Source organism: Cucurbita maxima, unplaced genomic scaffold, assembly GCF_002738345.1.
Source record: "Cucurbita maxima cultivar Rimu unplaced genomic scaffold, Cmax_1.0 Cma_Scf00008, whole genome shotgun sequence".
Classification (NCBI taxonomy): domain Eukaryota; kingdom Viridiplantae; phylum Streptophyta; class Magnoliopsida; order Cucurbitales; family Cucurbitaceae; genus Cucurbita; species Cucurbita maxima.
In genome coordinates, this window is record NW_019272024.1 from 4,828,626 (window position 1) to 4,900,714 (window position 72,089).

General features: G+C 36.7%; 2 protein-coding genes and 1 long non-coding RNA gene across 3 annotated transcripts; 1 reads left to right on the top strand and 2 right to left on the bottom strand.

Annotated features, from left to right (window-relative positions):
- Positions 1-20,970: 20,970 nt before the first annotated feature.
- LOC111483325 lies at positions 20,971-22,311 on the bottom strand. The gene is made up of 3 exons (XR_002718336.1): positions 21,902-22,311; positions 21,362-21,791; positions 20,971-21,245 (listed from the first exon to the last, which is right to left on the bottom strand). It is a non-coding gene; the product is annotated as an uncharacterized LOC111483325 (long non-coding RNA).
- A 2,944-nt stretch (positions 22,312-25,255) lies between these two features.
- On the bottom strand, positions 25,256-28,597 carry LOC111483307 (probable NAD(P)H dehydrogenase (quinone) FQR1-like 1). Its single transcript, XM_023129496.1, has 4 exons — positions 28,442-28,597; positions 26,335-26,428; positions 25,785-26,047; positions 25,256-25,673 (listed from the first exon to the last, which is right to left on the bottom strand). Exons 1-4 carry the CDS (start codon positions 28,462-28,464, stop codon positions 25,442-25,444), a joined length of 612 nt encoding a protein of 203 aa, XP_022985264.1. The 5' UTR covers positions 28,465-28,597; the 3' UTR covers positions 25,256-25,441.
- Positions 28,598-37,827: 9,230 nt separating this feature from the next.
- LOC111483323 (calcium-binding protein PBP1-like) lies at positions 37,828-38,288 on the top strand. The gene has a single exon (XM_023129516.1). It carries the CDS (start codon positions 37,837-37,839, stop codon positions 38,203-38,205), a length of 369 nt encoding a protein of 122 aa, XP_022985284.1. The 5' UTR covers positions 37,828-37,836; the 3' UTR covers positions 38,206-38,288.
- The last annotated feature ends 33,801 nt before the right edge of the window (positions 38,289-72,089 follow it).

The window sequence follows — 72,089 nt, forward strand, 5'->3', positions numbered from 1 at the left end:
AATTACAAACCACCGTTATTTTCTTGGAGGTGGCATGCAAGATATACGAAAGGGCTTTAAGAAGTTGTCATTTTCTTCAGCCCATACTTTCTCTCTTTGTTAGTCTTCCATTATTTTCTTTTTTCCAACAAATTTCCTTTGGCCGTTTTTATTCTATCGACGATTTCTTTGCAATTGTCAGAAGTCAACATCTACCAGTTTCCTTCTCCACCATTACTTTGAACTTTTTGAACACCTCGAACACCTCGAATGCCTCAGATTTTCCTTTCAGAAAGTAAGCCCAAGTTTTTTGTGAGTAATCATCGATAAAGAAAATGAAATACCTCTTTCCGCTAAAGGACTCGGGGGTAATTGGTCTACATATATCTGCATGGATCAACTCGAAAGGTTGTTTAACCCAAAATTCAACCTTCTTTTGAATTGAGGTACTCGCATGCTTGCTGAGCACGCATTTTTCACAATTTTTTCCTTCAACGTCCATGTTTGGTAGCCCATGTACCATATTCTTCTTCACTAACTCCTTTAGGCTGCCATGATGTAGGTGACTAAAGCGGAGATGCCATAGTGATGCCTTGTTTTCTACGTCGACTTGCAATCACTTTTCTCATATGCATCTTAAGCGTTTGTACATCCGACTTCTTCCTATCTCGACTCGAGCAACCAAACGCCCATGCTCATCCTTTAGGTGTAGTAGGCGGTCCTATTAGAATATCGAGTAACCTTTCTCTATGAGTTGCCCCATACTCGATATGTTGGTCTTGAGGTCTGGTACGTAATAAACATTTTGGATTAACCCCTTTACACCATCCTTTTGCAAGAAATGTATCTCCAAAACACATGATCATCTTCAATCTTTTGCATCTCTTTGAATAGGTACTCGTGACCGCACATATGGTTGCTTGCCCTCGAGTCGAGGTACCACAAAGTGTCATTGTTGATGTTCTCTTCATCTTGTGCCATCAAGAGAAGACCTTCATGTGTTACATCTTATAAGGCTAGGTTGGTTGCTCCTTCCCTTTTTCCGGCTCGACAATCTTTTGCACCGTTTCCCATTTTGCCACAATTGTAACATTTGTCGGAGTTACAATCATTCACATAGTGACCATATTTTTGACATTAATAGCACTTGATGTTTGATCGACCGTCTCTTCCTCGATTGCGTCCTCTTCCACGCCAATTTGCTTGGCTAGACTGTCTCTTCTCCTTATAACGTCCTTCATTGCTGCTGTCTTGACCACCTTGACCATTTTCGCGACTTCCACAACCTCTACCTTGATTATTTTGAGAGTAGAGTACCATTTCATCCTTTATTGATGCTTTGGTTTGAAGTGCTTGATCGAGTGTCTCCTCTTCCTTCTTTTTATGTTGCTCGTGTGCCTCGAGAGAACCAGCGAGCTCATCGACCGTGAACTTTGCTAGGTCCTTTGACTCTTCTATCCCACATACAACATTCTCAAAGTTGTCAGTTAACGACCTCAAGATCTTCTCCACAACCTGTGTCTCGGGTAACATTTCTCCTTTTTGATTTAGTTGATTCCACGGTCTGTATGCGCGTGATGTAGTCAAATACATTTTCTGACTCCTTCATCTTCATGCTCTCCAACTCGCCACGCAGAGATTGGAGACACTTGCTTGACTCAGTCGGTTCCTTTGAACACTTTTTCTAAAGTGTCCCATGCTTCTTTTGAACTAGTTGCCCTGATAATCTTCTCAAAGCCAGACTTGTCAACCGTACGGAACAGCATGTATAATGCTGCCTTATCCTTTGATCGCAATTCTTTTAACGTCTTGTTTTGTGCTGCCGTATAACCCATGGTATCCTTTGGTTCTTCAAAACCTTTTTCGACCAACTCCCATGTGTCTTGAGAACCGAGAAGAGCTTTCATTTGGATGGTACAATTCTCGTAGTTTGTCTTTGTTAATCGCGGTAGCGCCATTTGACCCATCATATTCGCCATCGACTCTAATATCAATTTGTTAAAATAAAACTCGCTCTGATACCAATTTGTTAAAATAAAACTCGCAAATCTGTGAAGAATCTCACACTCACTAACAATCGAACGCTCTGATACCGCTTTGTGAAAGTACTACTCACGTACTTGTGGAGGAGATGTCGAGAAGGAAGAGACAAGGAGACAAAGAATACTCAAAAGAAACATTTTCTATTACATTGTACTTAACTCTGTATTTCCTCTGCTCTTCCTCTTTGCTCTTTCTTTACCTTGAAAAACAAACCTATTTATAAGCTTTCTAAAACTAAATATGCCTATCCCATTAAACCCACTATTTACCAAAATAAATCTTGGCCTTTCATTTTTTTTAACATTTTCAGTTTTAGACTGAATTTTAAAATCTACTAAAATTTAACTAAAAAAAATATCTTAAATTTATTTAACTAAAAACTAATTTTCATGTTTAAGTTTATTCTAACCGTTTCACTGTTAGGAAAGGCTTGAGTTGGCTGCATAAGGAAGAACTAAAAGGCTATCTTTAGTGAGATAGTAAGGACCATAACGTCTTGGTAAGGTTAGGTTACCTTCATGTAAGGGTTTGAGAGGAGCATATTGAAGATTGCTTTCAAGAGCCGTTATGGGTATTAAGAGATTCCGTTATGTCCTTTCGACCTAGTCAATGCCCTGCAGAGTTTAAGGATTAGACAAACCGAGTGATCATAAGAAACCGTCATCGTTGTCGTCTTGGACGATGCACCTATGTACACCAAGACGAAGTTAGTCCATGGGACACACCAGAGGGGAATTCTGATGGTGTTATGAGCGCACTAGTTATACGTCAAGTTCTCAAACAGAATAGTTTTTTTTTTTTTTTTTTTTTTTTTGATATTTGGCCTTCTCGAAACACAAGGTATCGAGTTAGGGGATTTGATGCGCAATAGAACATTGTTGAAGGCTATATAGACATCATTATAATATTTGAGTTGCCTCGTGTGGTAGCCAGTACATTGTGCCATGTACATGCGGGAAGACAAGGCACACTTTAATAGAAGAGCACCTTAAAGATACTCGATATTGAGAAAGGGATAGAGATGTAGTCTCAGTCTAAACGTGTCGATCTAAAATAGGGTGAGAGGCAGTCAAAGCGTACAACCTAGCATCCAACGGACTGACAAAGTTTGGGCCAGAGTTGGTCAAAACAAAAATGTTGAAGATGGACTACTTCATCATGGGTCTCAGTGGCGAGATCTGTGGCTTGAGATAACCTAGACTTCCTCAATTTATGCATAAGCAGTGAATGATGCTCAGAAGATGGATATATGCATTTGGATTAGAGCATATGGAAATCCCGTTTTGATGGATGGCTACGCCATAATAGTGACTTTTAAATCCTCGACAGGTTGAAACATCACAAACGAGAGGCGAGGTAGCTTTAGGAGCATCCTAGAGCATGAAACCTTTTCATGGATAGGAAAACCGAGAAAAAGTTCTCAAGAGGACAGTAAGGTTTGGTACGACTGCATCAACGCCAGTAGCTTTAGAAGCACCCTAGAGATGGAAACATTTTCAATGATAGGAAACCCGAGAAAAACTTCCCAAGAGGACAATAAGGTTTGATACGACTGCATCAACCCCATGAGAATGTGCAATGAGCAAATGTCCGTGGTCCCGGTTCGATACAGTAATCGCCAAGACAACGTAGCAACTTGGACAAGAAAATTGGCCAAGAGGATGTGATGTCCAACCTTTGAAAATGAGACAAAAGTTACTTTGGAGGACGAAAATGATTAAGGAGCAGAGAATTTGTAACATCTAAGATTTGACTAGAAATTTAAACTCAATTTTTCTTTTAAAAGCAAGCTTCCAAGATTTTATTGAACGTCCTATAGATAGAATTTCAAGATGAGGGAGAAGAGAAAAAGACTTATAAAAATCTTAGGAATTTATGAAAAATATAAAAGAAAGTGAAAAATTAGTCAAAATCAACCGTAAATTTTTCATTTTGACCCTCCATTTCTTGGTCTAGATTAGCCCTAGTTAGATGGCATAAAATGAATAAAAAGAAATGAAGAAATAAAAAGAAAAAGAAAAAGAAAAAGAAAAGAGAGAGATCAGAAGATAGGGTTTAGGTATTCGGGAGAGAAAGTCAAAATTCACTCCAAACGACCATTTGAAGTTTGAACTTCATTGAAGTTTGCTCAAAAGAATTTCTTAGTCACTTTGAAAAACCAATCTGGGCATTTGAATCACCCAATTCCATCAAGAATTGAGGAAGAACGAAATGTATGGTTTTTGGATTCTTCCTTCTTATTCTCCATTTTCCTTGAATAAGTTCAGACTTTTTTTTTGTAGGGCGATATTGAGGGATTTTACATAAGTTTTGTGAAGGAAGTCAGAGTTTTTCGGACCGAAAGGGGGGCATTTTGATGAACGTCAAGGATTGACTCAAAATTATGAGAAAAATGCTTTAGTAAAGATGCATTCAAATTCTTCATGCGAAGAAACTCAATTAATTCGGAGTTGTGTAGAGAAATTTATAAAAATTTAAAGGAAATAGAAAATAATTTAAAACTGGTTTGGAAATTTTAGAATTTTTTTATGGCGGAATCGAATGGGCAGGTGACAGCACGTGAGAAAGAGATTTAGGAATTATGGAGCTCCTAAAACAAGGAAAAGCTAACTTGAAAAGGCACGTGTCATCCATGTAAGTAAGCACACGGAATTTAGGAAAGTAATACTTGTTTGGACTGGTAGGACGTGATAGCATACGAACATTCCTTATCTTAGGTGGTTTGAAAAGACATGTTAAAGACTTCAAAATGATGTTTTTGGATGAGTATGTATTGTATGTATGTTATGGTAAAAATTACCGCTATGACCTTAGGTTGAGATTTCTGAGCAACATGTTGTTTTGTGTATTATTCAAAGCTAGAAAGAAAATATACATGACTAAATACGAGTTGAGCAACATGGATGAGAGTATGTTATGCATGAGGTAAGAAATTACCAATATCCTCCAATGATGATATTTGTGATGAATGTTATTTTATATGTATTAAAAAGGAAAATGGGCTATCACGATTTGTGCTCTGAGTGTTTGATAGACGTTATCTCTTGTTGAGCTTATTTTCTTGTATGTGTGCATGATACAATATGTATTAGCTCCAGGTATTTGACTGTTTTTTCTTCCTGTGAATCTTGTTTATCGGCACAGAGTTAAGAGTGTTAGAGTTAGGTTGGTTGGATGATGACCGAGACAGGATGCCTCTTGTAGACTAAGCACCTTAGGATCGTGAGCGATGGTTAGAGGGTCTAGACACTAGTGCACCCAGACTAAGAAAGACTTAAGTAGTTAGAATAGAGTAGCCTGGAGTAGGAAGTTCACATTAAGTCACCTAGAAAACCTAAAAATCCAATGAACCTCCTTAGCTCTCAAATTGGATCGGTATATCTCTCTAGAAAAGCATGCATGAGAGAACTCACTTAACATTAAGACGCTACAGCTAATGTACTTAACACGTTGACCTAAGTCAAAATATTTCTAGTAGACCGTGCACCCCAGGATTTTGAGCGACAATCAAAGGTCTAGATCTGTGTGCACCTATAGAGTTGAATTAGCCTCGAGTATTATAGAAATGAGATGAGATTTAAACATCCTAGAAGCCCCTAAGAACCTAATATACCTCCACAGAAACCAAAGATGACCAAGGTAGTTCTTCGAGCTAATAGCAGCATGATGATTTCATCAGTGTCTCCACTTCCTATCCACTTTGGTACTCGTTTTGTCGAGATTGTAGCAACTGAATCAAATAAAGGTAGCTCTAGGTTGTTAGCTGTTGGCATAGTGTCAACAAAGCTTCCACTTTCCTTATTACTTCGGTACAAGTACCGTTTAATCAAGCCAAGGTCGGTTAGGGTTGTGTAACCGATAGTTTAGTTGGATTATCCTACGGAACATATCCATCCTGAGAGGGGACGTAGAATTATGCAAGTACTCTTAGTAGCTAGCAAGCATAGAGAGGCTGCTCCCCCAACCTTGGGTGACTAGATGCTCCTGTGGGCAGGGTTCATTAGCTAACCTCTTATGGATGATGAAAGTAGGCTAGCACACACCATGTTGTCCCACTAGAAAGATTTTTATGAGGTAGCGCCTCGACCTAGAACACCCGTTACACACTGATTGGGCAGAACAAGCTACCTTAGTTTAAGAATAAAAAAGTAATTTACCCCAAAGATGAGATTTGTAGCCCAAAAAACTTACGACGTCAAAAAATGGTGAATTATCCCCTCCATACCTAGGGTGGGTCCATAAGTATCGAAAGTACTACTTGAAACTTTGAGGCACCCTAGATAGTCTTGTAGTAATAGAGAATAGGCTTGAACTTCTTAGAGCATAAAGTAAAGTCAGTGGACACCTACTAGTTTAAGGATACGACGAGAGCCACAAGTAGGTTACTTATTAAGTATACTTATATATTCACCTCTTTTTTCTTTCTTTTTCACATGTTCATAGGTTGTAGGTCGAGGTGGAGGAGCGTTCGAGAGCTGTACGTTGACAGAGGGGGTTGTAGTATCAGTCCATCTTTGTGATTGAGTCTTTTGTATTTTTTTTTTTTTTTTTTTTTTTTTTTTTTTTTTTTTTTTTTTTTTTTTTTTTTTTTTTTTTGTAATTGTATTTCAACACCCTTTTATAGTTAGATTCAATTTTGTATTAATTTTGGTGTTTTTTTTTCTTTACTTCAATTTCAATTATTTTTATTTGATTTTTTCTCGTAGTTTTAGTCATGGTTCGAGATTCGAAACCTTGAAAATTAGGTTGTAACATTTCTTTCTTTGTAGGATGTTAGAACTCTAACTATGTCATAAGGGATGCATGAAACCTTGGACATAGGTATCTAGACTATGTCGTAAGGGATGTAAGAAAGTCTGAACGTAGATATCAGAAGTTACATTATATCACCAGGGATGCATGAACCCCTGGACATACGACTATGTCGTGGGGGACGCATAAAACCCCATACATAAGTAATATGATCAAGTTCATGTTATTCTACAATCATAAGACCCAACAAATCTTATAGAGGAGTGTTTTAAAGCTAGGACTAACGTAATATATTATGTATGGAGCGAAAGTGGATAGCTTGACGGGATCCACTCTCCTTAAACCCACCCAAGGCAAAGGACGATACAAGTGCATGAGTTAGAACTAGAGCTCATGTATTGTTGATAGAGTAGAAGTGGACAGTTTGATGGTATTAACTGTCCTTAAACCCATAAACCCACAAGGGTGAAGGATTATATGAGTACGTATGGAGGGACTAGGCATATAAAGCACTAAGAAATCATAATAGAACTATTGGATGAAATTAGAGCCTTAAATGAAAAAACTTAGAAAAGAACTATGCTTATGAAACTTAGAACAAGGTCCTCAGAATAAAACTACATTAAAAAATTAGAACACATAATCAGATCCTAAGGACTAAGGTCTTTAAACATTTACATCGTGCCATATGAGCAGGATAAGAATGTAGTATTCTAACATCCACTATAGACACAATTACAAGTCTCAAAGTAGGCTACTTACTCTAGTTTTTACATTTTTTTCGGATGATAATTAGGAGATAATTGAGAACGGGAGTAACTATGGAACAACTGCCTAGAGAGCTAAACTCATAACCAGTATATTTTGTAAGTTGTTTTGAATTTCGTTCCCCCGTCTAATTAAACTTAAACTTTATTTTGGATAAATGTAATTATGCCATCTATATATGTTTTATGTTTTAAATTCTCTTTTAAGTCCCTTGTTTCAATACACGAAAAATTATATCTGTATTTTTATTCCGTCAAGTTAGTGTACGTTGTGATTCGTACTTTGGAGAACTTAAAAATTGGGTCGTAGAAGATTGGTATCAGAGCACTAAGGTTGTAGGCCCTATAGATTGTCGAAAAAAAGAGTCACTTCATCTCTAGGGCCTGGCTCGAGAGACGCCATGCTGTGACTAAGCAAGTAAGTCTCTAAGACTTAAGTATAAACTTAGGTAGGACTTAGAGATTTTAAGTTATTGGTTTGCATGATTTTATGGCTACTTGTTCAAGATAAGACTTGAGATGACAAAGACAAGTAAATAACCCTAAATATTCTTTTAGGATGAATTCAAGCATCCAAAGAGAATGACACCTACTAGAAGGTTGACTTTCAAAAATTCTACAAAAGGGGTATCCAAAGACTTAGAACACAAAGGCAGAAACTCAACAAGGACCCATTCCTAGTCAGGCGACACCCTTAGTACAACCTATGATTACATTTACCCTAGAGGCTCTACCGTCCTTCACGAGGACAATAATGAAATTGTTGAGGCCAATAAGTCCCACTTTCAAAGAGACTTCAAGAAATTCTGATAAGAAAAGGAACCACTATAAGGGGAGTAAGATTCGGATTACCTTGTTGATCGAATATCTCAAGGCAAGAATATTGTTTGAGATTCGAATCACTCCACAAGCAAGATCGATCATGTCTAACTTGAATGATTCTTGTTGATCAAATATCTCAAGGCAAGAACACTTCCATGAGATTCGAATCACTCCACAAGCAAGATTGATCATGTCGAGCTTGAATGATTCTACATGCAACCTAAACTACATAGAATTGCAAAGATTGCAAAGAAACTTAGCCATTGGCTAAAGAAGAGCACAAATGCTTCTTTTTACTATATTTTTCAAATCTCTTACGCATACAACATACATGGTTTTATATAGCCTCAAAATGAAACTACTAAAGTCATTCCCAGAGTTGTAACATTCGTACTTAATGGCCATAATTAACCATTATGTAATTGTAACCTTTAGTAAATAAAGTCTTAAAATACATAAATGAAATACAATAACTCTAAATTATAACCCACCCAAAATTTATAACAATCAAACTTCATTCTTCTTCAATGTGGCATGAATTGAAACATCTTTTGATAATTTTGACAACTTTTTCTTCATATCTTCGTTGAAGTATATTGTATGATTGATGTCTTTTGGTTCATATCAAATTCGATCTACCCACATTTGATGGAGGAAAGATAAATCCTGTGGCAGCTAAAACACGATTAGAAGTTATAGAGAAAATTTTTTAATACATTAAATATTCGAAAGTTCTAGGTCTAATGCGCCACGCCATATATATGTTGAAGGGAAAGGTACAATTTTGGTGGAAAACTGCCTTCAAGACTCTAAATACTAAAAAGATAACCTTAGTCAAGAATAAGGAAACGTAAGGTGGTAGTTGCAGGAGTTTCCTTGAATCTAGGACGTCATAATGATACTCCGGTGCTGTTCCCCAAGGAGAAGGAAGAACCCATAAAAGGGTACTAAAGAAACTTATAAGTCAAGACTAAAAATATGGTTCCCACCAAAAATAAACCGTATGAGGAGTTAACCCAAAATTAGTGAACTCAAAATTTCTTATATGAGGGAGAGAATTTGTAACACAATAAAGGAATTTTGATGCCCAAGTAAAGATTAGAGAGGCCCTAAAGAAGTTGGAAGGTAAGTTGGAAAGAAAAGTGGGCATAATAGTAATTTGATAAATTTTAGCAAAATTCATAGATTTTTAATTAATTATAAAAAAAGATCTCAATGGACTCTAGACCGAAAAAATGGCTGAAGTAAGGTGAAGAATAATTATTTTTTTAAAAGAAATTTTAAATCTGGAAACTTTCAAAGGACTTGATCTGATATTTTCAAAATTGCCCCTGTTGTACAAGATTCGGTTTAGAAAATGGCTCACCGGAGAAAATCTTCAATTAGTGGATATCCATTGCCCATGTAAGCTGCAATTTTGATAGGACCTATTGGACTATACCACCTAGACATCCAACCATAGAAATTGAAGGATAGAGTCGACAAAGGGATGAATGAAGGAAAATTTTTCAATAGAAATTTTAGAAAACTCAACACCCGGTGATTCGAGAGCTTTCTGGATCGGTTAAGGCTTTGGCTATTAGTATGTCATGATTCGATTTTGGAGGCTTCAAAAATACGGATAATGACCAATGAACAATACAAAAGTAACTATGTCGTAAGCATAAAGTCATTCAACATCTTTTCTTAAATCAAGTGCGATAAGTAATTTTCAAGTTATTTACAAAGGAAAACATTTACCAAGCAAGGAAATGTAATGAAAACCCATGGAAATGCAGAGAACATAGACGTCCCAGGTAGACACCCCTTTGCGGATGTAGAGCTCCCGTGCACCCCCTTACCTTGACTAACAACATCATTCACCTAAAAAAGAAATTAGGGAGGCCCCAAAATATCGAAAAAATCTCTTGTATGAATTACCCCAAAGGATCTATACAGGTTATCCAACCACCCTTCCTATTCTTTGACTTAGATAGCTTGTTGCCTATGCGGCACACAAGCGGGCGTCCTAGATTGAAATGCTATCTCATAAAGTTTTAATGGGATAGTATACTATCTGCTAATCTTAATACCATCCAAGAAAAGATATCAATCAAACTCTCCCAAAGGACTATAAATTCACTTTTGTTTGGGGGAGCTACCCTCCATACGCCGACCAATTACTAAGTTAACCTACTGGCACTCGCAGATTGGTGCGTCGGTATCGGGTTGGAGAAGAAGCAAATATTATGGGTAAGTTTAACCAGTTTGGGTAACCCATTGGCATTACGACGTGTCGCATGCCTCCCCCATGTGACTGTGTGTCCTCCTTGATAGTCAACGTCATTCCTTTCTATGGTTAACACGTGTCTACAGCGGATTGCTTCATCTTCCTCAAACACGAGTTTCTGCAGATTTTGTTTGATATGGTTCACAATCGGCATATACCGAAACAAATAAATAAAGTAGAAAGAACAATTTGAGGAGAGAGTTGTTTTTTTAAACCGAAGAACCTTAAGCGCTATGCTTTTTATTTCTCTTTATTTTTGTGAGTAGAGCATACATGTGATACGTATTTATAGGGATAAAGCATACATGTAGTACGCATTTATAGGGATAAAGCATACATGTAATAAGTTTAGCCACAGGCACAAAGACCACCTCAAAATCAACTCCTTGTCGTTGAATGTATCCCTTCGCCACAAGTCTTAATTTATGCTAGATGAGATTTCCTTCACTAATCTTGTTCAACTTAAATACCCACTTCAAACTGTTGGGCTTGTGACCGAGCCATAAGTTACTGAGAGCCATAAGTTTACATGTCCAAGTCTTGCATGTCATAGCTAACCTGGGTCTACAAGTGTTGTTTTTCGATAATCAGCCAGAGAAATTCGGTGAGAGGAAATCGTCGACAGGAGGTTGTTAGAAGAAAAATGCTTAAAATAAAAGAGAGAGAATGATGAAATTTTGACTATGTTAAAAAATGAGGTAGTTTCCTATTCTAAACCGATTTCCTATCTAAATATAAATTATCCTAAAAATGGCCTGAGAGTGGCCAACTAAATCTGTGCCACTCCCTACAAAATTTCCTACAAAATTTCCGTCTAAAACTTTGGTGATACATTCGACGTGTTTTGTCAAATGGTCAAACGAAGGTATTTTGCAAACGTGTGAATCTAAATTAGGAACAACTGAAAAAACCCAAGTTTTATCTCACAATCTCCTCCTAAAACCTATGGTATATCTACCTTATTATTTGAACTCCGTTCTTTGAGCGTAGTACTTCAAATTTCACCCGCGCCAGGGACTTGGTGAAGATGTCTCCAAGTTGTTCCTCTATTCGGATGTAATCAATCTTGATGAGCCCTCGATCTGCACATTCTCGAATGTAGTGGAATCTGATTTCTATGTGCTTGCTCCGTTCGTGCAAAATTGGATTTTTGATCAGAGAGATCGTAGCTTTGTTGTCTACGTATAGCATTGGTGGATCACTTTCTCTCCCGATGAGTTCTTCCATTAGTCGCGCAAGCCAGATCCCTTGTGTTGCTGCCATCGAAGCGGCGATGTATTCTACTTCGCAAGAAGACAAAGCAACTACCTTCTGTTTTGTTGATTGCCAGCAGATTGCGCCGCTTAAGAGAAAGTAGATCATTCCGCTAGTGCTCTTACGATCATCAACGTCACCGGCCATGTCACTATCACTGTAGCCGACCAGCTTGAGTTTCTCTTTTCCGCTCCCTACGCAGTATCTTACACCCCAGCCTCTGGTTCCGGCTACATAGCGTAGGATGCGCTTGACAGCCACTAGATGCTCCTCCCTAGGTGCTTCCATAAACCGGCTCACATATCCAACAGAATAAGCAAGATCAGGACGAGAGTTTACCAGATAGCGCAGACTCCTGACAATGCTGCGGTAATTGGTGGAGTCGACTGTCAGGACGAGAGTTTACCAGATAGCGCAGACTCCTGACAATGCTGCGGTAATTGGTGGAGTCGACTGTCGTCGTAGTGCCGGCCTTCCTTAGTTGGAGTCGGGCCTCCATTGGCGTCCTTGTAGGATTACTGTCCACAAGCCCAGTTGTGTCCAGCAGCTTCTTCGCGTATGCACTTTGGCAGATGGAGATTCAGGTAGAATTTTGTTGCATTTCGATGCCGAGATAGTAGCTGAGCACGCCGAGATCGCTCATCTCGAAGTTATTCGACATCTCCTTCTTGAACCTTCTGAGGACTTCCACGATACCTTCAGTGATTATGAGGTCGTCGATGTACACTCCCACGATCAGTTGCTTCTTGCCATGGCCGTGCGTGTACATGCCATGCTCAGAGGCGATTCAGGTAGAATTTTGGCCGTGCGTGCTTCTTCGCGTATGCACTTTGGCAGATGGAGATTCAGGTAGAATTTTGTTGCATTTCGATGCCGAGATAGTAGCTGAGCACGCCGAGATCGCTCATCTCGAAGTTATTCGACATCTCCTTCTTGAACCTTCTGAGGACTTCCACGATACCTTCAGTGATTATGAGGTCGTCGATGTACACTCCCACGATCAGTTGCTTCTTGCCATGGCCGTGCGTGTACATGCCATGCTCAGAGGCGCAACGTTTGAATTTCAGTGACAATAAGGTACTGTCGAACTTCGCGTTCCAGGCTCGTGGAGCTTGTCGAAGCCCGTAGAGTGCCTTGTGCAGGCGCAGTACTTTGTTGGGATTGTCGTTGTCCAGGAAGCCAGGTAGTTGTCGGACATAGACGGTCTCCTTCAACTCTCCGTTAAGGAAAGCAGACTTTACGTCCATATGGTGAACCTCCCAAGAGTAATGTTCCGCAATTGCCAGCAAGAAACGAACGGATTCTAACCTTGCCACTAGCGCAAATACCTCTTCGAAGTCCACTCCTTGCTTCTAGACATAGCCCTTCTCCACCGACGGGCCTTGTGCTTCACAACTTCTCCTTTTTCATTGCGCTTCAGTTTGAAGATCCATTTGAGCCCCCTTATGGCTTAGTGTCCCAGCGGCATATCCTCCAGACTCCACGTCTGGTTCTCGGTGATGGATGTCATCTCCTCCTGCATTGCCTTCAGCCAGCACGGGTTCTTTTCTGCTTCGGCGAAGGTGTTCGGTTCATCTGGCATTGATGGCATGTAGTTCGGCCCTGGCGGCATATCCTCCAGACTCCACGTCTGGTTCTCGGTGATGGATGTCATCTCCTCCTGCATGCATTGCCTTCAGCCAGCACGGGTTCTTTTCTGCTTCGGCGGAGGTGTTCGGTTCATCTGGCATTGATGGCATGTTGTTCGGCCACTTCTTCGAGCTCGCGCACTACCAATCCAGGTGGTTCACCTCCTCCTACTAGGTCGTTCATTCTTCGGTACCTGACCTCCAGATCTGTATCGTGATCGGCATCCAGCGTCGAATCTGCAGTTCGTGGTGTTGCGAATTCCACTGGTTCAGGGGTTGCACATGCTGGCGGCGGTGACGGCTGCTGATGCTGGGCTCCTCCTTCTTCCGGCTCGGTGATGAGGTACTTCACCGTGAATTGATTTGGATTATGGTCTGCCTCGATCTCGACAACGGAGTCGTCGCCATTACACCGTCCCGCAGATCCCCGAGTCAAGCTCGGAGAACGCAGATCTAGCCCCGGTCATATGGTTTGTTGTCCATGTGTCTAGGATCCATCGTCGGTGCTTGTGTTGCTCGTCTCGCTCGCCGATTTGAGTGAACACTGGCTCCTCCTAGTTCAACATCATCGTACCAGCTGGAGCTCTTTATCGAGTTCAACATGGCCGTCGATTACCTACCTCCATCTCCGTGGATTTGGAATCGACAATGTGAGCTGGCTCGTCCTCCTCGGATTGAGCCACATGGGCCTTTTTCGGCCTTCTCCTTGTTCCTTAAGCTTGCGCTCCAGCAATTCCTGCTCAGACAGATCTTACGATCAGCAGCGATCACCAGCCTATCCTCACACGATACTCAATCGTTTCTCCTTCCTCTGGCTCGACGGCATGCCATAACCCCTTGCGCCTGAGGTTGACGCGCACGATCAACCAAGATCCATTCGTTATGGTTGGGCTTTGTCAATATTGGATTATACCCCCGTTCAACGATAAATCAACGCCCATCACCACCGGCCTCTCCCGTGGTGGTGATGGAGAGATATCGACGTGGAGTGAGGAGTGAGCCTGCCCTAGATGGGCCCCATATTGTGTGTGTTTTTACACTTTGAATTTTCTTTTACTCGAACTTGAGACCTGTGTGTTGTTAGGTCAATGCTCTAACCACTTAAGCTATTCAACTTGTTTGTTGATAGGTTGGCTCCTCCGCAATGATATACACTGATGACTTCAACTTGGCTATGATACCACTTGTTGTTTTTCGATAATCAGCCAGAGAAATTCGGTGAGAGGAAATCGTCGACGGGAGGTTGTTAGAAGAAAAATGCTTAAAATAAAAGAGAGAGAATGATGAAATTTTGACTGCGTTTAAAAATCAGGTAGTTTCCTATTCTGAACAGATTTTCTATTTAAATATAAATTATCCTAAAAATGGTCGGAGAGTGGCCAACTAAATTTGTGTCACTCCCTACAAAATTTCAATGTAAAACTTTGGTGATCCATCCGACGTGTTTTGTCAAATGATCAAACGGAGGTAGTTTGCAAATGTGTGAATCTAAATTAGGAACAACTGAAAAAACACAGGTTTTATCTAACAACAAGTACCGTCAATAGAAAGATGTGTTGGTTGGTCTTCATTAGTATCTTGTATAGGCAGTTATGCAACCGTTTTACCTTCATAAACAAGCCTCCATTTCTATCAAACATTTAGGAACGAACCAACTAACTCCACTTTGCTGTCTTCTTCCATCATATGACAAAGGATGATAATTTTACTCTTCAAGTTTTGGATATAATATACTTTCGTTAGTAGATGTTGGTCACTGTTCTTGCACTAGAACAAGATGGATCTTTTGCCTTGAATTGGTACAATTGATTTTTTGCCAAACTTCACGTTTTCAATGAGCTTCTCATCAAGCTCCTAGAATTTTGCCTAATCTCCAATCATGTGGTTGCTTGCTCCCTTGTCTAGGTACCACATGTTGGTCTTCACTTGGACTTCTTCTTTTGTGACAAGGTTTACCATAAACTTCTCTTCGTTAAGCATCAATAGGTTGGGTATCTTCTCGACCAATATTAGTGTGGGCTCTTGGTCATGCGTGAATGTGAGGTTGTTAGGTTATGGAGCCGACAAATATTAGTGTGAGCTCTTGGTCATGCGTGAATGTGAGATTGTTAGGTTATGGAGCTTGTTGCTTATTTATAACTTAGTTATACATCATAAAGCTATATTTGATAAATAACATAAAAAGTAAATCGTGATCTTATTTATAGCTTAGTTATACATCATAAAGCTATATTTGGTAAATAACATAAAAAGTAAATTGTGATAGTAAATAGTTATTTATAGTAAAAAGTTATATCTGGTAAATCTATATATGGTAGATAGTTATATATAGGGGATGTTTATATCTGGTAAAGTTATATATAGTAAGCGAAAATGAACTCTATAGTCTCTGTATTCTTTCTTACTGTACATATCTATAGTCATCAATACAAAACTTTTAGTCATTATTCTCCTTGCATTTTCTCTATCCTGTTCTTTGTGTTCATCTAGATCGAGTGTGTGCATTGTTGTCTGATCCTAACAACTGGTATTAGAGCTAAGCGGAAGTCACCACGATTTGTGAAGATGGAAAGTTCAAAGATTGGAACTGAGAAGTTCGTGGATCCGATTTCGATTTCTGGAAAATGCAGATTGAAGATTATCTGTATCAAAAAGGTCTTCCTGAATCCCTATTGGGGGTGAAGCCGAATACCATAACCACGGAATAGTGGAAGCTCAAGGATGGACAAGCCTTAGGGTTGATCCGGTTGGCGCTATCCAGAAACGTGGCGTTCAACATCATCAAGGAAAAGACAACACCATATCTGTTGAAGGCATTGTCAAATATGTACAAAAACCATCAGGTATGAACAAGGTGTATTTAATGTGAAGATTGTTCAATCTACAAATGTCTGAAAGTGGATCTATTATTGATCATATAAATGAATTCAATATGATCATAAGTCAACTGAGTTCGGTGGAGATTAATTTTTTGAATGAAATTAAAACATTGATTTTGATGTCGTCTTTACCCGAGTCATGGGATACTGTTGTTGCCACAATCAGAAGTTCCTAAGAATCTGATAAACTGAAGTTTGATGAAATTTGAGATGTAGTTCTCAGCGAAATTAATTGCAAACGAGAAATTGAAAATTCATTTGGTAGTGCTCTTAGTGTTGACCAACGGGGAAGAAGTAAACCGAAGGGCTCAAACAAAGGGCGATCAAAATCAAAGAACCGAGAAAAATCTTCATATAGACCAAACGTAACGTGTTGGAATTGTGGAGAAAAATGTCACTTTCGGACAGATTGTACAAGACCAAAGAGGAAGCATAATCACAAATCTGGTGATGACGATGATTCTATATATTCAGCATAAGACATTGGGGATGCTCTAATCCTCAGTGTAAACAATTCGATTGAATCCTGAATTTTGAATTCAGGTGCATCTTTTCATTCATCTCCAAATAAAGAGTTCTTCCGAAATTTCAAGTTTGGAAATTTCGAGAAGGTGTATCTTGCCGACAACAAAGATTTGGAGATTAAAGAAAAAGGGGATATCTGCATAAAAACTCCAGCAGGAAATCAGTGGACAGGATGTCAGATATATTCCTAGTCTCAAGAAGAACCTAATCTCTATTAGTCAGTTGGACAGCACAGATTATGCAACAGAGTTAGGGAAGAATTCGTGGAAGATTATGAAGGGTGCTATGGTGGTAGCACGTGGCACAAAATCTGAAACCTTATACACCACTGCAGGGTGTATGAACATAGCAGTTGTTGCTGAGAGTGCTTCAAATTCAAGTCTATGGCACAATAGACTTGGACATATGAGCGTGAAAGAAATGAGGATGTTGGCTGAGAAAGAAGTTTTAGAAGATCTGAAATTTGTTGATCTGGGTCGTTGTTAGAACTATGTTATGAGTAAGTAGAAATGAGTTAGCTTCACAAGAACTGCCAGAGAATTGAAGAAAGTGCGGTTGGAAATGGTCCATACATATGTGGAGCATGGTTCCAAGACCACGAAGTAAGTGAGAGTTGAGCTTGAGTTGCAGGGAAACTCATCTAGTGATGTTGTAGCAGGTACTCAAGAAACTCCTGAGACTACTGCTGAGGAACCAGATGTGGAGCAAGGTTCCAAGACCACGAAGCAAGTGGGAATTGAGCTTGTGTTGCAGGGAAACTCACTTAGTGATGTTGTAACAAATACTCATGAAACTCCTGAGACTACTGTTGAGGAACCAGATGTGGAGCAAGGTTCAAAGACCACGAAGTAAGTGGGAGTTGAGCTTGAGTTGTAGGGAAACTCACCTAGTGATGTTGTAGCAGATACTCAAGAAACTTCTGAGACTACTGCTGAGGAACCAGATGTGGAGCAAGGTTCCAAGACCACGAAGTAAGTGGGAGTTGAGCTTGAGTTGCAGGGAAACNCACTTAGTGATGTTGTAACAGATACTCATGAAACTCCTGAGACTACTATTGAGGAACTAGATGTGGAGCAAGGTTCCCAGACCACGAAGCAAGTGGGAGTTGAGCTTGAGTTGCAGGGAAACTCACTTAGTGATGTTGTAACAGATACTCATGAAACTCCTGAGACTACTATTGAGGAACCAGATGTGGAGCAAGGTTCCAAGACCACAAAGCAAGTGGGAGTTGAGCTTGAGTTGCAAGGAAACTCACTTAGTGATGTTGTAACAGATACTCATTAAAATCCTGAGACTACTGTTGATGAACCAGATGTGGAGCAAGGTTCCAAGACCACGAAACAAGTGGGAGTTAAGCTTGAGTTGTCGGGAAACTCACCTAGTGATGTTGTAGCAGATACTCATGAAACTCCTGAGACTACTACTCAGGAACCAGATGTGGAGCAAGGTTCCAAGACCACAAAGCAAGTAGAAGTTAAGCTTGAGTTGCAGGGAAACTCACCTAGTGATGTTGTAGCAGATACTCATGAAACTCCTGAGACTACTGCTGAGGAACTAGATGTGGAGCAAGGTTCTAAGATAATGAAGCATGTGGGAGTTGAGGTTGAGTTGTGAAAAAAATTACCTAGTGATGTTGTAGTAGGTACTCAAGAAACTCCTGAGACTGTTGCAGAGGAACCAGCGGTAGAGCAAGTTACACATGAACCGGTGTTGAGAAGATCATCTAGTATTATCAGAGTACCAGATATGTATGTATCTTCATTACACTATCTATTGCTGATGAAAGGGAACCAGAGCCATTTGATGAGGCCCTACAGTTGAAGGATACAACCAAGTGGGAGCAAGCCATGGATGATGGGATGTCTAGGCTTCAAAAATGCGTTGTACTGAGGCTGAGTGCATGACAATAGTTGAAGCTGGAAAAGAGATGATATGGATGACTGACTATCGGAAAGAATTGGGCAAGAAGCAGCACGAAAAGATTCTTTATAGAGATAGTCAGAGTGTCATACATTTGGTGAGAAACTCGGTCTATCATTTAAAGATAAAACACGGAAGGCGATACCATTTCACTTGCAGGTTAGTGGAAGATGGTGAAATGACTGGAGAAGATAGAGGGTGCAAATAATCTAGCAAACATGTTAACAAAATGTGTTGATGTTGGAATATTGAGGTTGTGCAAAGCCTCAATTAGTATAGTGCAGTGAAGATGCTCATGATCATTTGAGAATGAAATTCTTGGTTGACCAGTGGGAGAATTGTTAGGTTATGGAGCATGTTGCTCATTTATAGCTTAGTCAACGGTTATACGTAGTAAAGCTATATTTAGTAAATAACATACAAATTGTCATAAATATTAAATAGCTATGTATAGTAAAAAAAACTATATATGATAAATAGTTATATATACTAGATGATTATATCTGGTAAAGCTATATATAGTAAGCTAAACCATATATATATCTACTCAAGGAGAGCTTTGAAAATGTACTTTCTGTATTGTCTCTTATTGTACATATCTATAGTCATCAATACAAAACCTTTAGTCAATATTCTCCTTGCATTTTCTCTATTTTGTTCTTTGTGTTTATCTAGATCGAGTGTGTGCGTTGTTGTGCGATCCTAACAGAGGTTTGCCTCATCATCCTGCTTTTTCTTGCATCACTCTACCGCATAGTGTTCGTATTTTCCGCTAGAGTAACATTTGATCATACTGTTGTCCATCCAGGGGTTGGCATTGTCGTGGACTTTTGAGGTATTGTCATGACCTCCTCTGCGGCCATAACTGCGGCCATGCTCACGACCTTTACTTTCCTTGTTGTGGTTGCCATGTACATTTGTACTTGAAAATGAAGAATCAGTGGCATCTTTCCTTTTTGTTCATGCGAGCCATTCCTCTTATGTCAGTAAGAAACTTTTCTCCTCCTCTCGGTTGTCGTAGCCACGAAGTCTCTCCTCATTGACCTTAATATGAACAATGACCTCTTAAACTGACATGTTCTTAAGGTCATCAAACTCCTCAATGGAAGTAACAGTCTGCATGAATCTTGGGAGGACAACTCGAGAGAACTTCTTGGCAACGGAGATCTCCTCCTACTTGTCGCTTAACAAACGGATGCCGCTAACGATCATCGTTAACTTCATGGAAAAGTCATCTATTGACTCATCGTTCTTCATGCGGATAGCCTAGAACTTATTCTTCAAGATCTATAATTTTTCTTCATTGACCTGTTCCACACCCACATGCATTGTTTGCAGCGTCTCCCACATTACCTCTATCGAGTCCTTCTCTGCCAACATGAGAAAAACATCTTCTAGGACTACTTGGTAGATGACATTACCATTATCGATGGTATCCAACACGTATTGTGCCTATAAGTTAATACACATATTTAAGGGAAGAGTTTCTTTGCATTAAAGATTCTTAAGCCCTATACTATTTATGTAATGCCCCTAATTTTCTCTACCCTAATTAGCGACGTTACCTTATATTCGTCCAATCAACAGGACAAGAGTTTACGTGAGACAGTCTCAATAACGATAATGCATTCATCAATATAAGCAGTTCATACCTAGGAAAACAATTACGACAACCTAACCTAGAAGTAATCAACAGAGAACTAGAGGAACAATTGCAAAACTATGAACCCAAAAGAATCCAACAAGGCGCCCACGACACTACAGACTCTCCTCGAGATTTCCATGGACCTTCGCATCACCCACCGTCAACCGTACATGGGGAGCCTTGCCCTTACCTAAAAATATGGGTAGCACGTGGCTTGAGTATTATAGGAAATACCCAGTAAGTTGCCCCACTGTTGGGGTTAAGCATATATTCATACATCCAGATACAAGCAGTCGCACACAATACATCTACATGTCGCACATGATACACATACATGACGCACACAACACACATACATGTCGCACAGAATACCCATACATGTCGCACATAATAGCCATACATGTAGCACATAATAACCATACATAACGCACATAATAACCATACATCGTACATAATAACCATACATGTTGTACATAATAACCATACATGTTGCATATAATAACCATACATGCCACACATAACAACCATACATGCCGCACAGTGTTAGAAGAACGAAACTGAGAGAGGGGTCTGTCTTCCATTCCTTCCCATGGCCTTAGGCCCTTGCTTTGTCCGGGCAGGGGTGGATGCATGGTAATTTCCCACACATGGCCCACGTGTGTGACTGTGGGCCCATCAGGCGAACTCGCACCGAACTACCTAGGCCTGGCTTGGTCGGGTATGTATAACATACAATACCGGACGCCACGGACAAAGGAGGGCCTGCAGGATATCGTGGCGAACACAATATAGAATATACACATCCATACCATCAGTAGCATAACGGGGGAGTGCCCTAGGTACATAACCCTAGCGTTCATGAGGTTCTTAAGGTTTACCTCCATGGCATTATACATACAACGTTCCATCCCCTCGCCGCCTTACATAGCATAACTGGGTCCACATTGAGCAAGCATATCATAGCATACTAGCCACCTCATTCATGGCATGCGGGATTCTCGTTACAATCATGACGTGTCAATCAAGCTCATCATACATACAGGGCAACAAACCGTTTCACAACATCATATTCATAAACATGGCATACATAGCAATTCACTGACAGAATCACATACATAAACATAGCATGCGTAGCATTTCACTGCAAGAAACATCTAACCTAGCATACAGCAACAACATATGGTGCACGCAAGGGCCACAGGGCACGCACCAACATACATACATAACTAACGCCAGCAGTAAGGTTACTTACCTTCTTGGCCTTGGCTGAAGTCACCCACAACGTTAACTCCAGCGCTTAACTACCTCCTATAAGATAACATGATACACTTAGAGCGCTTTCACAACTATCCCTCGTGCCTAGCTACCAAGGTACGTCCCTATCGCAAGCTATTTGTCAAAAATGGAGTTATACTGACCTCAGATGGTTGAAACAAGGGTGGGAATGGCTCCAGAATGGTCAAAAACCTAGGAATCGATATACTATTCGGATGTGGAGCCGCCAAGTCGCACTGCCAAGCTGCACTTAGTCGAGCCGGAGGTTCGCGAAGCCGCCGATGGAGCAGAAACCAATGGCTGCGAAGAACACCGCCGGCGCAGGGTTTCTGGCGCGCCTCCGGTTTGGGCCAAAAAGGGAACGAGGCTCCGGGGTGGTGTCCGAACGCGGCCTGCGAAGGGTGGGCTACACGCTGGCCGAGACGTCTCGCGGAATGCCGAGGGTCGACCCACGCTAGCCGCTGCGTCTTCCTCGTCCGAAAGTCCCGACGGTCCTAATCGCAGAGCTTGGCTACTGTCGCCAGTGGATGCGTCGTCGTTCATCCGTTATCCGGTGGCGCGTCTGCTTCCACTCTCCAGTGGCGCGTCGTTAGTCCGAAAGTCCCTTTTTTTTTCTCTCTCCTCTCTCCTCGTAAGGTGTATCGTTACATTTCAATTTTGGTGTGAATAGAGAGCAGCAGGAGAGAATGAACTAACCAAACTTTCTAAACTTTCTCCTCAAATTAAAAATCACTAACAATTCTCTTAAATAAATCACTTAAAAATTTGGAGCATAAATTAGTAACTTCTTTAACTCATATATTATACAAAAATTGTTTATCATCCTAATCTTTTCTAATTTCTTTGGATTTAAATAACTTTTTCTACAAATTTCAATTGGAGTTGTGAGTCTTAATCTATCTTTATATATGAATTTTTTTTTTTTTTTTGTAATTAATAATTTACCAGAGGAATAACCAAACACACTCAAAGTACAGAGAAAAATATGTTCTTACCATTCTTGGAAATCTGCCTGGACTCCACCTTCTCTATATTATTTCAAGGTTTTTGGGGATTTTTAAGCATTTTTTTTCCTTCTAGCTTAACCTTAAATTCAACCTCCAAGGACTTGAATAAAATTTGTAAACTTTGGAATAAAAAGGGAAAAGCGGAGAAAATTTTACATACCTATTGAGTTCGGGTATTACAAATTCTCTTTTTCTTATGAACTTTCATCCCTAAAAGTTAATTATTCTCAAAAGAGCTCGAGTTACAACTTTTTCACATCGTTCCCAAGTCACCTCATCATTTTGATAGTTTTCCTACGGAAGTTTGACCAAGGAAGTACCCTCAATGTGCAATTGCTTCACATCCTGAGCCAGTAGGGTTCGGAGGGTTCAAAGTGTACTTCTTCCACAATAGACATGGAACACATTGTGCATTGCAACAAGGGTGGTTGGCAATGCTAGTCATTACGCCACATGCCCTATCTTCAGTAGAAACTTATCCTCCCCAAATCCTAACACTTCAAGAAAACATGATCACCATGCCAAACTCGAGATCTTTCTTATGAGAGCTTGTGCAGCTCTTTTGTCGGTTTTGCGTAGTTAGTATCTTTTGACTTAATCTTCTTCACTACTTCATTAATAACCTGCATAACTTCGACTTCAAAAGTTGTTGCTTGCCTACCTCTTCCAAGAATATCGAAGTTCGGCACCTATGCCTTTACAAAGTTTCCAATATTTCTATTTGGATAGTCACTTGATAACTATTATTGTAGATGAGTTTCATAAGGCGTAAGTGCTCTCCCAACAACTTGTGAAATCTATAGTACAATTCGTCAACATATTCTCTAGAATTTGATTCATCCTCTTGATCTTTTCATCCGTATGTGGATGAAAAGTTGTACTAAACCTAAGTCGCATACCCAACGCCTTCTGCAAACTCTTCCAGAAATGCGAGGTGAATCTGTCGTCTCAATCTAACATGATGGAAACTGTCACGCCATGTAGATGGACTATCTCTATAACTCAATCCATTGGTCTAATTGTTATATGGCCTTGCCTAAGATGAAGTGAGTTATCTCGGCCAATTTGTCAATGACAACCCAAATGATATTGAAGCGTTGCCTGGTTCTTTGTAAACCTAAGATAAAATGTATGTTAACTTATTCACATTTTCGCTCAGGTACATTCAATGGTTGTAACAACTGAATAGGTCATTCTCTTAAGGCATTTACCTGCTGGCAAGTAAGTCAAACATCTGTTCACCAATTTTGCTAGTTCTTTCTTGACTCTTAGCCACCAATAACTGGCTTTCAAGTCTTGGTACATCTTTGCACTTCAAGGATCTCCTTGAATTTATAAGATGGAATGTGGGCTTCAATCATGATATTTTAGAATCTCATCCTAAGGCACGCACAGAAGATTTTGCCACATCAATATCCCCTCTCATGCGACCAAAAATTCCTATGATCTCTCTCTCTTGATGTTTCTAGACCTTACTAAGATGCATATTTGTTTTCTAGACGTCTATGATACATTTTCGAAGGGGGTTGGATAGATAACTGTGCTTTACCTCTGACCATAAACTCAATTTCAGTCCTCTACATCTCATCTTGTAGTACGCTTTGCTTCGTGATATGTGTAGGCCATTTTTCTTCTCAATGAATCAGCCACTATGTTGGCTTTTCCTATTTGGTAGAGGATTTCGATGTCAGAGTTCTTCACCAACTCTAGCCACTTCCTCTATCTCATGTTCAATTTCATCTTCGTGAACAGATACTTGAGCCTCTTATGATTTGTGTAAACTTGAACATGGATCAAGATTTGAGTTCTTAAGACTAAGAACCCACCAGCATAGATCTAAAGGTCTTTAGATCAAAATCCAAGACCAAGGTCCTTGAGCTAGATCATGACAAGAACTCAAAACTCAAGAATAAAATTTAAGGACCTAAGTTCTTAGCATATGGAAGACACAACTTACTTAGTTTTGGTGTGACTTCGAGATTTCTTGAGAAATCCAAACGTTGTAAAGAAGAGTGGACCATTGTATTTCACCATTTAAAAAAAAAAAAAAGACATAGTGGACCATTGAATGTGTCAGTGGAAAAAGAAAAGACATAGCTACATATTTAAAAAATTCTAAATTATCTTGTGGAAGATCACTAACTTCCATCATACATAACTACTCTACAAGTTCACTCGTTCACATAAAAGGAAGACTTAGTGTAAGCTTTTTATTTCTGAAACCAAGAGACAGGAAAGGCATATGAATATAATGGTCCATGATGGTAGGGTAGTTTTTTGTTAAGACTTTATTGAGCTTAATGATGAGGTTATTTCTTGGAGAGAGACTTCTCCCATGTCTGAAATTTACATCCTTTCCTCTTAAGGCCGATAAAAGGTTGCTAATCTTTTCGAGCTCCCGTGATAACGATGCAGTCCGAGAATTTGTTTGTATTCGCAAACACAAATAAACAGCAAAGCCAAAATGGAAAGAAAGCATATGATGAGGAATTTGAAACTAAATAGCACACATGTATTCATTTAAAAGGACTATACTGTGAGGCACATGCACGATAATACAATACACAAAACCAAACAAACAACCCAATGATTTATTGCAAGGAAATTGAAATTGAAATGGTGAAAAAAATGGGAAATGGTTTTTCAAACAGGATCTTTGATATGGTAAACAGAAGTTTAGGCTGATCCCTTGAGCTTCTTTGTGATGGTAGCAAGGTACTTTCCTTGGTGGAAGGCTTGCTCTAACTCAAGAGTGGATGGTTGTCTCGAGCCATCACCTGCAAATGTTCCAGCTCCATATGGACTTCCACCTTTAACATGCTCCATCTCGAACATGCCAGCGCCAAAAGTGTAACCAATCGGTACGAATATCATTCCATGGTGAACCAGTTGAGTGATGGCAGTCAACCTGTTGTGATGCATTTGATTTCAGTTCAGGATATTCCAATTATGATCGAATTCATATTATTCGAGATGTGTTTAGTTTATCAGAGTAAAATAAATGACACGTTGAACTTACGCTGTAGTTTCTTGACCACCTCCCTGGGATCCGGTACTATAAAAGATACCAGCAGGCTTGCCTGCGAGTTGTTGGGTTCTCCAAAGACCTCCAGTGGCATCCAGAAATGCTTTGAATTGAGCAGCCATCATCCCAAATCTAGTCGGGAAGCCAAAAACAAACCCATCGGCGTCGGAGAGTTCACTGGGGGTGATTATTGGTACATCACTCTTAGGTGGTGCACTCATCTTTCCAAGGACTTCCTCTGGTAAAGTTTCGGGAACCTAGACTAGAGTTTGTCAGGCATGGAATTGCAGAACGACAAGAACAATAAAAAAGACTACTACAGCAGGAACAATACAACAAACTTTTATACGAACAGTTGAAAGTAAAGGGATCAAAACGTTTTGCAAATTGGATAAGCCTATATGAAATGATTAGTCATCAAAAGGAAACTAGTCAATGGCACTAGAAAATGGGTGTACGTAGAGACTTTAAACTGAAAAGCTATACCCCCTAGCAGATCATGCTCGTGAAAAAGTTATTCAAATGTAAGTTTTTCAGACGTTACCTGCCACAACATGGCTTCAACACCCTCTACAGATTCAGCCCCCTTCTTAATCTCTTCTGCAAGTCTCTCAACATGTCCGTACATGGAATAGAAACTGTAGCAATAGCAGCAAATTGATTTCATAACTATAGGAGTGCCCAGTTACACAAAATATCTAGGGATACATTTATGTGAGCAGAACATTAGTTCAACTTTTCAGAATAGAAAAAGTAGCAATGGATCTTATTATTACGAATAAAAATACAAGGTGGAAGGCAAGGTTTCCCATATGAAGAAAACTGCTTGGTATCTAGATCCTAGAAAGAACTACTTCTTTCAAATGCAATCTATTATACTGTCAACTTAGCACATGCTTCTAAGAGCTTAAAAAATGTTTTTAAGTGCATAGAAAAAACGTTTATGAGAACTTAGAAAGTTGTTCTAAACAGATTTTATCATTAGTGTTGGATTCTTTTTTTACTCATTGCATGGTAATCTGTGAAAGCTTACAACTTGTCGTGCAATATGTCTTGAAATGTTTCTAATTTGTTGTACAAAATAATCAAGGTAACTACACATTGCAGCCTAACATTGACAGCACCAGACTATGATATGACGAGTCCAACAAGTTCACCAGACTTTGTTATCATCATTCATAAAGGTTCCACAAGAATGAACGTGGCATTCAAACTAATCAATGTGAAAACCAATGCTCTATGTTTTCAATTATTGTAACACATTCAAATTCCTATATCCCATACAAAAGAAAATAAGGAAAAGGAAAAACTATTCCCACGATCACATATAGCAATAGCAAAGAGTTTACCAACAAACCCATCTAACTCTCACTTGGATGATATATGGAATATCTAAGCATGTAAATGCACCAGCTAGCAGATAGGTACGTAGGTGAATGCAAGGAAGATAAACATATCCACATATCAGTGTGCAAGAAAATCGATAAAGTGAAGTACTTGACCTGAATTTTTCCAACTGGGATTTGGTTATATCCAAGGAATTAGGCAAGTCAAAGCTCAAAAGTACAATTACTGAACCTCATACATGCTTACAATGGGTTTTCACCCCAAAAGAATGAGTTCATCAACATTACTCAGTGTACGAATATTATCCGCATCAGAAGAATGGGAAAAAGCTCAGAAGACAAAGGATTACATTTGGGAGCAGGAGGTGGCACTGTTAATAGCTACTCGATACAGAACCATGTTTCTTAACGAGCAGAGCTATATAGTTTGCTAAGCATGTCTAGTTCAAAGTTAAAAAACTGCACATAAGATATGCCCCAAATGTTAGAAACATCTGTACTCCTAAAATTATTAAATTATCCTTTTTCTGTAAGAACCCACGGAGGACATGCTCTAAATGGTTCATGGGAAGGGAATATATATCTGCAAGACAACATTTAAAACTAATTATACAAACTTTTAGAAATTTGAGAATAGGTCCCTCGGTAATCTAATTTTTCCATGGTCGCAAAATAAAAGTAGTCATAACATGAATGTTTGGCCTGTGAAACATTCCCTACTCCTGTCGCTTGGGCTAATTTCATTTTAAATAGCAATGGTAATGAAGTGCTTAGCAAGTTCCGATACCTCAACATAAAATCTAAAGATAAAAAAAGCAGAAAATTACTCAATTACGCGCTTAAGAATGTCAAGAATTTTCCAGAAGAGAAAATGCACAATGAGACCTCATTTCCGAACTAATCCTACGAAATCCATCAAATTACACAAGAAGGAAAAAAAAACAATTGTTAAGCATCCTTCCCACAATGATCCAGTTCCCAGGCATATATGACATAAATGAACCAATATCAACATACCAACGAAACCATTATTTCTCAATAGCATAGTCAGAAGAAAGAACAAATCGCAATGAGATCCACCAAAATTGAAAGAACACAGGATCCAAAACCAAGAATTAAAGCAAGAAACAGCAAAAGAAATCAGGAAACAACCGCCGACATGGAAATGAAAGTTTAAATCAGAGAAGAACACGAAAAAAGAGAAAGCGATCGAAATGCGAAACAAAGGCAAAGGACATCAGAAAAGATCGGAACTAGAAACGAAAAAAGGAAACAAAAAAAAGAAGAGCAGAGAGATGCACATACACAATATACACTTTGGTCGCCATTGAAGCAGTGTTTTGAGGTATGCGGGAAATTTGTGTGGGAGATTTCTGAAGTCTGTGATTTTGATTAATGGTTGACGATGGAGAAGTTGGTGAATGAATGAGATTATTTATAGGTGCAGGATCCGCCTCCCCTCCTTAACTGTAAAAATAATATTACTTCGCCTACCGGCAACCATTAAGTTTTTTACCGTGTTTATCTCTCCATGGAAAATGCGTTTCTTTTCTCTTCTTCTGTTTTTTGCTGCTGTTTGTCTTTAAAAAAAAAAAAAAAAAAAATTATTTTTAAAAGGTAAATGTTACCACAATTATATCTTCAAACCAGGAATCTAAGTTTGAACCGATCATTCCAATAGGTTATAACCCACTTTCAAAATTATTATGAAAATTAAGAATATTTGATTTATAAAATTTTAGTTATTAAATAATAAAAATAGGTACTTCACCGTTCAATCTAATTCAATTGAACAGTGAACTCTATTGGGATGGCTAGCCTCACCAACACAAGCCCATCATCATAGCCCGAGATGAACTATTAAATATAAATTTAAAATATTTTTATAATTTTTCTATAATAAGTCAAACGTGGGTAAAGAAGTATCGGTGTAAATTAAAAATATTAGAAAAACAAAAATATATGAGGGTATGTTGAGGTAAGTAAGTTTGAGTGAATAAGTAATGACGGGAGGGAGGTGTCACGCCCATCATCATCACTCCTTTTAAATTCCTAATTCCCCTCTAGAAGATTCAACTCCTTTATTTATTTATTTTTTTTTATTACTCTTCAACTTATAATTAATTTTTTTAATATTGTATTTACAAAATTTTGACTTTTCACCAATTTTTATTTCTTAAAAATAAATAAATAAAACCTTCTTTTTTTCCCTCTCTTTTTCCAAAGCTTCTTTGTTTTCCAAAAGTTTCATGACAAAGAAATATTATTCTAAAGAGAAAATACCAGCAAATATTAAATATAAGGGTTTATTATATTCCCTTATTATTTTGTTTTTAAATAAATAAATAACTCCATTAAATTTTAGCATTTTAATATTTAAATTTGGTACGTGCACAACTGTTTTAGTCAACCTTTGCTTGCTATCAAATTTTGTTTTTATCCATTAATTAAATTTTTAAATTCATATTTGGCATTTTTTTCTCTATTAAACTATATTTAAATAAAATGTCTCGTAAATGAATTCTGTTATAATCAAAATTAAATATCAAATAATTGATTATAATAATATTCTTAAACGCTGATTTAGATATTTTATAAAATAATAGACCTATAGCTGCTATCCTATTAAATTGAATATAGATAATTCATTTTGGGTTGGTAATTCATTTAAGACATTCATGGTAGGCGTCAAATGATATATTGGTTACATATTTAAAAAATGTTAAGATAATTTAAGGTGTGAAATTAAATAAATTGTTTTATCTAAAAAAAATAATGAATTAAATAATAAATTGACCGGGTTTTGATTGGGCACATGCATAAAGACGGTGTGGATTAGAAGGCAGGCGGCTATTCAGTTGTGGCAAATTAATAGCGAAATAAATTTTCCAAAAATATAATAATATATTCATTTTCCAAGAGGGACAAAGACCAAACCTATATATATATATATATAGTTACAGAAACGTAAATGATATAAAAACATATTAATTATTTTCTGATTACATATGCAATACATCATAACCTATGTCATCCAATCAAATATGATTTTTTATTTTTTAAGTAATTTTTATGAGAAACTCAATTTATATTAATACTATAGACTAATAATTATATCAATTTAAATACTAAACTTCGGTCACATTCGCAAACGTGGAAATAAATTTTTCTATGGTCAATTTGTGGTGCCATGTGGAATGATTTCTTTAATATTTAGTAAAGAAAAGTATAAATACAAGCGCCGTTATTGTTCACTTTTTTTTAAGAAACATTTTCAATAATTGAAAATCCTTTTCTTTGGGAGATGCAAATTGGCGGCCGTATCGTGTAGAAAATTAATGTCCTCTCTTTGGCTTAATGGCTTAATGTGGTAGGTCTACCTCTTTAAATAGGCAACTATTTTATATGAGGTTATGAGGCTAAGAATGTGTTTGGTATAATACGTGAATGAGAATGAGAGGGTTTTAAAATTGGATACTTTATTGTAACAACTCACTTTTCGATGTTTAGAATCACGAACCATTACATACTAACATAAGGTTTAAAAGACTCCAAAATTAAAATACTACAAATAGAAGCAAGTGAAATTCAAAAACATTCAAAATATAAAATAAATATGTGAGGTTTGTTAAGTGCAAAAAGGTTTAAATACATTCAAATACAAATACAATTATGAAGAGACACACGACTCCTATACCCTCTTGTCATCGAGAAGTCTCGAACTACTTGGAATTAGAAACTAGCATGAATGAGTATAAAATACTTGGCATGTAACCTATTTCTAGGCTCTAATCAAATCTTGGAATGACTATATTTCACGTATAACAACCCTATTTTTCTACTACAATAACGTCGCTACCACATGCATGTCATGACTGATAAGTGCAGAAACAATCGCTTAAAATAATTTCAAACGATGTTATGGTCTTAAACGTTTGTAGTAAAACCTTAAAATAACATAAATAAAAACATTAGAACGGAAAATAAATAACGTAGCATTTGAAACGAATAGGAAAAATAAATCAATGTCCTAACCTAACCTAAGGCTACAAAAAGATAAAAATACAACTATCCTAACACTAGTCTCATGACCTTCATCGTGACACCGTCATCAATACAAGGTTTTCTTACCTTTACCTGAAAAATGAGAGTAATACGCGGCTTGAGTATTTAAGAAATACTCAGTAAGTAACTTTACTATCGGGGTCGAGTAATGTAAACACATGCAACATGGTAGGACTTATCCTTTAAAACTTGATGACATGGTCTTAGGCCGTTCGAGCAAAGTTGGATGTGTAGTACTCCTCTAAACACGACCCACACATACAAACGTGGGTCTACTGGCTTGTCAGGCTAGCACTCGTTAACGAGTTGTGTTGAACACCACGAATGGGAAAAGCCTGCAAAGCATCATGACAAACATAAATGTTGTAAGTCATAATTTACGCATCCGTACTCATCATAAAAGAGAAGTATTTCGATGCACATGACATAAAAATATATATGAGGTTCTCAGAGCTTAAAATCATGACATAAGTTAGGATGCAAGTCAAACTTCCATTCATCTATGAGTTATGCATACATAATCCCTGTTAACTGTTTCAAATTTAACATAGTTTTCATAAAAACAAATTTAACCTAGTTTTCATTGCATGGTTTATGAAAGTTTATGCATTATAGACTATTGTCATCGTAACATTTTATACATTTTATACAACTAACTCAACTTAGCATATATTATAACCTGATATAATAGCATAACATAGCATCACATATCATTCATACATATGAATATGCATGACATTCTTCAATCACTTTCCAGTTCCATCATTAACCTGGCCTTACCTATTCGATACCTACTATCTTTAATTACAAGCTTTATTATTCTTCTGACCAATGTTCTTAGGTGTTGTGATATATGAACAATCTAAATCAAGACTCCATCCATCCGGCAGCTTCATTGTCAGTAAGTACAAAGCATGGGCACTTTATTAGCTTTCATCTTAAGCCTAGGTTAATTTTGAGTTTTCACATGAACTCTTATCCCTATTCTTGTGTGTTTTTATTGGGTGGAAAATTTCATTTTAGTTATTTGGTTTTTAGTTTTTTTAAAAAATGTGCATAAATATAATAAATAAATAAATAAAATAAAAGATGAAAATTTGATAAGATTTAAATTAAATAAAACTGAAAAAAACATTAAAAAAAATAATATATAAATATATATATAATGAGGCTAGGGGGAGGGGTACAATTACAAAATGAAATACAAATTACTCAAAATATAAAAACGGATTGACGGTTCAGAACCACCCCTCTGTGATTGCATAGCTCTCGAATGCTCCTCAATCTCAACCGCCAGGATGCAAAAACTTAAAAAAAGAAAGGAGAAAAATATGAGTATAAAAATATTTATAGGTTCGGCCTCATAGTACTCCGTGCGATAGTATGGCAATTGCTTATTAGCGAACCCGTCCACAGAACCATAAAGTCATCCTAGGGGGTGTGACCCCGTGTGTTGGCTAGCTACTAAGTCAACGTATGTGACACCGCACCCCCTATCAGGATAGGTTTACCGTTGCGGCTCTTCCACAAGGTTGGGCGAATAGTCGCCTTGGTGCACTACCTTAACCAGCCTAGATCTAGCTCAATAGTATTGGTACTGATGACACCGTATATACTGTTAACAGCTAGGAGAGCTAGCTTTGTCCTTCTTGGATGTCATGTAGGTCCACTAGATTTTAAGGGGTGTCTATACGGTTTAAATTTTGTCTCTTGTTTTCATGACGTTTTGTGCCAACTCTTCAAGCTAATCCATTCTCGTGGTGCACACAGGTCTAGACCTTTGATCACTACTCATGATCTTGAGGTGTAAGATTTACTGGAAGCATACCGACCTAGGTCAACATGTAAATTGCTCTAGATGTAACACCCTACTTGGTTCTCATATGCATACTTTTCTATGGAGATTATCCTATCGATCACCTAGAGTATGATATACATCATCTAGACATTTGTGCTAGCTTATACTGAGATATTCTATTAATCATCCAAAGCACTAAAAACAAAAACTAAATCATACATGTAGACAAACAAGCTCAATGAGAAGATAACACCCATCACTCATCTAGAATATAGATCACAACAGTCCATCATTCTTTTAGTAGTGGAAATCATTTAAAACAATAAGGGTATTCTGTAATTTTTTACCCTTTACACAGTTTACTAATCCATATTCGTATTCTAGTCATGGCCAGTAGTGAGATATCTTCTTACTCAGGGACGTTGATAGCCACTCTTGTCTTACTCTGGTGGTATTGTATCTTGACATTATAATCCTTCACCCGCTCAAGCCTCCTACTTTACCTTATATTGATTTATTTTTTTTTAGTGAAGAAATATTTTAGACTCTTATGGTCCATGGAAATTTACGTAAAAATACCCCTAAAGTTATAATATCCATTTAATCTTAAGAAGTTGCATGATTTAGTAATAGTAGTAAGACCGGAACATTTGGTACGATTTCTATTTCAGTTGGATCTATAGAAACTTTATTTCTTGACATTGCTGCTCTAAGAAAGAGGCCTATTATAATTAAAATTCGCATTTGAAGAATTTGACGTATAATTACAATAACAGACATGTCGAGGCATTCCATTGAACACAACAACGTTGTGTGCATTTGGGCCTAGGCCTTTCTATCGATTTGACTGTGGAAGTTGGGTTGGGTTGCATGGGTTGTGGCCTAAGACATCTGGACCGAGTGGCTGGACTTGGAGTATCTATAATCTATGTCAAACAGATCCCTTGGATTGCTTATTCCTCACATGTCACTCGAGGGTTTCAATTCTTCTTCTCCAACGAACACAACACCGGTGAGACTCTTCCGGTGGTAGATCTACAATGCCGAAAAGCTCCATGAATTCCAACAACACACTAGTGATATTGTGAATTTAACCATTGGGTCGATGAACAAGTCAAGACCTGACCCGACCCGAGACTCCGTTAAACTAGTTCGTTCACTTATTTTTTTAACTATTACATATATTCTTAAGGAACGTGAAAAACTACCAAAAAAAATTGTAAAAGAATAATCATAACTGAAAAACAGAGCCTAAAACAAATTGATTTATTTGTTTTCAAACATTTTAGAAGTATTTTCAAAATCAAAACTTAATTAAAGTTGACTTCCTAACCATAAAAATCATTATTAAGAATTTTTGAAGAAAAATAATTACCATCTTTTAGAATTAAAACAAGAAACAAAATAGTTTGGAAACTCGACCCAAACAAATTTTCCTTAAGGTTCCTATGATATCCATCTGATTTTTTCCTTATTTTCTCCTATTTTCTCTACTATCCATTCAAATATTTATTAAAAAAAATGTGAAAACTATATCAAAGAATATGATTAAGAAAATAAATTTTAAGAACTAAAAAAAAAAAAAAAAAAAAAAAAATTTCTTTAGTAACAATAATAATAATAAAATAATAATAATAACATTTGGCCCTCATTAATGAAAAAAAAAAAAAAAAAAAAAAAAAATTTCTTTAGTAACAATAATAATAATAAAATAATAATAATAACATTTGGCCCTCATTAATGAAAAAAAAAAAAAAAAAAAAAAAAAATTTCTTTAGTAACAATAATAATAATAAAATAATAATAATAACATTTGGCCCTCATTAATGAAAAAAAAAAAAAAAAAAAAAAAAAATTTCTTTAGTAACAATAATAATAATAAAATAATAATAATAACATTTGGCCCTCATTAATGAAAAAAAAAAAAAAAAAAAAAAAAAATTTCTTTAGTAACAATAATAATAATAAAATAATAATAATAACATTTGGCCCTCATTAATGAAAAAAAAAAAAAAAAAAAAAAAAAATTTCTTTAGTAACAATAATAATAATAAAATAATAATAATAACATTTGGCCCTCATTAATGAAAAAAAAAAAAAAAAAAAAAAAAAATTTCTTTAGTAACAATAATAATAATAAAATAATAATAATAACATTTGGCCCTCATTAATGAAAAAAAAAAAAAAAAAAAAAAAAAATTTCTTTAGTAACAATAATAATAATAAAATAATAATAATAACATTTGGCCCTCATTAATGAAAAAAAAAAAAAAGAAAAAAAAAAAAGAAGACTGTTTCAACGTCATGTGAAAGAAGACTATTGACCTGAATATTCATTACTCTGTTTCTGTCTCTTTGTATCAATAAAGAAGCCAATTAAAGGTGTTCCACCTGTTTGACTGATTCAGCTGCGAGGAACCATATTTAGTTTCATACAACTTTTTAACATTTTAATTTAAGATTAATAAACTATCCTTATTTTGAGAATATTTTGTGATTAGTTATTAAATGGGAATAAATATTTATATGCAATGTCGGCAAGTACTAGAACTATATTCATGTAGTATTAGCTACATATTTAGTGATACAATAATGACTAAGATAAGAATATGGAGAATATTAAAATAATTATAAGGAACAAAGTTCAACTAAATTGAAAATTAAACAATTAAAGGACTATTTTCAAACTTGGATTTCAAGGGAAACTTCAATTGTTTTTGTAGAATGTATGTAAAAAAATCATGTATTTTCAAACATTAACACGTCAAATTGCCAAAAAAACAATTTACCCATCGAAAACGAAATTGTTAATAATATTCACTCAAACCCCACCAAAGAATGGTAAAGATTTTGTTGTAATTAGTTGTCAATTCTTTCGATCTGAGTTATAAGCCATCAAAGTTGTGCATATTGTTTTATTTGTTTTTAGTTTATTAATATTGCTTTCTTAGGATCGGTTTCAAATGTTTTCTAAAACTTTCTTTACCCTTGTTTTCTAAAATATTTTCTAGGGAATGAGGCTTGAGGCCTGAGCATGTGTCACCTGTGCCAACGACAACTCAAATTCTAGTTGGCTAACTTACTCGACAGTGAGAGTATGTGTTGCACAATCATGTTGTGAATCTTGACAGAGTGCAATTGTGATAGTTGCTATCAAAGCCGAATCGACTCCTGGAATCTGATCCTACAAATAAGTCATCTACAAACAACTGAGCAAGTCTCAAGCTAACTGACTAGAAAAGATCGAAGATTAGTTATTCTACCTGCGTGAAAGTTTCTGGGCAGAATTAAACTTTGAAATCACGCGTGAATGAGATTGTTTCGAAAACCATCCGGATCGATGAAGCGGCATGCTGCCTTAAGGCAATGCTCATCCATGAATTAATATTGAGGGTTGAGACCTTATAAGACAATACCGCTAGGCGGTGTGAAAATACTATAGGTCATTCAAAGTCATTCAAAAGATTAGGAAGACGTCATATAGGATCTAATTGCTCTCATGGATATGGACTAACTTTGTTGTCCATGTTAGTAACTTGAAACGTTACTATCCCGATCAAGAATCCATGTTAGTAACTTGAAACGTTACTATCCCGATCAAGAAGATACAAAGCACAATGACGTGATACAAAATCCTATCAGAAAGAAGAATGCTAACGCAAAAGGAAGTAGAAGGGATCCTGGTTTGTCGATGAATTGATAAGAGATTTTCAACAGTTTCTCGCATACTCGAATAGGCTCCTTAATGATGATATCAGTTGAAAACGCGTCGAGAGACCTCAAGTCAATCTCCTCTTACATTGTTAAGTTCATGAAGAGTTAGTTGATAGAGATGTCAACCAATTGAGTGAAGGAGGACATCACGGTCATGCTTGTTCAAGGTATGTTGCATGTGGCCTCATGTTAGATGTTCCAATCATGCTTGTCTAAAGTGTGTTTCCTATGGCCGCATTCGTTTTCCAAACTCTTTTTCTTACCTTCATGTTAATTAGTTCTTTACTAATTTTGTTATGTTAATACGATAGTGTACCACAATTCGCCAAAATCATGTCTACACTTGTCAAGACTAAAATGGCTCAAAATATACTATAGAGAGATGTAACTTGTTGTTGATTCTTCATACCCACGTTATACGTTATCAAAGTGTGGTTGTTGCTTATTTTCTTTTAGCAGAGAACATTATTTTCTTAAAACTGATTCCCAAACGCTTTCTAAAACTTTTTTGTCCCAATTTTCAAAAATATTTTTTTGTTGAACTGAGGCGTAGAGTTACTCGAAGGTGAGAATAAGTACTGCACAATTGTGTTGGGGTGTGAATTCTAATAGAATGCAATTATGACAATTAGCACGTGTCTCCATTCAATAACCTTGGGGCTCTTTGGGTTAAGAGCCTATGAGAAGCATACCGCATACCGCTTAATTGGGAATAGGAATATTGTAGTGTTTGAAAGGGTCAAAATTGGAAGGTCAAGCAAGTCAATGACCGAGTTCCTCTTAAAGTGGTGTGGCCGCGGGTAGCCCATTCATTGACTCGACTTCAGATTGTTGGCATCATCGCACTCGTCACCTCTCACTGCTATTGCTACTCCACGCAGAGACCAAATCAACCACTCTTAAAGACTAAGAAGAACAAGCCATCATTTACCAAAGTGACGGTTATACCCTCAGGACCTTCTCAGAACATGCCCCGCCTGCAAACCTTCATTATCTGTTCCTTAGTTGCCTTTCTCTCCTTCTTGGAAAACCCCATCTTCCCATTTTCTCTCTATATAAAAATCCCTTCTTTCCATTCTCAGTCCAAATCAATCCAACCCCACTTCTCTCTTAATCGATCTCAATGGCCGGAAACAACCAAATCCCCCAATCGGAGTCCGGATTCGAAGATTGGCTGCCGGAGATGGCCTGCAAGCTCGGGGGAGAGGGGCTGATCGGAGAACTCTGCAACGGATTCAATCTGCTGATGGACCCTGAGAAGGGAGTGATCAATTTGGAGAGCTTGAAGAGGAATGCGGCGGCGCTAGGGCTGGGAGATCACTCCGACGAGGAGCTGAGAGGCATGTTGAGAGAAGGGGATTTCGACGGCGACGGCGCTCTCAATCAGATGGAATTTTGTGTTCTTATGTTCAGATTAAGTCCGGAGTTGATGGACGCCTCCCGCTACTGCTTCCAACAAAGTCTCCGTCGAGAGTTTCCCAATTTTTCTTGATTTATTTATTTATTTATTATTATTATTATTAGTGCAATATATATAAAAGAAAACACAAATAAATTTGACTCTCTGCTTATTAAGTTTAATACAACACGGTTTACTCACAAATTTCTTTATTCCATTTTACATTCACACATATAATAAGTTTCTTTTCAATCAATCTTGACAATTACATTTATTTATTTTATTATTTCTTTTAGTTTTGATTTGGTTGGTATGCTTATATGTTAGGTAGGGTTGGATTCTTATGCGATTGACTTAAGTCGAAGTCACTATGCTCCATTGATATTCGATTTAATCAAAACTTAATTCTAAATAATTTAATTAGTTGAAAATGAGTCATATTAACTTTAAACGCTTCAAAAACTATAAAGACACATCTCAAAAAATAAAAAATGGTAGAAAATGATATGAGTCTATCAATCAAGAAGCTGAACTAGAGCTGTCAGAAAATATACTCTTTAACTAGCTCTCCAAACCATCCGGAGATGAAACAGACTAATTGTTGTGACTAAGTAAGTCAATAAAGCCCCTTTTGATACAAGAGTCCAACTCCCCAATTTTTCAATCTAATTGTAGGACAATTTTTTTTTTTTCTAATTTTGGTTTGATACATTAAGTCAACCAAAAAAAAATGTTCGTGTTAATATAGCATGCTCTTGAATGATTCTATAAATTTTGGGCTCAACTTGTCGTTTTTTTTTAACTTCGAGGTACACACGTATTCTCTTAGCCCCATGCAGTCTGTATTCTCAACTTAATCATTTTGTAGGGTTGCATTTGTAAATTGCACAAATCCAAGGCTTAACAACTGGTGCCTCCTATATAATACAACGAATCGACAACTCCACCTATGCAATGCATTGAACAAGGTAGCTAATTGTAAATGAACTCTATTCTACAAAATCTATGGCATAGGATTGTAGCATATCTTCCATTTTTGCCATGAAAGTCCTAGTTGAACCTCAACTATGTTCCCAACCCTCTCTACTAAGGATGGACATAAACCGTTACAAATGGTATAAGAGCTAAACACTGGAAGATGTTTTAGAGAGAAGGTTAAGCCCCTAAGGGGTGGACACGAGGCAGTGTGCCAGGAAAGATGCTGGGCCCGAAAGTGGGGTGGATTGGGGGGTCCCACATCGATTGAAGAAGGGAACGAGTGCTGAGGATGCTAGGCCTTGAAGGGGGTGGATTGTGAGATCCCACATCAATTGGGAAGGAGAATTCGAAACCTTCTTTATAAGGGTGTGGAAGCTTCTTCATGGTAGATACGTTTTAAAAACCTTGAAGGAAAGCTCGAAAGGAAAGCCTAAAGAGGACAATATCTGTTAGCGGTGGGATTAGGCCGTTACAAATGGTATCATAACCAAACATTGCACGATGTGCCATCAAGGACACTGGGCTCCGAAGGGGGGTGGATTGGGAGTCCTACATCGGTTGGGGAGAAAAACAAAGTATTATTTATAAAGGTGTGGAAACCTCTCCCTAATAGACACATTTTAAAAATCTTCGAGGGTAGGTCCAAAAGGGAAAACCCAAAGAGAACAACATCCGCTAGTAATGGACTTGAGTTGTTACATAGAATTATGTAGCCTTTCCTCGTCTTATCCATTGCTCTATCTTCCCAATTCTTCAGGTGTTGATTAAGGGTTGCAATAGTGTTGAAGGCCTCTACGTACCTCAGTGTCTTAAATTGGTTATAGGTCAAACATCTACTCATATTCTACTATGTCCCTTTTCATAGACCCAGGAATAATAAGCCTTCAAGTTGTGATACATCTTTGTATTACTGAGATCTACCGTGTAAGGAGAGTCATGAGCTTCTTTTAACACCTCCTTTCTGATCTCTTTGTTGTTGGAAAGAAAAACAGGTCGTTATCTGATGATAAGGAGAACCCCAAGCCCAATTTGCCCTCTTTTCCTGCCATAATCAATCTAAGTAGGGATCCTCCGTCTGAGTATCTATTATGCATTGTCTTTTAAGAACAATTAAATTCTAAACTATGCTACGCCCCTAACTACTACCTCTATCTTGGCACACTCTAGGTTAGTTCGAATCTATCTTTTTCTTGTTATCAGAGCTGACATATAACGCAACGACTTATTTTTTGAGGGCTCGAGTTACGGACCATTACTTATTCACATAGAATATTTGAAAATACTCATCAATTTAAAGAAAGTTTAGATTTAAATAATGTTAAAAAAAATATATAAATACAACTGACATACAAGATGACACAAGCCAAAAAAAGTATAACATAGATAGTTCATGAATCCAGAAATACAGAAGTCAAGGGTTCACATAAACATATAAAAAAGGTGACAACACATTGATCTATTCCAAATCTCCATAACCTCTAGCTGGTGTGAACCTTTGCCACAATCGCTCTATCATGCCTCAATTGAAATAAAATTAAAGTGGCATGAAACAATATATAAAATATATTCAATAGCTTGAAGATAGTTCAGTATTAAGTATCATTGATTTTGATTGTACAGGCTGTTCTTAGGCTATATCTAGGTTTACTCATTCTACCTCAGCTCAACTTAAGGTGATTTTATAGAAGCTAATTCAAGTTTTTAGTTTTTGGTTCTACTGAATCTCCAACCATCGAAATTTTTCTTGAATTTTTAGGTCTCCGAAATTGTCATTTCTGCTAATTTCTCTCATCATATTCATATTCATAAGGTTCATGCATGGTAAAGTTTAGCCAGCTCACAAGGTACTATTGTAAACCTCTGCCATTTATGACAAGTTCAGCCACCTCACCGCTAATCGAAAACATGGAAAACCCCTGCACAGGGCCCTAATGTATTTATCTCCTCTTTAGAGGAGAGTGCAAGAGATAAAAGAGTCATTGGAACACGATCTTATGTATGTCAAGGTGTGGGCTAACCACAGAGCGCCTAAAAACACTATTGTTAATTCTAAATCCACCCACAATTTTATGATGCAAATTGAAGTAAAATGCTTGAACATCCTTTGGCATCGAGTTACGAGACAGACGAAAGCCATCAATCTGATTGCCCTACCTATCTCAGAAGTGGTAAAAAGAACTCCGATCAAGCTGGAGACTTAGACTGGATAAATAGATTTTGTGATTATCAAGATGAATATGGCTTCGACATCATGTTAGAGATAGATTTCCTACTGGAACTCAAAGTCATCTCCACGCCCCTAGTGAAATGCTAAGTAGTAATGGGTCCAACTCGACAATCATTCAGACTAAAGCCCTTCAACTAAAAGGGGTGAAGATGATGTCGGCACTACAATTGAAAAATGATCTTACTCATAGATGAACCTACGCTCGCTGTCATTGTCATAGTTGAGAGGAGCTTGAGTGAGCTAACTCTAAAAGAAACCTCATGGTCGCAACATGAACACCACGACACAAGGCTAGAAGGTCAGAAAATGGATTTATCTCTACCTAGGCAGATAGATGAAGAGATTGATTCTATGTCGGGGGAGATTACCTACCATAGATGTTTATCATACAACTTAACCTGAGCTAGCTGAGTTTTACAAATATCTAAATGACATGTTGAAAGTCAAGTTCATTAGACCCACAAAGACTCTTGTTAGTGATCACCCAAATGCTGGGGAGAGACCCCAAACCAACACCCTTCCACTAAAGGGGTGAGATGGAGACAAACTTTTGAAGTACCTCGTGTTTACTTGAGTAGACCATTCAGACATATGAAAAGAAGGACCGGTTAGACGTGTGATATGAACCAAGGGACATCAATCATACAATATGCTTCAATGAAGATGTGAAGAAAATATTGTTGAAATTATCAAAAGATATTTCAATTCATGCCACATTGAAGAAGAATGAAGTTCTATGTGATAAAATTTGGGTGGATTACAATTTAGAGTTATTGTATTTCATTAATGTATTTAGTTTTTATTTACTTAAGGTTACAATTACACCATGGTTAATTATGGTCATTAAGTATGAATGTAACAACTCTTGAAATGCCTTTAGTAGTTTTATTTTTGAGGCTATATAAAGCCATGCATGTTGTATATGTAAGTAGACTTGGAAAATATAGTAAAAGAAGCATTTGTGCTCTTCTTTGGCCAATGGCTAAGTTTCTTTGCAATTCTATGTAGTTTAGGTTGCATGTAGAATCATTTAAGCTTGACATGATCAATCTTGCTTGTGAAGTGATTCGAATCTCAAGCAAGTGTTCTTGCCTTGAGATATTTGATCAACAAGAATCATTCAAGCTAGACATGATCGATCTTGCTTGTAGAGCGATTCGAATCTCAAACAATGTTCTTTTCTTGAAATATTCGACCAACAAAATAATCCGAATCTTACTCCCCTTGTAGTGGTTTCTTATCTTATCATTTGGTATCAGAGCTTCAGGCTCAAGATCGGATATATGTTTTATTGCGCTTATCTCTTTTAAGTCTCTTATAATTTTTTTCTCAGTTTGTGTAGAATGTTCATGTTCTATCACAAAAATAAAGTGTTAGATCTAGATCTTATCAACACTTTGTTTTTCTTTAAGATCTTCTAAATCAATTTTCTTGTTGGTAAATTGATTAGATTTTGCCAATCAGAAGAAAAAAAAAAAAATCTTCTAAATCAATTTTCTTGTTGGTAAATTGATTAGATTTTGCCAATCAGAAGAAAAAAAAAAAAACCATTGAAAGAAAGAAAGCATATTGATGTTAAATTTCTTTCTTTTTTTTCTCTTGATTATTATATGTAACTCTCATATGTTACTACGTCTAAATTAGTCCTTAATCATTTTCTTTCTTTAATTCGTTTCTTTGTCGTTATTCGGATTGCTCCTTCAATACCCTTGTGTATGTGTCGAGTGTGCTGTCTATTCACTTTGAATTGCACTTAGCTCTATAACATAGCTTGTCTCACATCCCAATTTATTTTTTGGAGTGTGATTTGTGTGTGCTCAATTGTGAGGGTGAGTTTGTAAGGGAGTGACACATTGATTCGAGTGTTGAGTGTTAAACACGAGTGAACTACATCTACGAGTGAATACACGTGAGAGAGCGCTTGTGAGGTCCTTTTTTTTTTCTTTTACCTTTCTTTTGTAGCATGGAAAATCCAGACGACAATACTGACATTACTGATGCACGATTGAGAGAAGCCCAACAACGAACCATGGAAAGACTAATTCGAGGAATAGAAGAGTTGACTGATCGAATAGGCAGATTGGAGATTCAAAATCAAGCTCGACAAAGGATTCCAATACCTACGCCCTCAACCGATACATATGAGGGCGACAATTCTGATCACCACGAGGATAATCCACATGTGGTTGGTCATGGCTTGATGCGAGGGAGAGACCATGGAAGAAGGTATCATAATTTACAACAACGAGTTATGATGATAGAATTGATCGGATTACCTTGTTGGTCGAATATCTCGAGGCAAGAACATTGTTTGAGATTCGAATCACTCCACAAGCAAGATCGATCATGTCTAGCTTGAATGATTCTTGTTGATCAAATATCTCAAGGCAAGAACACTTGCTTGAGATTCGAATCACTTCACAAGCAAGATTGATCATGTCGAGCTTGGATGATTCTACATGCAACCTAAACTACATAGAATTGCAAAGAAACTTAGCCATTGGCCAAAGAAGAGCACAAATGCTTCTTTTACTATATTTTCCAAGCCTATTTACATATACAACATGCATGGCTTTATATAGTCTCAAAAATAAAACTACTAAAGACATTTCAAGAATGGTTACATTCATACTTAATGGCCATAATTAACATTATATAATTGTAACCTAAAATAAATAAAAACTCTTAAAATACATTAATGAAATACAATAACTCTAAATTATAATCCACCAAAAATTTATCACATGGAACTTCATTCTTCTTCAATGTGGCATGAATTGAAATATCTTTTGATAATTTCAACAATATTTTCTTCACATCTTCATTGAAGCATATTGTATGATTGATGTCCCTTAGTTCATATCATTCTCCACTTCTTCAAGAGGATTCGTCCTCGAATCTATTTGTGAAACTTTGCTGCAAGAAATAAGTTATGGAAACACAAAGGACCTCACAACACTCTCTCACGAGTATATTCTCAAGGAATTTTTAGGCCACTCTTTTTACACTCGTTTACACAAATGAAGCTCTCATTCTCCCCTCTCAAAATTTTAAATAGAGCAAATATTGAATTTTGAACTTTGGGTAGATTAAAAACTAAAAAGATAAAAATAAATAAACATCAAATTGAGAAGAAACGCAAAGGAAACATATATCCAATCTTGAGCCTGAAGCTCTGATACCAAATGATATGGAAAATCAACCAAAGGGAAAGTATGAAATGGATTACCTTGATGATCAAGATCAAGAGTAAAGAAAACTCGTTTCTAAACTCGTGCTTCGAATCACTCTATAAGAGGTTTGATCAATACCACTTGAATGACTCTACATGCAAGTTCTAGACACAAGAATTTGCAAAGAAAGTTTAGCTCTCAACAAAGCTAAAATAGAAATTCTATTCTTAATTTCAAAATCTGATGTCTAATCAAAGAAAATGGGCTTTATATAGCCCTTACAACCTTAACGTGATATATAACTCCCAAATTAAATGAGCTAGTAAATGAAAAATACCTCTAACCTCCATATTAAAATGACTAGTTAATGGTGGAATACAGTAACCCGTGGAATATAGTAACCCATGTGGGTTACAATATAACCTTAACTTCTATATTTAAAACTAGCTTAAATATAGCAAACAAATATTTAAACTATAATTAAATAATGCAATTAATAAAATGTGCTTATTGACTCATCCTTGGACTAGTTTAATAAAATCAGCGGAGTTCATTAAATGCAACTTAAAGTGCATTTAATCCATCTCTTTCTTGAAGCTCAACTTTGCACAACATATAAGGGAGGTCTCCAGCGTCTTCTAGAATTTCCTTTGATGAGCTCACCATAGCTTGAATATAACTGTATAAGATTTGTTGTAGCTTCTTAGCTCTCGTCCTTGTAATTGGACCTTGAGATATGAAAATTCCTTGGTCGTGGTTCATATCAACGTGTCAGCCATGACAGTTCCAAAATGGAGAAAGAGTTCTGATCAATTTGAAGTCAGATGAGCTCCCATTTAAAAGCAACAAAAACCAATGACTGGTGCAAAAATCCTGTAGACTAGTCAAAGTCATTAGAAGGTTGGGAAGAAATGATATAGGATTCAATTACTCTGATGGATGCAAACTAACCCTATTGTCCATGTCAATAACTTGAAACAATACTATCCTAATTAGGAAGACACTTGACATAAGGAGGTGGTACGACCTCATGCCATGAAGAAGATTCCAAAACCAAGAAAATATGAGAGAATTCAATAGAGAAGACGCAAAGAGATTACGAATCAAAAAGTAATTTTCAACAGTTTCTGGTACATTGAAATAAACTCTTCAATGCCGAGATCAGCTGGAAGCACATTGAGAGACTTGAAGTCAGCCTCATCCTATATCATTGAGTTCATGAAGAGTTGGTTGAAAAAGACGCTAATCAATTGAGTGGGAAAATGTCACGATCATGCTTGTCCAAGGCATGTTGCATGTGGCGGGTGTGTACAATTTCCCTGTCATAATTTTCTAAAGGGTGTTGTTGCAGGATTTAACCTTTCCAAACCTCTTTTACTTGGTTTCATGTATAGTTAAGTCTTAACTATTCGTGCCACGTCAATATGGAGGTGCATGATCGTTCACCAAAATCATGTAACATCTACCAGGGCTGTAATAACCCCAAAATGAATAAGAGGGGATGTGGCTAGTCGTCAATTTTTCTTACCATGGTTATATGCTATCAAAGTTGTGGTTGTTGCATATTTGCTTTTAGCCTATAACATTTCTTTCTCTCGAATATTTTTTAGCACATTTCCTTGCTCACGTTTTATAAAATATTTTCTGTCAAATGTGACTCGAGGCTCGATCATACGTCATGATTGTTTGTAAAGTTTGGTTTTCACACAGCTCACTCTTTCATCGAGTTAGAACAAGTGTCGCATAATCGTTGTCTCGCTGCCACATGAGTGTGGTTGTGACATTTAGCATGTAAATAAGCAAGTCTAGGGTTCAACTACATGGTTTATATTCTCTATCACCTGTTCCTAATTGTTATTGGATTACCTTGAACTAGAAAATATATTGATATCATCTTTGTGGTAGTCAATCGATTTAGTACTATAATTCATTTTATTTCTTGTCATAAAACTGTTGATGCAAAACATATTGTCGACTTGTTCGTTGGGAAACTTTGTACCATTGAATTGCATTCCTAAAAGCATAGTTACTCAACCCAAAGTTAAATCTTTAAACAACTTTTGGCCTATTTTGTGGGATAATTTTGGAACTAAGCTAGTATATTCAACTATTTGTCATCAATAAATGGATGGTCAAACCGAGGTTATTAATCCAACCATGACTACTATCTTACGGTTATTATTGATAAGAATATCATGACTTGGGAGGATTGTTTGCCATTATAGTAAATGCACTAGTTTTGAAATCGTTTATGATTTTAATCCTTTAATCCTCATTGATTTGTTATCTACGTTGCTAAAAGAGTTTGTGGATTTTGATACAAGGGCCAATTTCATTGAGTTTGGGTGTATTTTCAAAATGAAATTTTTTCTATTTCGAAGAGTATCTAAGCTTTTATCATAAGAAGATGGACCTTTCCAAGTTCTTGAGTATATGTTTATAAAATTGTTGGCTAGAATTTGAGGACGAATCCTTCTCAAAAGGGGAGAATGATAATTACTAAGACCAAGGAATTGTCATATCTCAAGGTCCAATTATAAGGACAAGAGTCAAGAAGCTACAACGAGCTTGAATCACTTATATTCAAGTTATGGTGAGCTCAATAAAGACAAGAGTCAAGAAGCTACAACGAGCTTGAATTATTTATATTCAAGTTATGGTGAGCTCAATAAAGGAAGTTCTTCTTGAATTATTTATATTCAATTTATGGTGAGCTCAATAAAGGAAGTTCTAGAAGATGGTGGAGTCCTTCCCTACATGTTGTAAAATGTTGAACTTCAAGATGGAGATGTGTTAAATGTATTTTAACTTACCTTAAATGAAATCATAGTTCAATTTATCGAACTTAGTCCATGGATAGTTACTAGACGACATTTTATTTTATTATTTTAATTTTAATTTTAATTTTTGTTAGTTTTAATAGGAGATATATTGTACTCACATGCATTACCATATTCTATTATTAACTAACCATTTTAATATAGAGGTTATGGGTGTATTTAACCCACATACTATAAGGTTGTCAAAAGGTTATATAAAACTTTTTTCTTTCGTTGTAGACATCATAATTTGAATGGATGAAAATAATAGAATTTTTATTTTAGGTTGGTTGAGAGCTAAGTTTTTAACTTACACAAATTCTTGTGTTTTAGAACTGGTTTGCTGGAGTCATTAACCCATCGTAGAATGATTCGAATCACAAATTCATAAAAAAGTTTTCGTTACTCTTGATCTTCAAGGTGATCCATTTTGGATTTTTAAATAATTTAGATGTAAATGTCTTTTTTCCAAGAAGGTTCTTTAGATCAAATCCCAAGATAATTTAGATGTAAATGTCTTGTTTTCCAAGAAGGTTCTTTAAATCAAATCCCAAGAGTTTCATAGCTAGAAGACGTTAGACTATTACATTTACTTTATAGGGATGGTAAAGGATTCCAATGCCATAATCCTTAACTAGTTTCAGCTACCTTCTTGCAAACTGATGAAACACATTGTCTATAAGTGACCGTACATACTTAATCTTGATGATTATCCTATTCAACTACCAGTAGTCTATACACAATCGCAAGAAACCATCCTTCTTCTTGACAAAGAGATTGTGACTCTCAGATGCTAGGCTATTTGCATTGATGTATTGTGCACCATTTGTTTACGGATCTAAATATTTTTATAGAATGTTACCTTGGAAATGGCCTAGCTGTGTCTGAAAATTGAATGTCTCACTTAACCATAGATGCCTTAGCTTGGCCTACAGTTGGCTCAATTCAAGAACCATCCCTTCAAAACAAAAATGTTTCTACCCTCTATTCTGATCCTCTCCCACACACTGAGTCACCTATCACATACCAATTACTATAACACTTCTCCTCCCAAAATTTCAAAGGGTTCATCAATTACAATGGACAATGTCACGTAGATAAAAGGAAGAGTCGGCCATCAAAATGGGTCAAAAATCGATCAAAAGTGACGAAAAGTTAGCTGCAAATTTTTGCAAAAGCAGAAAATTTACAGAAGTGGAAAAAAAAATGAAACAAAAATCAAGTTAGAACTAGCTTCGAATACAAACGTCAAGGCTGTGAATCCAAAATCTGAGTCAGAGCTCGAGTTAGAACTAGCAGTCGCCCACAATTTGCCTGACGTGCGTCCTTCCTTCTTAATGCCTGCACCAATTCCAGTTTCAACTCCAGACTTCATGTTTTTTTCTATTTTCTTTCAATTTTCGTATATTTTTCTACTTGACTAGATTCAACAGGAAAGTTGGAGGGTTTTAATCTAGCTTTCCTACCAAATCATTTTCATTGTGTTTTGTGAACCATGGAGAGAAATAAATGTGTTCAAAGTGTTTAATAGGAGAAAACTAAATTTAATATACAATAAAAGTTCTATTGCGGGATAGAACTGAAATAGCTTTATAAAGCAAATAGTTATACAAAGGAACCCAAACAAAAAAAACTTAGTTAAGAAATAGTAATCTCTAACACACTAATCAAATCAAATCACAACTCCCTAAACAATAAAATCACAAATTAAATTAAATCTTTTAACATTCTCTCTTAAACTCATCGTGTTGCAACTTGATTTTGTGTATCACCACCTGCAAACAAGGCTAGATATGTAATATTTTCGTCCTCAGAAAAACCTTCACCACTCTCATAATCATACATCCATCTTGGTGGCCTCCTAATTCTTCTTTCAGCATGAGTAGATGAGTGTTTTCGTGTTAACTCACATGAATCATCATTGTATACTTCATCCTCCGAGCTTTTAACTTCATTACAAGTATCAGTACTCAATTCTAAATCAACTAGAACTTCTTCTTAATGAGTTTTATGCCAATACAAGCCATTTTCTTCCTCAAACTTCACATCTCTACTAACAATTAGTTTTTGTGAGACTGAATTATATAATATGTATGCCTTCGACTCCTCACTAACTCCAAGTAATACGCACTTCAAACTTTTATCCTCGAGCTTTGTTTTTTTGTTTTCTGGAACATGAACATACACAATACATATAAAAATTAAGAAAAGTGAAATTAATGGTTTATGTCCACTCCAAGCTTCTTCTGGAGTCATCTACTTCACGGCTAAAGTGGGACTTTTATTGAGAATATGAGCCGTCCAATTTGCTGTTTCAACCCATAAAGCTTTTGCTACATTTTTTATCTGTCAGCATGCATCTAATCATATTCATAATTGTCCTGTTTTTCCTTTCTGCCATGCTGTTTTATTGCAGAGTATAAGCGCGGCTGTCAATTACCTTTGAATACCATTTTCATTACAAAATCTAGTGAATTCGTTGGAGTTGACCGCCTCAATTAGTTTTTAACCCCTTTAAGTATATACTAGTTTATTTTTCAACCATACTCTTGAATCTTTTAAAAATGGAGAATACTTCTTATTTTTCAGTCAAGAAGAAAATCTAAGTTTTTCGATTGAAATCATCGATGAAACTGATAAAATACCTTTTTTTTTTTTTTTGTGTGTTGGAGATGGGCGTGATCGGTCGACATATGTTAGTATGTACAAATTGAAGAATTTGAGATGCTCTCCATGTGCTTTCTTTAGGAAATGGATCTCTGTGTTGTTTTCATGTCAAACAACCTTCACATACTTTTGAGGGAGCTTTAAGGACCGACAATCCTTGCACCATGTCCTTCTCTTGAAGTGTTTCAGTCCTCCATAACTTAGATGCCCATATCGACAATGTCATGTTCTTGCGGAATCTTCTGTAATAGCATTGAAGCAGGATTGTTCTTTTGGTAGAGATTGAACAAATAGAGTAAACATTCTTTATTATGTCATTGAAGTCTCTATAATCAACCCTCTATCACGACGATAAAATCTAATATCCTCCTTTTTGTATAAGAATAGCAAGATCTTTTTTCTTGCCGATGCAGCAGTTGTCTTTCAAGTCTGGCACATAAAATACCTTGGTGATTACTTCCACAATCTCATTTATTTAAAATTTGCATTTTCTTTGTCATCACAGTCATGCTTGAGTTGTCACCTAGATTCATAGCTTGTCAAGACTTCTCATCAATATGATAGAAAAGTTCTTTCTTTCCACACATGTGGTTGCTGCATTCGGAGTCAAGAAACCAAATGTCCTCCATTTTAGGACACTCATATTGGTAATATCCTTGTCCATGACAATTGTAACATTTCACAATTGATCTATCAAAGCTTTATCGACCTCTTCCTCTACCTTGTCCTCGAAAGCCACCACATCCTCTTCCTCTGCTGCCAAAACTTCCATCATGTGTGACTTTTAGAGCTTGTTCTTCCTCACAAACATGGTCATTCATGCGTTGCTTGTGCACTAAGAGACTACTCTGTAACTCATCAATGAATATAAAATCTAGATCATTAGACTCCTCAATCGAGCAAACAATATAGTCAAACTTAAAAGTCATAGATATTAGAATCTTTTCTATGATGTCATTGTCAGTCATCTTCTCTCGATGAATTTTCTTTCTATTGACAATTATGAGATTTCAAGTAAAATAGTCTGACGCTGATTCTCCGATCTTCATGTGAAGAACCTCCCACTCTTTATAAGGAGATTACAATTGTGTATGTTTGACTCAAGTTGTTCCCTCGTACTTTTGTTTCAAGGAGTTCCAAATATCCTTGGTTGTGTTGGAACAAATATTAGTTTTTTATTAAAATAAACTTAAGATATTATTTAGTTAATTTGAGTGAGTTAATTTTTAGTGGGTTTTAAAATGAAGTCATAAAGGAAATGGCCCAAAGAAAAAAAAGTAAAAGGCCAAGATTCATTTGAAGAATTGTGGGTTTATGAGTTAGAGAAGGGTGGCATTTCTGATGGCCATATTTAGTTTTTAAAAATCTTATAAATTAGTTTACTCTTCAAAGTAAAAGTAAAGCAAAAGAGAAGAGAGAGTAAGAGCAAGAGAAAAAGAAAAAAGAAAAAAGAAAAAAGAAAAAAGAAAAAGAAGTACAGTAAAATAGAAAAAGGTTTCTTTTTTAGTATTCTTTGTCTCCTTTCTCTACCCTCTTTTTAGTATTTTTTTGTCTTATTGTCTCTCTCCTTTCGACATCTCCTTCACAAGTACGGGAGTAGTACTTTCGCAAAGCGGTATTAGAGCGTTCGATTGTTAGTGAGTGTGAGATTACTTCACAGATTTGTGAATGTTATTTTAACAAATTGGTATCAGAGCCGATGACAAATGTGATGGGTCAAATGCCGCTACCGCGATTAACGAAGAAGAACTACGAGAATTGGAGCATCCAAATGAAAGCTCTTCTCAGTTCACAAGACGCATGGGAGGTGGTTGAAGAAGGTTTCAAAGAACTGAAGGATACCACAGGCTATACGATAGCGCAGAACAAGGCGTTAAAAGAATTACGATCAAAGGATAAGGCAGCATTATGCATGCTATTGACAAGTCGGGCTTTGAGAAGATTGCTAGGACAACTACTTCAAACGAAGCGTGGGACACTTTAGAAAAGGTGTTCAAAGGAACCGACCGAGTCAAGCAAGTGTGGCTCCAAACTCTGCGTGGCGATTTGGAGAGCATGAAGATGAAGGAGTCAGAAAATGTATCTGACTACATTACACGCGTACAGACTGTGGCAAACCAAATAAATCGAAATGGAGAAATGTTAACCGAGACGCGGGTTGTGGAGAAGATCTTGAGGTCGTTAACCGACAACTTCGAGAATGTTGTATGTGCGATAGAAGAGTCAAAGGACCTAGCAACGTTCATGGTCGATGAACTTGCCGGTTCTCTTGAGGCACATGAGCAACGTAAGAAGAAGAAGAAGGAGACAATCGATCAAGCACTTCAAACCAAAGTATCAATAAAAGATGAAAAGGTACTCTACTATCAAAATATTCAAGGTAGAGGTCATGGAAGTCGCGGAAATGATCGAGGTGGTCAAGACAGCAGAAATGAAGAAAATTATAAAGAGAAGAGACAGTCGAGCCAAACAAATTGGCGTGGAAGAGGATGTAATCAAGGACGCGATCAAGGATATTATTCCAACCTCCAATGTTATAAATGTAAAAAATATGATCATTATGCGAATAATTGTAACTCTGTCAAATGTTGAAATTGTGGCAGAATGGATCATTTTGCAAGAGATTATCGAGTCGAGGAAAAAGTGGAAGAAACGATCAACCTCCTTGGATGAGGCAACAAATGGAGGCATTCTCTTGATGGGCCAAAATGAAGAGCTGAAAACAAAAGAACACGGCGGTGTGAAAGACGATGGCGATAGTGGTGAGGTGGTGAAAACTGTTGGAAATGAGGTGATACGCAGCAGATTTGGCGAAATCTTATAGAAGAGACGAGAAAATCGAAGAAGGATGAACAACCGGATAATAGAGAGCCTGAGCTCGACGAGGGAGAGCTCCAATGGCGGGAAAAGCAATTTGAGGAAGAAAGAAGAAAGCTGATGAAATTTTAGAAATGAAGATTGAAAGGTTAGAGAAGGAAGTGGCTCAGCTGAGTGAAAGTTCTTTTTTATCTCAAACGGAGAAGGAAAAGAATTGGAAGTAAATCCCTGAGCTTGTGAAGAAAATTGAAGAGGGTATGGAGAAAGAGAATGACTTGTTAATGGAGATTGATGGTCTAGTGGACAAGCTACTGGGAGGAGAAAGATATAGAGATACTAACTCAACAGAGAGACTCACTCGACGTGAACCTGAATCGGGTCCAACAGAAGGCAGTGAATCTATGACACACGATTGAGACAATCACTCGTGATAAAGCCGAAATGGAAGAAGTAAAATTGGAAGTGGAAAATGTCCTTGTGGACTTGCGAAGGGAATTGAGTAAACTGAAAGAAGCTATGACGTCTAACTCGAGCGTGACTGAGAACGCGAGAAGTGAGAAGTTGATGTCTCAAATGGGCTGTTCTCGAGAAACTCCAAATGAAGTTTCGTCAGAAAAGGACAAGCTTAGTTTGCCGCTCAAGGACAAGGAGAAGAAATCGAAGAAATCACAACTGAACTCGAGAAAACGAAAATGGTTCAAGTAGAATCGTTGAATATAACATTTAAGTTCATGAGAGAGTTTTGTTAGAATAAATTTAATAATTTTTGCTTAAAATAAACTTAATATAGTTTTTAGTTAATTTTGAGTGGGTTTTAAAATTAAGTAAGAAAAGGCCAAAAGGAAAAAAAAAAAAAAAAAATGCAAAGATTTATTTTAGGAACAATGGGTTTATGGGTTAAATGAGTTTATTTTAAGAACAATGCCATATTTAGTTTTTAGAAATCTTATAAATTAGTTTGCTATTAATTGTAAAAATAGAGCAAAGAGAGCTAGAGAAAAAAAAAAAAAAAAAATAGTGAGTTTATTGCAATAGAAAAAGATTTCTTTTATTCTTTATCTCCTTGACATTTCTTTGACAAAAGTACAGTAGGTGCTCTTTCACAAATATGTAAGTAGTACTTTTTGCAAAGCTGTATGCAAGTAGTACTTTTGCAAAATTGTATGCAAGTAGTAGTACTTTTGCAAAGCTGTATTGGAGCGTTCGATTGTTAGTGAGTGTGAGATTACTTCCAGATTCATGAGTGTTATTTTAACAAGTTGTGTCTTTCTTCATAATCATTTCTAGAGTTGGATCTGAGAAGGTTTTTCATTATCATAGACTAGTGATTATAATGCACTATAGAAATTCCTTGCTCCACCACACTCCAATATTATTTTGATCAGAGAAGATTTTCCACCATCATAAACCAGTAATCAAAATGTCCATCCAACTTTAGAATCGATGGCAGCGCACAAAACTACTCTTCGTCACCATATCACTTATTTTTTATTTGAGAAGGTTTTCCATCATCATAGACCAGTGATCATAATGTCCATCCAACTTTAGAATCGATGGCTGCACCACAAAACTAATTTTCGTCGTCATACCACTCTTCTTATCCTAAAAAGGTTGAGATAAGCAGGTTGCCATATTTCCTCTTATCTTGAAAAGGCTGATACTTTTCAAGGTAAGGATACTCTAATACCAAATGTTAAATAAAGAGAAAATTAAATTTAATATACAATCAAAGTTATATTCTTTGATGAAGTTAAACCCCCTCTAAATAGGGTTACCCAGCAATCAAAAATAGAAAAATTAGCTAATAAATAAGTAACTAATCTAATCAAATCACAACTTCATAAACAATAGAATCACAAACTAAATCTTTTAACACAAGTTGGTCCAAAACTAGAAAACTAACGGTTCTTGAGACTTGTTGGAACTCCATCTTCCAGTAAATTTTGCCTTTGGATTCGTTTAAGAAAGTTGACCAAACAATTTCCTAAATCATTTTGGACTAATTTAAGAACCTAAATCATAAAAAATCTCACATATGAAGAAAATACACACTGAGACTAAGACCTTGAAACCTTTATCTCATTATCTTCCTCATTTCTTGACCAATTTGAACAATTCAAGAGTCCAGACCTAATCTACACAATGTTACAACGTTACGAAATTACACAAGAAAATGACAAGAAAATGATTTGGATAATTTTTTTAATAATTTTTTTTTTTATTTTCTTGAATTTCTAGAATTTTTCTAAGAATTTATTTCGTCTACTGAAATTCAACTTCTAAACCCCTCAATAAAATTCTTAAAATTAGAAAAATTGAGAAATTAATTATCATCAAAGCTGTTACATGTATGGAAGCTCATGTCCATTTCCACACTCAATATGTAGCCTTATATCTAGACCCTAAGACATTTCCTTATCTAGTTCACTCGTGGTCATATTGGTCGATGTTAAAATTATGATGCTACCCATTAGAGAAACAAAGTTATGCATATCATTCTCACAATCGAGGCAAGACATAAGTTATGCATATCATTCTCACAATCGAGGCAAGACATTCTACAACTAAGGTGATGATGTTGAAAATTGTCATAAATTTTTTTATTTAATTTAGTTATTAAACAGCAGATTAAATAGGAATATTATTAATTTGGTTATTAATTTTGTAACCATTTTAATATTAATCCTTATTTAATTTCATAACGTTTTGATGATTCAAACAATTGTCTTTATATAATGGGCTTGTCTAGGAAGGTGTTGATATTGGAACTTGATATCGGAGTTTGGTTGAGTTTTGTGTGTCACATTGTATTCTTGAGTGACATTTTGGTGAGAGACTTTGTAGTGTAAGAGTGAAGTATTCACTTGTAATACTTTGATTATTAGTGATTATTTGTTACCCGTGGATGTAGGAAAAGTTCTTCTCTCCGAACGACGTAAATATTTTGGTGTTTCTTTGTGTAATTTCGTTCCTTAGTGTTGTGAGTACATTCGTTCCACTTTCGCTACAACAATCAATATCATAGTTTTGTGGTTGTAGCATTTGCCACTCAATAAGTGGTGTCAAAGCCCTATTGAAAGTTTTGACCTCATCGACCACTAGATGTGCTCACAATCGTGCTTATTCAAGAATTGTGTTTTTCTACTTTCATCCAGATTACTTATTACAAATGGCAGAGTCATCGGAATTAAATCACGACGTGGATCGAAAATTTTAAGTTCTAATCTCGAAGTAGAGAAATTTTGATGGAACCAATAATTTTGGTGTTTGGCAAGGCGAAGTTAGCAATTTGCTGGTCATGCAAGACCTTGATACTTCTCTCGAAGAGAAAATGCTTGAAGACATGACAGACGCCGAATGGAGGAAGTTAAATCGACAAGCTTGTGGAATTATTCGATCCTGTCTTGGCAATGATAAAAAATATCCATTTATGAAGGTGACCATGGTGAAAGAACTATGGGACAAACTTGAGGCGAAATATATGCAGAAGAGTGTGGAAAATAAACTTTATTTGAAGAAGAAACTCTTCCATTTTGATTACAAGAAAGGTATCTCAATGGCTGAGCAATTGAATTTCAACAAAATCATCACTGATTTGCTCAATCTTGATGTTAAGATTCACGACGAAGACAAGACGTTATTGTTATTGAATTCTTTGCCGGAGTCCTACAAGTTTTTAGTAACCACCCTACTACATGGAATCATTGATCTTGAATTTGAAGATGCTTCAAATGCCTTAATGAATAATGAGGTGCAAAAGAAGGACAAGAAGGTATATCAAGACTCTAGCTCAAATGTTCTTACTGCTCGTGGAAGAACTTCTACTTGGAAAAAGAGCGAACGTGGAAAGTCCCAATGAAAGTCCAGAGCTAGATCTGAAAATTGGAGAAAGCTTGATAAAAATGAGTGTGCATATTGTTGACAGAAAGACCATTGGAAGAAAGATTGCTCGATCTTAAAAGGATGACGACACTGATAAAGATAATGCCTTGACGATCTCCTTATCAGTCAGCCAAATCAGTGAATGGATTCTTGATTCTGGGTGCTCCTATCATATGTGTCCTAATAGAGAGATGTTTTTGGACTTCAAAGAGTTCAATGGTGGAGATGTCTATATGGGCAATGATAGTACTTGCAAGATGATGGGAATCGGCCCAGTACAAATCAAGATGTTTAGGGGTTGTACGAAAACTCAATGATGTGAAGTATGTTCCTGACTTGAAGAAAATTTTGCTTGGCGTTCTAGATGCGAATGATTATCGTATCATTTTGAAAAGAGGGAATTTGAAAGTAGCTCGTGGAGCTTTGGTGGCAATTAAAGGGACTAGAAGAGGTAGCATATACTACCTCAATGGAACCACAATAATTCGGCATGCTACTGTGACAAGTTCGAAAGAACAAGACATATCAAAATTATGGTACATGCGACTAGGGCATGCTGGTGAGAAGGCGCTCAAGACATTGGTGAACCAAGGAGTCCTTTGCCACAATTGGTAAAATTGTTTTTTTGTGAGTATTGTGTATTTGGTAAAAAAAAAAATGTGAAGTACTGCTATATACCAAACAAAGGGCATCTTGGATTATGTTCATACTGATGTATGGGGTCCCACGAAGAATGCCTCAGTGGGCGAAAAGAGGTGGTTTGTCACCTTTATTGATGACTACTCGAGAAGAGTTTGGATGTATCTCATGAGGCACAAAAACGAGGTTCTCCAAATCTTCCTCGAGTGGAAGAAAATGGTAGAGAATCGAACGGACAAGAAAATAAAAAAGTTGAGATCAGACAATGGTTGAGAATATACTTATGATCCATTCCTTAAAGTATGTCGAGATGAAGGGATCGTTCGACACTTCACTGTTCCTGGTAAGCCACAACAAAATGGAATTGCTGAGAGAATGAACCAGACATTAATAGAGAAGGTTCGATGCACATTGTCTCATGCAAGATTGAATAAGGCATTTTGGGCTGAGGCTCTCACTTACGCAGTTCACTTGGTGAATCGATTACCTGTTTCTAGAAATGGTGGAAAAGCTCCGCTTGAGGTATGGTCAGGTGCTTTTGTTAGAGTTTATGATAATTTGCATGTGTTTGGTTGTCTGACTTATTATCATGTGACAGACTCAAATTTGGATCCTAGAGCAAAAGAAGCCAAGTTTATGGGTTTTAGAAAAGGCGTGAAGGGCTACCGGTTATGGTGTCCAAAAACAAGTAAGATTGTTGATAGTTGAGATGTGAAATTCAATGAGTCTACAATGTCTTTGTAGAAAATTGAAAATAATGACGAGACATCGAAGCAGGTGGAGAAGGTGATGTTCTCTCCTGATAGGTTGCTCTTGCTGAAGAACCTATTGATCAGGTAGATAATAACTTTGATGTCTTAGAGCAGGTGGAGCAAAGCCTCGTAAATGAAGTGGAGGAACCTGAGTCCATCGACAGGAATAGACCACAGAGAGAAATTCGAAAACCTACGAGATTTGATGATACAAAAGCATATGCTTTCCCTATGATTGATGAAGTTCCCAATAGTTACCAAGATGTTATTCAAAAGGTAAAAAGATATATACGATGGCATATACGATAATTACCAAGATGGTATTCAAAATCAAACTTGGAATTTGGTACCGACTTCCAAAAGGTAAAAAGCATATGAGTTATAAATGGGTTTATGCGGAAAAAAAATATTATTTTTGGTATAGGTAGTAATAAGGCTTGACAGGGTGGCAACCAAATGAGTTATCCACTTGAAAATCTTATCACAAGTTGAGATGGTTGAAAATTGTCATAAGTTTTTTATTTAATTTAGTTATTAACTCTCTATCAATTTATAAAGCTTATTAAATAGGAATATTTTAATTTAGTTATTAATTTTGTAACCATTTTAATATTAATCCTTATTTAATTTCATAACGTTTGATGATTCAAACAATTGTCCCTATATAATGGGCTTGTCTAGGAGATTGTTGATATTGAAATTTGATATCGAAGTTTGATTGAGTTTTGTGTGTCACATTGTACTCTTGAGTGACATTTTGGTGAGAGACTTTTGTAGTGTAAGAGTGAGGTATGCACTTGTAACACTTCGATTATTAGTGATTGTTTGCTACCCGTGGATGTAGGGGAATTTCTTCTCTCCGAACCACATAAATATCTTGGTGTCTGTTTGTGTAATTTCGTTCATTGGTGTTGTGAGTACACTTGTTCCGCTTTCGCTACAACAAGCAGTATCATAGTTTTGTGGTTGTAGCATTTGACGAACAAAGAGGAATCATAAGATCATGGTGTACTGAAAAGGTATGGAGGTCTAGAATGACTTAGACCATCACAAATCTAGACTAGGTCTATTTCATGAGGTGGTACTTAGCCATCAGAACGTCATGTCAGGTTCGTTATTGTGTCTTATTGTGAATTCTGCCTACTTGGCCGGCTATACTCTTAGAGCCAAGGCAGAGGTCATAAGTTCATCACAATAGTTTGAATGCACAACCTAATCAGTCGACAGTTAGTCCTAATCCTAGATCAAAGCATGCATATCAATCTAATATTAACATGTGCATAAATTATATCATTAGATAATTCAAACTATCATATGATTTGGAGTTTATTTTGGCCATAAAACGTAGTAAGAGACCTAACAGGAGCATTTTCGTCATTTTTTATCCTTAATAATATTTTATGCCATGTTCATATTCCCTTAAATTTTAGTTAGAGTCTAATTCTCACTGATTTTTGTTTATGAGTCAATTTAATCAATTATATGGTTTCTAGGTTTTATGAGTTTTTTTGGGTGGTTCTAAATCTTTCATATTTACCTAGTATTATGTAAAAGGGAGGGTACAATTAAGTCAGCTTACAAGTATAGTATAAGAAAAATTTAAGGTGGCTACTTACCGGTTTAGCTGTATTCCTGAGCTTGGTTGGTATCCTTCTAGAACTAAAAATTCATCAAATTTCGTCAGGAAAGTTTCTTATTGAGTTGAGTTTCTAGAACTGTGACTAGATTTATAAGAATTGGTCAAATTCTAGAGTTAAATTTTGGAGAGATATCTTCTCGTACTATTGATGATTTTAGATGAAACAAAATTCTTGATTTTTTTTTTTTTTTTTTCACTTTCCTTATATGATAGGGGTACAGGTTTGAAGAAGAAACCACTATCCTATAAGCATTATAACGAGCTAGCAAAGTGAGGTTTCATGCCCTTAGATTGTTAGCCGTGCACGCCTCCTCCCTTTACAAAGTTAGAAGATGATGACGTGGTCGGTTTAATTGAACATATAACCCCTTTAATTTTTCTAAACTACGAAATTGATGAACATGTTGCGAAATAGAGCGATTATAAACAAGTATAAGGTCATATATTTAGGTTGTGCACTCGACTTTTACGAGGAAATCTCTCGAATCTAAACCATTAACTTGAGGATATGTTTTAACTCTAAGAGTATAGCCAGCCAAGAAGGATGCATCCATGACATGGCACAACCAAGGCTACAAGCTAAATACGACACCCTGATAGCTAAGAACCACTACACGAAATGGACCTAGGCTAGCCTATTGCTTGATCTAAGTCACCCTATACCTCCCACCTTTTCAGAACGTCATGAGTTTATGTTTTCCTCACCTTAATTGGTGGAATGTATTGCTTTGAGTAACATAATGAATTCACATTTTCCTCGCCTTAGTTGGTGGGATGTCTTGCTTGATAGCAAGATGCCACACATGATTTTGGTTCCCGATGTGTAGCACCATGATTTTTGTATCGCCTAGGTGATGGATAAAATTGAAATTTGGGAAGATAGAGTAATTTATAAAATGACTTGGTATTTTGATCTACCAAAGAATGACTTAGTGTCCAAACCCTCATATCCACTTAGTTATCGAAAATGATTTATAGAAACTTTAGTTTTCTATATTTGGCGGAAAAAAAAAGTGATGTAACAGCTCAAGTTTATTGAAAAAAAAAAAAAAATTGGCCACTCCTAAAATCTCCCTCCAAAAATTACTCTCTAATAGACTTTCCTCTCTAGCATTCTCTCAATTTTACAATAAGTCCCATAAACAGATTTATTGTATTCTCTATTAGATAGAATAGCCATGTTAGGATTCACAACAACGCGCACACTTGATTTAGTTGAACACAAAGAATAAGAAGAAAAAATTTAAGGAATATTGGCTAAATGTTTATATTGATGACTTCAAATATGTATAACAAGAGAACACAGAAAATACATTTTTAAAGCGAGGATATTGATGGTGTTAATATAACACATGCGGAAGCAATTTGGATCTTAAACACTCTTAGAACATCAATTATAATAAATAACTAGCATGTTCATAAGTATTAAAACTTAGTTTGAGTACTAACCTTTTGTAGTTCAAATTTCTTTTTCCTCATGAACCGGTTTCGAACCACCACTAGTGTCTTCTCTACTATTCTCCGGCCTTAGAATGAGATTCTGAAATCCGATGAGTGACTAAACTTGGGAGGGATTTAGTATATATGAAGAGAGTTTGTGAGAGTTTTTCTCAAGGTTTTTCTAAGGGAGAAGTTCCATGTACCTTGATCACTTAATTTATAGAGTTATGTTTGCATGTTCATGTAATTTGAGATCACCAAATTTTGACACTCAAAATTTCACTCAAATATTTGAGATCATGTGGGAAGCATGCAAGTTTGAGTTAACCAAATTTTGACATTCAAAATTCTACTCAAATTCGTGGGGTTTATTTGGCAAGCATGCAAGTTTGGTTAAACCAAATTTTGACACCTCACAATTTCACCAACTCAAACATGGATTTTTTCATTAAGTGAATTCAACCTTTTGACTTTCTTCATTTTAATTCAACAATTAATTTCAAATTAAAGTAATATTAAATGATTAATTAAACTATTTAATTAATATTTAATATTAATTCAAATATCAATCCCAATCAATTCCGTCACATTTCATTAAAATATTTAAATCTTATTTAAATATCTCAGGTTCTCTCTTTTTGTTTAATTCGTAAATAAAACAAAAATGCGGTTAAATATATTGTATATATGTAGCGCATATTTCCTAATTTGAATTTGAACACTTCGAACTCACTTGTCACGTTGTTCTATGGTTTAGTCCAATATGAGCTAGCAGAGGGACCTAATGGACCTACAGATCATAGGCTCCAATGATCCAAGATTAACCAGTTAAACTCATTAACGTTGTTAACCAACACTCGTTAACTACTAGGACACTCCACTATAGCCTAGTAGTTGCACTCCCCTCACTATAAATATATTTCTGTCCATTTGATATAACCATGATTAGTAAGTCGATCCTTCACAGGTTGTACGAACTAGAGCTGGGTCAATTAATCGTTTTACCCTTAAAGTTACTTTTTGTTTCTTATGTCCCACTGATCCTTTAATGAACAATTGGTTTGTGGTTCAACTAGTAAACTGAATCCCTCTCAGGCCAATGAGAGGGTGGGCCCCCTTGTTCAAGACCTGGAGTCAGTACTTAAGGGAACTACCTCTCTTCTATCCCTAAAAGTGGGTAGGAGCGAATTCCATCTCGCACCCCACGTCCCCAGCCATTTACCCAGTCTTACCCTTGAAATGGGAGGCATATTGAGTTGGCGAACACGAGCCACTCTCACCCATGCAAATCTAAGGATAATTTCGAATAAACAGAAATTCATGGTTAGCTCAGGATTAAGATCGAGTTGCCTAGGTCATCAAATGAAAAGAAAATCAGTTTCAATAGTAAACGACATTATAAAGTGAGAGTGATTTTCTTCATGGTCTGATCTTGTGCAATACTTATTGCTTAGGAAACCCCCACTCACATGTCTCCACATGTACAATTTAGTGATCACATTGTTTATGTCATATACAAAAGTGGGCCGCATCCATAGTGTCCTCAGAATAAGGTACTCAACCTTATCTCTGTACTATAGATCATTTTGACTATATACTTGAACTTGATCCACTCTTGTGTCTCTACATATAGTTCAAGTAATCATACTATAGCCAGAGTCTCCTTACTTTATTGGATTTAGATTAAACGATCGTAAAATTCACTTTATTCAATAACAATCTTTACTGAATAAATATTAATATTAACTTTATTGAAAATAAAATATGTTTTTATTTGCAAACTATGAGTTTTAGGACATAAAACCCAACCTATATATATGGTTCAATTTACTATATAAAGCTGTACTAGATATAACCATCTATTATATATATAACTATCTATGACCATTTACTCTCACATATACCATTTTCCTATATGTAGTTGTTTACTATACATGATCATTTACTTTATATGTCATTTTTCATATATAGTTTTATTATATATAACCATTGGGTGAGCTATAAATAAGTAGCAGACTCCATAACTCAACAATTCTCCCCCTTGAGACTGATCCAGTCAACCAAGAATTTTATTCTCAAACGACCATCAACAATATTTAGTTGGATTCTTTGCACCATCTATCTTCTCGAAACACATCACCGCTTTCTATTAACCAGCGAGTGAAATGGTATCGTCTTTTGATATATGTATTTTGTCTTTGATAAACAATGTTTTTCACCAATTGTATAACACTCTAACTATCTACATGAAGAATCTTTTCATTCTGCTTCTCACCTAATTCTTCTAGATAATATTTCATCATTATTATCTTCTTTCCAGCTTTAGCTATTGCCACGTACTCATTATCCATGGCTTGCTTCCACTTGATTATACCCTCAAATTGTAGTGCATATGAAGGGGCTTTGGTTCTCCTTCGTCAGTCAGCAACAGATAGTGTAATGAAGGTACATACTAGTACTCTGATAGTTTTGTATGATCTTCTAAATACCTGCTCAGGTGCCACTTGAGTCATCTCTAGTTCCTCAGTAACTGTCTCAGTAGTTTCTTGAGTATCTGCCACAACATCACTAGGTGAAGTTTTTGACAACTCAACCTCAACTCCCACTTGCTTCATTGTCTTGGAACCTTTCTTTTCTTTATCCTTACACATGACATTTTAAGTCACGCCACAATGTCTCGAGACCCTTTTGTTGTTGACATCCCAAAATTTTTACCCAAACATGTCAGAACCATAGCCTATGAAGTAACATTTCACAGACTCAACGTCAAGCTTATCAATATTCTCTAATCAAAACGAACATATGCAGTGTAACCAAAAGTTCTCAAGTGAGAATGCTTGAATTTTTTTCTTGTCCATACCTTTATTGGCAACTTGAACCCCAAGGGTATTGAAGACCCTCTATTTATCAAATAGGTTGTTGTATTTATAGAATCAACTCATAATGTCTTTAGCAATCCAGAATAAATCCTCATACTCCTTACCTGTTCATTTTTTTAGCAACACCATTTTGTCTTGTTTTACTTGAACTGTCATCGTTAATCAAATTCCCTCAGCTGCACAACATGCTTTGATTCCAACTTTTCATACTCTCCCTTATTTTCAGACCTCATGCATTTGATTTTCAAGTCAGTCTGATTTTCAACTTCAGTTTTCTACTTCTTGAAGGTGGCACACATCTGACTTTTGTTTCAGGAAATAAATCCACACTTTCCTATTGAAATCATCGACGAAGGTGACATATAACTTTGATCCACCAAGTGATGAAATTGGAGATGGTCACCAAATGTCTATATGAACCATTTTTAACCGCATTTTCTTTAGTTCTACAGTAGCATTTGTGAAGCCTAACTCGTTTTTGTTTGCCCATAACGCAACTCCCACAGGGACCCATATCAATAGATTTCAAACCTTCTAAAACTTTTTTCGCAGCTAGCATCTTTATTTTTTTGAACACTCATATGTCCAAGTCTATTATGCCATAGACTTGAATTTGAAGCACTCTCAACAACCATGTTTATATACCCTGAAGTGGTGTATATGGTTCTAGATTTTGTGCCAAGTGTTACCACCACAGCACCCTTCACAATCCTCCATGAACTCTTCCCAAACTCGGCTGCATAACTTGTGCTATCCAACTGACCAATAGAGATCAAGTTCTTCTTGAGACCAAAATATAACTCACATCCTTTCATGTCCGCTAATTTTCTACCCGATTTTTTATGTAGACATCCCTCTTTCCTTCAATCTCCAAAGTTTTGTTGTCGGCAAGATATGTCTTCTCGAAATTTTCAGACTTCAAATTCCAAAACAACTCTTTATTTGGAGACGAATAAAAAGATGCACCTAAATCCAAAATCCAATATTCAATCGAACTGTCAACGTTGAAGATTAGAGCATCCCCACTGTCTTCCGCTGAATTTATAAAATCATTATCATCTTTCAATTTTGATTCTGCTTTCTCTTTGGTCTTGTACAATTTGCCCGAAAGTGACCATTTTCTCCACAACACAAACACGTTACATTTGGTTTATTTGAAAAATTTCACTGTTCTTTGATTTTGATCAAATTTTATTTGGGTCATTCGATTTACTTCTTCCCCTTTGGTCAACACTCTAAGATCACTACCAGATGAATCTTCAATTTCTCGTTTGCGAATACTTTTGCTGAGAACTAAATCTCGGAGTTCATCGAACTTCAGTTTCTCAAATCCTCAGGAACTACTGATCACGGAAATAACAATATCCTACGACTCGGGTAAAGATGAAATCAAAATTAATGCTTTAATTTCATCTTTGAAATTAATTTCCACTGAATTCATTTATACGATCAACAATAGATCCACCTTCAAACATTTGTATATTGAACAATCTCCGCATCAAATACACCTTATTCATAGCTGGAGATTTTTCATACATATTTGATAGCGCCTTCAACATAGAATACAAAAAGTATGATATGGAAAATCAACTCAAGGGAAAGTATGGAACGGATTACCTTGATGATCAAGATCAAGAGTAAAGAAAACTCGTTTCTAAACTCGTGATTCGAATCACTCCACAAGAGGTTTGATCAATACCACTTGAATGACTTTACATGCAAGTTCTAAACACAAGAATTTGCAAAGAAAGTTTATCTCTCAACAAAGCTAAAATAGAAATTCTATTCTTAATTCCAAAATCTGTTGTCTAATCAAAGAAAAGAAGATTTTATATAGCCCTTACAATCTTAACCTATGTGATATATAACTCCCAAATTAAATGAGCTAGTAAATGAAAAATACCGATAACTTCTATATTAAAATGGTAGTTAATGGTGGAATATAGTAACCTATGTGGGTTACAATATAACCTTAACTCCTATATTTAAAACTAGCTTAAATATGACAAACAAATATTTAAACTATAATTAAATAATGCAATTAATAAAATGTGCTTATTGACTCATCCTTGGACTAGTTTCATAAATTCAGCGGAGTTCATTAAATGCAACTTAAAGTGCATTTAATTCATCTCTTTCTTGAAGCTCAACTTTGCACCACATATAAGGGAGGTCTCCGGCGTCTTCTAGAATTTCCTTTGATGAGGTCATCATAGCTTGAATATAACTGTATAAGGTTTGTTGTAGCTTCTTAGCTCTCATCCTTGTAATTGGACCTTGAGGTATGGAAATTCCTTGGTCGTGGTTCATATCATTCTCCCCCTCTTGAAAAAGATTCGTCCTCGAATCAAAGCCATCACCTATCTCAAAAGGACTCAAATCAACAACATTAAAAGTTGTACTAACACCGTACTTACCTGGTAAATCAATTTTATAAGCATTGTCGTTGATACGCTCAAGAACTTGAAAAGGTCCATCTCCTCGTGGTAAAAGCTTAGATTTTCTTTGAGTATGAAATCTTTCTTTTCGGAAATGCACCCAAACACAATCTCCTGGCTTGAAGATGACAAACTTACGTCATTTATTAATTCGGGTGACAACCTTGGAATTTTGTTTCTCAATTTGTTCTTTCGCTTGCTTGTGCAGTTTATGAACAAACTCAACCTTGGCATTTGCATCAAAATTCACAAACTCTTTTGACAGTATGGGTAACAAGTCAAGGGGGGTTAAAGGATTAAAGCCATAAACAATTTCAAAAGATGTGCATTTAGTAGTGCTATGAACAACCCTATTATATGCAAATTCTATAAAGGGCAAACAATCCTCCCAAGTCTTAAGATTCTTATCAATAATAGCCCTAAGCATAGCAGTCATGGTTCTGTTAACAACTTCAGTTTGTCCATCCGTTTGAGGATGACAAGTAGTTGAATATACTAGCTTAGTTCCTAACTTACCCCATAAAACACGCCAAAAGTGGCTTAAAAATTTTACATCACGATCACTAATGATGCTTTTAGGAATGCCATGCAATCGTACAACTTCACTAAAGAACAGGTCTGCAATATGTTTTGCATCATCAGTTTTGTGACAAGGAATAAAATGAGTCATTTTACTAAATCGATCAACCACAACAAAGATGCTATCATAACCTTTCCTAGTCCTAGGTAAACCTAAAACAAAATCCATTGATATATCAATCCAAGAACCATTAGGAACCGGTAATGGGGAGTATAAACCATGTGGTTTAAGCCTAGACTTAGCTTGTTTACATGTTATGCAACAAACTTTATGAATATCATGTCTCATTTTAGGCCAAAAAAAATGTTCAGAGAGCATATCATAAGTTTTAGAAACTCCATGGTGTGCCATTAAACCACCTCCATGAGCTTCCCTCACAAGTAGCTCACGGATGGAACAAGAAGGTATGCAACGTTTGCCTTTTCGGAACAAAAATCCATCTAACAGCAAGTAATTATCCACAATGAGTCTTTTTTCACAAGATTCAACAAAAGGAGCAAAGAACATGTCATGTTGATACAAATCCTTTACGTGTTCAAAACCTAACAACCTAGCATTCAAAGTATTGAGGAGGACATACCTTCGTGATAATGCATCTGCAACAATGTTCTCCTTACCTTGTTTATATTTTATGACATAAGGGAATGTTTCAATAAATTCTAACCACTTAGCATGTCGTCTGTTGAGTTTATTTTGTACTCTCAAATGCTTTAAACTTTCATGATCCGTATGAATAATGAACTCCTAGGCCAAAGATAATGTTGCCAGGTTTGCAATGCACGAACCAAAGCATAAAGCTCTTTGTCATAAGTTGGATATCTCAAAGATGCACCAATCAACTTCTCACTAAAGAACATTAAAGGTTTTTGATTTTGCATTAATACAGCACCTATCCCTACTCCACTAGCATCACATTCAATTTCAAAAGTAGACTCAAAATTAGGTAATGCAAGCAAGGGAGCAGAACTCAATTTTTCTTTCAAAGTATTAAAAGCAAGTTCTTGATCTTTTTCCCATATAAAGGATACATTTTTCTTAACAAGTTCATTCAAGGGTGAAGCAATTGTACTAAAATTCTTAATGAACCTACGGTAGAAACTTGCAAGACCATGAAAAATTCTTACCTCACTTACATTTTTAGGTGTAGGCCAATCTTTTATAGCCTTCACTTTCTCCTCGTCAACCTCAACACCATTAGATGAAACTACAAACCTAAGAAAGTTAACTTTTTCCATGCAAAAGCTACATTTCTTTAAATTTACGTACAAGCATTCGTTTCTTAAAGTAGTCAAAACATTGCATACATGGGTAATATGATCATCTAAAGATTTAGAGTAAACAAGGATGTCATCAAAATTAACAACCACAAACTTACCTAAGTATTCTCGTAAGACATGGTTCATTAGTCTCATGAATGTACTAGGTGCATTAGTTAATCCAAAAGGCATAACCAACCATTCATAAAAACCATACTTGGTTTTAAAAGCTGTTTTCCACTCATCCCCAATATGCATACGAATTTGATGATAACCCGATTTTAAATCAATCTTAGTAAAAAGACTACATTCATGCAATTCATCAAGCATATCATCTAATCTGAGAATTGGATGCCTATACTTTATAGTTATCTTGTTTATAGCCCTACAATCAACACACATACGCCAAGAACTATCTTTCTTAGGTACAAGAATAACTGGAACAAAACAAGGACTCAAACTTTCACGTATATACCCTTTAGCAAGGAGTTCACTTACTTGCCTTTGTATCTCTTCAGCCTCCTTTGGATTAGTCCTATAAGCTGGTCGGTTTGGAATGGGAGCGCCAGGAATGAAGTCAATCTTGTGTTCAATCCCTCTAAGTGGTGGCAAACTACTAGGCTTCTCCTCGGAAAATAAATCTTCAAACTCTTGCAAAAGCACAACAAAATCACTAGGCAAAGAAGGGTTAAGCATGTTAGTAAAGTAACAAGATCCCTTGCACATAAGTACAAGAATAGTCTGGTTAGAGAGCAAAACATTCCTAGCCTCACTTGATCTAACATACAAGCTTACTGATTTGACTTTTCTCTCTTTTTTTTCTTTAGGCGGAGTGTTACTCTCTTGCTTTTCCCTCAAACTCTTTTTTTCACTTGATTCTTTTTTAATCTCTGCTTTTGCATCAGCCTCTTGCCTTTTCTTTTCAAGTTTGCAATGATCAATAAATACATCTTTTGAAGACAATGAAATAAGAGTAGTTTTTCTACCGTTGTGAGTAAAAGAGTATCGATTTGCATACCCATCATACATTACCTGACGATCAAATTGCCAAGGCCTCCCTAGTAGTAAATATCTAACATGCATGGATACAACATCACATAAAACATCATCAACATATTTTCCAATAGTAAAAGAAACAAGAGTTTGTTGAGTTACCCGTACTTCCACACAATCATTCAACCATTGAAGCTTGTAGGGTCTTGGATGTGGTTGTGTCTTTAAATTAAGTCTTTTGACCAGAATGGAACTCACAACATTGGTGCAACTACCGCTATCAATTACAACACTACAAGGTACATATTGAACAAGACACCGAGTTTGAAACAAGTTCTCCCTTTAGTCTAGGCCGTCCTCCTTAATGCGGGTGTTTAGAGCTCGTCGAGTAACCAAAGATATATGTGTAGGGTCCTCTTCACTAAACTTCTCACTCTCATCAGTTTTCTCATTTATGTCGTCATGTGCCTCGTCATCCGTAACAATTTCTCCCTCCTTGATGGTCATAATTCTTGCATTTGGGCAATCTCTATTATAGTGTCCTACCCCTTGACATCTCCAACACTTTAAATCTCTATTTCGAACATTAGACTTTTCTACTTTTTCTTTCCCTGTTCTAGAACTCTCCCCTTTCTCAAATTTAGCTTGAGGCTTCTCATTAATCTCTTGATTTCTATGCTTATAATCAATGTTCTTACTATCCCTTTTCCATGTAGAAGTAGAATTGGGAAAAGTTTTAGAAGAATACCATTGAGACCTTCATTGGATTTGCCTCTCGATCTTAATTGCAATGTGCAACAACTCCTCAATATTAGAATAAGGCTGTAAATCAGTCTTGTCCATGTTGTTTTTCGATAATCAGCCAGAGAAATTCGGTGAGAGGAAATCGTCGACGGGAGGTTGTTAGAAGAAAAATAAAATGCTTAAAATAAAAGAGAGAGAATGACTGAAATTTTGACTGCGTTAAAAAATCAGGTGGTTACATATTATGAACAGATTTCCTATTTAAATATAAATTATCCTAAAAATGGCCGGAGAGTGGCCAACTAAATCTGTGCCACTCCCTACAAAATTTCCGTCTAAAACTTTGGTGATCCATTCGACGTGTTTTGTCAAAAGGTCAAACGGAGGTATTCTGAAATCGTGTGAATCTAAATAAGAAACAACAGAAAAAACCCAGATTTTATCTAACAATCTCCTCCTAAAACCTGTGGTATATCTACCTTATTATTTGAACTCCGATCTTTGAGCGTAGTTCTTCAAATTTCACCCGCGCCAGGGACTTGGTGAAGATGTCTCCAAGTTGTTTCTCTGTTCGGATGTAATCAATCTTGATGAGCCCTTGATCTGCACATTCTCGAATGTAGTGGAATCTGATTTCTATGTGCTTGCTCCGTTCGTGCAAAACTGGATTTTTGATCAAGGAGATCGTAGCTTTGTTGTCTACGTATAGCATTGGTGGATCACTTTCTCTCCCGATGAGTTCTTCCATTAGTCGCGCAAGCCAGATCCCTTGTGTTGCTGCCATCGAAGCGACGATGTATTCTGCTTCGCAAGAAGACAAAGCAACTACCTTCTGTTTTTTTTATTGCTAGCAGATTGCGCTACCTGAGAGAAAGTAGATCATTCCGCTAGTGCTCTTAAGATCATCAACGTCACCGACCATGTCACTATCACTGTAGCCGACCAACTTGAGTTTCTCCTTTCCGCTCCTTGCACAGTATCTTACACCCCAGCCTCTGGTTCCGGCTACATAGCGCAGGATGCGCTTGACAGCCACTAGATGCTCCTCCCTAGGTGCTTCCATAAACCGGCTCATATATCCAACAAAATAAGAAAGATCAGGACGAGAGTTTACCAGATAGCGCAGACTCCCGACAATGCTGCGATAATTGGTGGAGTCGACTGTCGTCGTAGTGCCTGCCTTCCTTAGTTGGAGTCGGGCCTCCATTGGCGTCCTTGTAGGATTACTGTCCACAAGCCCAGTTGTGTCTAGCAGCTTCTTCGCGTATGCAATTTGGCAGATGGAGATGCCAATAGAATTCTGTTGCACTTCGATGCCGTGATAGTAGCTGAGCGCGCCGAGATCGCTCATCTCGAAGTTTTTCGACATCTCCTTATTGAACCTTCCGAGGACTTCCACGTCACCTCTAGTGATTATGAGGTCGTCGACGTACACTCCCACGATCAGTCGCTTCTTGCCATGGTCGTGCGTGTACATGCCATGCTCAGAGGCGCAACGTTTGAATTTCAGTGACAGTAAGGTACTGTCGAGCTTCGCGTTCTAGGTTCGTGGAGCTTGTCGAAGCCCGTAGAGTGCCTTGTGCAGGCACAATACTTTATTGGAGTTGTCATTGTCCAGGAAGCCAGGTGGTTGTCGGGCATAGACGGTCTTCTTCAGCTCTCCGTTAAGGAAAGCAAACTTTACGTCCATATGGTGAACCTCCCAAGAGTAATGTGCCGCAATTGCCAGCAAGAAACGAACGGATTCTAACCTTGCCACTGGCGCAAATACTTCTTCGAAGTCCACTCCTTGCTTCTGGACGTAGCCCTTCGCCATCAGACGGGCCTTGTGCTTCACAACTTCTCTTTTTTCGTTGTGCTTCAGTTTAAGACCCATTTGAGCTCTATGGCTTGGTGTCCCGGCGGCATATCCTCCAGACTCCACGTCTGGTTCTCGGTGATGGATGTCATCTCCTCCTGCATTGCCTTCAGCCAGCACGGGTTCTTTTCTGCTTCGACGAAGGTGTTCGGTTCATCTGCACTGATGGCATGTAGTTCGGCCACTTCTTCGAGCT

Excerpts from the sequence above, each read along its gene's own strand:
- LOC111483307 (XM_023129496.1), bottom strand. The coding sequence starts at position 28,464 with ATGGCGACCAAAGTGTATATTGT. Across the intron at positions 26,429-28,441 it reads GCGACCAAAGTGTATATTGT|TTTCTATTCCATGTACGGAC; the intron begins GTATGTGCATCT and ends CTATTGCTACAG. Across the intron at positions 26,048-26,334 it reads TTGAAGCCATGTTGTGGCAG|GTTCCCGAAACTTTACCAGA; the intron begins GTAACGTCTGAA and ends ACTCTAGTCTAG.
- LOC111483323 (XM_023129516.1), top strand. The coding sequence starts at position 37,837 with ATGGCCGGAAACAACCAAATCCCCCAATCGGAGTCCGGATTCGAAGAT.